Consider the following 66406-nt stretch of genomic DNA (forward strand, 5'->3'; position numbering starts at 1 on the left):
AAGAGGGTCCTGATGTTCTTAGATGGCTCGACAGGCAGTTAATCAGACTGGTAAGGGCTCATAGTCATATTTATTTAACATTACTGTCGGTTTTGTAAAGTATTTTAATCTGTACGTTGTACGTTTTCACCGTAAACAAAGGAAGTTTTCATTTTGCCTTTTCATTTCTGTGTTAGTGTCAGAAGTTTGGACAGTTCCATAAAGAAGACCCCAACTCCTTCAGGCTGTCGGAATCATTTTCACTCTATCCACAGGTACAAACAAGGACAATGTCACACTTGCTACGTTTTTTTATTATTATTTTTTTTAATTTTGAACTTCAGGGCATCTGGATTATCATAGATTCCACGCACAGCAGTGGCAGTCAATATTAATCCAGGTCCTACTACATTCATATCTTCTCCTAGCCATCACATGGCTAAGATGCTGCCGTATCTACTTAAAAAAAAAAAAAAAAATTAAATTACTAAACATTTATAAATTACTGCTTAGTGCCAGGTGCTTCATATACACTTTCTGAGGTTTTATTAAAACCCTAGTTTAAATAAGTAAGATAACTGGAAGTTATGTTAGCTGGAGATGTTGGCTAATATGTTTTTCTCCTCAATTTCTAGTTTATGTTCCACTTGCGGAGGTCACCCTTCCTTCAGGTGTTCAACAACAGCCCTGATGAGTCTTCATATTACCGGCATCACTTTGTGCGACAGGACCTGACGCAGTCACTGATAATGATCCAGCCTATCCTTTACTCCTACTCCTTCTACGGGCCACCTGAGGTGAGTGCAGGATCCATCACTGTTTATCATTTCTTATGAACGTTGCTGCTAGCTCTTCTCTGAAAGATTGAAGCTGTAAACTGTGTTGGTAGGTGACGTATGTCAGAAACCTGTTTGTCCACCTTCTGAGTCTCCCAAGAAATCTTGTATGAGGATTGAAATAGAAAATAAGAAAAAGATACTCTATAATTAGGGCTTCTGATTTTTGGTTTCAACCGATAAAAACAGATAAAAACTTTCCCAGTGCTGCTGGGCAATGTCCCGCCTTCCTGACTTGTATCTATCACTGATTTGTTCTGAATACTTTAAACCCACCCCAACTACTGAGTGGCAGCAAGTTCTACATTTCCATTGGAGACTCCGCTTGCAGGATTTAAACAAGATTACAATTAGGAATGGAGGCTAGTTTGTGGGATTTAAAACTGTATTACAGTTAAGATACAGGGCATTTAAAACAGAATTGCAAGTTGTGGCGAAATGTAAAAAAAAATGCCTACACACAAAAACCCCAGAATAATGTGCCTGTGACCATAAGGATTTTGTTGTGGAAGACAACAAAGGAAAGAAGGTACAACTTAAGAGTGCAAGTATTGTCAAGTTACTATACATATTTTGACAGTAAAAAAAAACTCCCAAGCATTTTGGAAAGTAACTGAAAAGCACAGAAAAACTAAATTAATAAAAACAGAAAAACAGAAGCCCTAGCTATATAATATGAGCAACTTGGAAAATTAAAATGTTCTGATTTGATATCTTTCAGCCTGTGCTCCTCGACAGCAGCAGCATCCTACCAGACAAAATCCTTCTTATGGACACCTTCTTCCAGCTTGTCATCTACCACGGAGAGGTACGGATTCTGTACTCTCTTAGAATCCTTTATATTCGCAAAAACAGGTCCCCACTTAGCAGGAATGTGTGGTTAACAGTTAAAGGAACAGAATTTTAATTAACAAGAAAGTTTGCAATAACATTTTTTAAAAATTTTTTGTATACAGACTATTGCACAGTGGCGTAAAGCAGGCTACCAGGAGATGGCAGAGTATGAAAACTTCAAGCAGCTTCTTCAGGCCCCGTTGGATGACGCTCAGGAAATCCTTCAGACACGCTTCCCCATGCCCCGATACATTGATACGGAACACGGTGGCAGCCAGGTATGCGGAAACTGGATTTTCATCTGTTTAGTTTAGACACACGATCATAAATTCTGAGATAAAACTGTTTGAGAAAAGTCAAGTAACCCAACATTTTAATAACATGTCTTTTGTCTACGTATACTTTGTCAAGTGTGAATATATGCTGGATGATTAGTCGAGGCTTAATCCTTTTCTCGCTGAAGTCCTGTGTAATAGTTGAATACAGTTGTTTGGACTTATTCTGTATTCATGTTTATTTGTCCAATTTCTGGATCTGATACAAAGTCGTTCTACAAAATTCAGTATAGCTCTCATAGGGAGGATAGAATCATGCATTCCTTAATTCACGCATGATTATTTTCTGTCTTCAAACCTGATTTCTTTTGGTTTGTCTTTCACAGGCTCGATTCCTTCTTTCCAAAGTGAACCCGTCACAGACTCATAACAATCTGTACGCATGGGGACAGGTGAGTGATTGCTTTTAAAATGTATTGTATAGGTGCATGCCATGCTAAATTTATAAGCTTCATAATTCCTAGAAACATGGTAGGATATAACAAAGGATAATACAATATGTGTCACTGGAAGATGAAGGAGCAGAAAGGCATTTCAGAGATTACTTTTATTCAGGAACCACGGTACTTGCTTGTGTAGGTTTAGTTGCTGTAGTTGTAGGCTTATTAAATAAAAGCAGGGCTGTCCAATCACGGTCCTGGAGGGCCATTCCATTCCAGGTTTAACAGGTAATATGAGACTGACCTAGTTCAGGGTCTGAATGCAGATTTAATTGGTTCAATCATACAATTTAGAACAGAGCTGGAAGGGCCAAGTTTGGCCACCCCTGGCGTAAGGAAAATAAATAAGAAGGCCCATTGCAGGAAGATATCTGCTAGTACTGTGCCAAATTCGATCTGTAGGTTTGTGAAGTTCTTCATTCTATAAATCAGGTATTTTTATATGACTTTTTTTTCTTTCTTTCTTGCAGGAAACTGGTGCCCCGATCCTAACCGATGATGTCAGCCTGCAAGTGTTCATGGATCATTTGAAGAAACTGGCAGTATCCAGTGCATCATGATTTTCATGAAAAGTATTCAAGAATGTTTTTAAACAATTGTCAACATTTCAAACCCTTAAATACTGAACTGAATTCTTTTAGCCCACATGTACTGTGAAAGTATTTATTGTTCAATGGTAACAGGGAAAACATCATTCCTTTGTGGAGTTGGAAAAGATAATATATATATGTTTTCCCGTTTTGAAACTAGCTTATATAAGAGAATCTGACCACCTTTGTACATTCCTAATGCCTTTTTACATTACTTGTGTGCAGTTACATTACTTGTGTTCAGTTTTGTTTTTCTAAAAAGACTTGATCATAAATGTATTAAGCAGCTGTTCTTGTTCATATTAAATTGATCTCACTTTTTAAACCACCTTCAAGTGTCACAAACAACAGTTTATTAGCATGTGTGCTGAGCTTCAGCACACAGTAACCTTTTTAGTTTTGAGGAAAGAAATTGTACTGTCTAAAGGTCAACTCTAATGTATAATAACTTTAATACAATGATTTATTTCATGTTGTCTTCCAATGCGCTTGCAAAATGTGTTAATTTGCCGTTACCTGAAGGACTTTAGCTGTCCACAATAGCATATGTGCATCTTAAGCGACATAGGAAATCTGGTATGCAATGGTTCAATTTCTCTAATTTATTAGTGTCCGAACACCATTTTATATAGTAAACAATTTCTTGAAGTATTGTTTCATTCTAAATATAATGTTTATGTTTCTCTTGTTTATACTGAAAAGCTCTTTTCTATATTTTAACATGAAACACATTCATGTTTGCTTTACTTTTTAACTGGAAATAAATGATTACATAGCTGCAGTATGTGCTGTATGTGTATTCATTGTGAAGTATTGTTTGAATATGCATTCTGCTTTTATTGTGCCTGGAAAACACAAGCCCAGTTAGTAGAAACAATTGGGACAACCTTTTTTTAATAAATATAATAATTCATTCAGCATAATCCAATTGACATATCCAAATTCAATCATGATTTCATATAATTTTATCAACAGTATACCACAAATACATACAATAGAAACTATCAACATTGAAAATACTTTGACATATCTCACTTAAATCTGAGATTTCATATTAAAGAACACAAATTGACTCCATCATTGAGACCAATTGGTTCTAATGTTTGGAGGGCAAATATGCAGTATGCTTCTCTCTGTAGTAACAAAAATATCAAATTCCCACCTCGAGCTGCTAGTTACTTTCTCCACTCCCACAAATCATAATGAGTGTGGAGATGATCTGTGACCAGCTGTTTTTTTTTTTTTTTTTTTTTTAAGTGGTTGGCTTTTGCATATTCTTGAATTTGGTTCCTAATTGCTGCTTTATGTTCAGAGACCCTTATTTTTAAGGATCTTTTCATTTGACCTGTGTAAACCAGTCCACATGGACAAGTTAACATATAAGTTAACATATAAATTACTCCTGTGGTATTACAGTTAATGAAACATTTAATTTGTATCTTTTTACCTGATCGTGGGTGATTAATAGTTTTAGTATTTACAGTATTGGAGCAGTGGACACAATGGCTACATTTAAAATTACTATCCGGTGGATTAGATAACCATGTAATTGCTTTGTCCACTTTTAGAATAAATGAATGATTTTGATATTTTGCAGACTGTATTATTTCCCTGTCTCTAACAAAAAGAAAAACACAAACAGAACATTTTCCCATTTGGTTCAAATTATGTAAAAGTAATTTGACAATTCAATAGTTCATGAATTTGATGAATTCACTTAGGCCTTGTTGACAGTAAACGTTTATCGCTGGTCACAGACTCTGATTTACCAATGTCTTGTACTGCCTAAGCCAGTTATAAATGTACTATATTTTATATAAGGACCCTTTGCTTTTTTAATGTTTTTATGCTTAATGTAGAGAAATAATAAAGGACCACTGCATACTTGCCCTATACAAAATAGCAAGGCATGTTTAGCACTGTAATTCAATCACAGAGATCAATGTCTCAGTAACAGTCTTTCTGAGGCCCTCTTGAACACAAGCTATGTATCCTGTTTAAATAACTAGCATCGATTGAGGAATGGCTATCATCCCAGGGTGGGGGTTAAGAAAATAAGGTTGGGATCAATGGCAGACATGAAAGTTTGCCAAGATCTCATTTGGTCTTGGCTCCTTTTTCTTCGTGGCAAGATCTAAATTTCACTGGGATTGAAGCAGAAGGCTGTGAATAGACAGGAGTGATTAAATTTCACTGGAATTGAAGCAGAAGGCTGTGAATAGACAGGAGTGATTAAATTTCACTGGGACTGAGCTGGAAGGCTGGGAATAGACAGGAGTGATTAAATTTCACTGGGAATGAGCTGGAAGGCTGGGAATAGACAGGAGTGATTAAATTTCACTGGGAATGAGCTGGAAGGCTGGGAATAGACAGGAGTGATTAAATTTCACTGGGACTGAGCTGGAATGCTGTGAATAGACAGGAGTGATTAAATTTCACTGGGAATGAGCTGGAAGGCTGTGAATAGACAGGAGTGATTAAATTTCACTGGGAATGAGCTGGAAGGCTGGGAATAGACAGGAGTGATTAAATTTCACTGGGACTGAGCTGGAAGGCTGGGAATAGACAGGAGTGATTAAATTTCACTGCGACTGAGCTGGAAGGCTGGGAATAGACAGGAGTGATTAAATTTCACTGGGAATGAGCTGGAAGGCTGGGAATAGACAGGAGTGATTAAGTTTCACTGGGAATGAGCTGGAAGGCTGGGAACAGACAAGAGTGATTAAATTTCACTGGGACTGAGCTGGAAGGCTGTGAATAGACAGGAGTGATTAAATTTCACAGGGATTGAGGCAGAAGGCTGTTATTAAACACAAGTGATTAAATTTCACAGGGATTGAGGCAGAAGGCTGTTATTAAACAGGAGTGAATACATTTCACTGGGATTGAGGCAGAAGGCTATGAATAGACAGGTAAGATAATTTCGGTAACACATCAAGCTAGTTCTAAAAACCTGGACACGTGGATTCCTTCTTCCTACTTTTTTCACAGAACAGGCCACATATGTTTAGTTTAAAAGGTGTACACTATAAATGCTCCAAGTTTCCTTACTTCTCTGTTAGAGATGTGCAACTCAACGTGTACACTAAGATCAAATGATGTGCCTTCTTTTAAAATCCCTGAATTGAGATCTAATATGGCCCAATGTGCCTTTGTATATTAAGCATCTCATCTTTGGAACTCGCTGCTTTCGAACATAAAAACAGCCTCTTCACAATACCTTTTTAAATCACTCATAAATATTTATTTTAAAATCTGACCAGGGTTGCAAATCCAAAGCTTTTATTTGAAAAACATATCTCTTCAGTGGTAAAGACAGGGTTATATAAATGTGATGAAATCAAATATGTTGGAGAGACTGGAACTACTTTATATAAAATAATTCAGAACCACCTTTCATTAATTAGAAATAAAAAAATGAATGAACCAATAGTACAGCACTTCACCAGTCAGGGACATGACATAAATGATGTAAAGTTTGTAGTATTAGAACAGCTCAAATTAGACAATGCGACATATAGAAGAATAAAAGAAAGTAAATGGATAAATAGACTGAACACGATTATGCCAGCGGGACTCAACAGAAAAGAATGAACTAATTAACTTCAATAAATATATAACATTTAAATAAATAAACAAAATTCATTCAAAAGTTGTGCATGCTGATGCGCTGGGGAGGCCAAATCTAGACTGATCCTCAGAGCCAGCATTGCATGATATAATAAAAATATAAGTTTATATAAAGTAGTGTTAATTAGAATTAATACAGATTCAAAGATAGAAGTAAAAATGATGTCACAATATATAGAACACCATTACATCATGTAAGAATAAATCATGAATTTGAATGTAAACAATAACAAGTAGTTGTCATGCCGTCAAAAACCTACAAATACCTCCAATGTTTGGATTCAAACACAGGCTCCCGTGAGAAAGATATGTACAACATATCGAAACGTTGGGCAGCTGGCTCTTTGAGCTAAAATATATATATATATATATATATATATATATATATATATATATATATATATATATATATATATAATGTATTGAGTAAGATTTCTAACAATAGACTATTTTGTTATATAATTTGTCTGTGTTTCGTAATATAAAGGGGCAGGGCTTCTCTACTGTCTACTTCTCTACTGCTTCTCATTAGTCACACCCTAGTACTGGCTTTTGTCAGAAAGGTTGATTGCAAAACTCTTTCTCTAGTGCTTTAACAAAACATTAACTTTCTATGTTGTATAACTGTATGGTGCAAATTAACCCTGGGGGAAACTGAATAAGGTGTGTAACTATACAGCAGTTAGTTACACAGTTAGCGAATGAGCAGGTGACCAGCAAGATCTGGAAACAAAGAAGTTCAACAGTTTATAAGATAAGTGACGGCCAAAAATGTAATATTTACAATAGAAGATGTTTCACCACCATAGGGTATATTTGCCATTTCTTTTATGGAAGCACCATAAACAATATCAACTTGTTTATCACATCTTGTAATACTAAACAACATACTACATTAAAAATGGTAACAAATAAACTTAACATGAGCAAAGATGTTTCTGCAAATATACCCTATGGTAGTTACAGTAAAGGTGAAACAACTTCCATAATAAATAATTCCCTTTTGGCCGTCACTGGTGACAAAATCCCATCTACAGACCCTTATCCATTTTACTGGTTTCCTACTGGACACCCATCAGGTAAATCAAAAGGTCCTCAGTTTAACAGCAATTCATTTAGGACTGTGGACAACAATGGGTTGGCTTCAGTATTTTACAGTATAAAGAAACTTACAGATGTATTCATGTTTTACCTAGCTTTCTTCAACCAGCATGGTTAGCATGTCTTAATACTTAAAGCTTCTCTTGAACCAGCAAACTATCAGCTCTGACCAGGACAGACCTGTGCTGGGCATTACTGGGTTTACCAACAAGTAGGTACCCATTACTTTGAAGAGACAGGGACATAAAAACGTATCATAATAACAATAATAATAATAATAATAATAATAATAATAATAATAATAATAATAATAATAGTAATTACAGTATACTATCAAAATGAATCGAAATAGTGAGGTGGTGAAAATAGAAAAAAGATAAACGTGTAAATTGCAGTGCTGGTCTACATACAACATTTATGAACAACTGTGCAGGTCAGGATTGTTTTTCATGTAATTCAGTCACTTTATATTACTTGCACAGTTAATGTAATAGGTTACAAGTTCATATCTACATTAGTATTGAAAGTGCATAATAATACTTCAAGCTTTTGAGTTACATTATGCATTATGTAGGTAGAGAGTGATACCGTTACATTTCCCAAGGTTATCAATAGTTCATTATTATTATTATTATTATTATTATTATTATTATTATTGTTATTATTATTATTTATTTCTTAACAGACACCCTTATCCAGGACGACTTACAATTGTTCCAAGTTATCACATTATTTTACATACAATTACATTATTTTTTACACATTATTTTTACATACAAGTACCCATTTATACAGTTGGGTTTTTACTGGAGCAATCTAGGTAAAGTACCTTGCTCAAGGGTACAGCAGCAGTGTCCCCCACCTGGGATCGAACCCACGACCCTCCGGTCAAGAGTCCAGAGCCCTAACCACTACTCACAAAGTTCTAGGTTACCTGATCTCTGGAGAGTGTATATATATATTGCTTTCACTCACCTTAAGCTGCTTGTTTTTACTTACTCTCCTGAGCCTTTCTGAAGTCAAAATACAGTTGCGCTGTACTGATGAGCCCCCAAAAGGGCGAAACATGTATTTTGACTTTTAAAACGCTGTGAATGTAGAAGCCGTTAGGCAACTTTCATGTGATTTGATCTACCTACAACCCCTATACATATTAATATATATATATATATATATATATATATATATATATATATATATATATATATATATATATATATATATATTAAACCCTGTGTTTCTAAGCTTACACACTATATCTTTTGAGCTGCCGCATATTATTTGAAATCCCAGAGCCCTGTTCTGCAAGGTTTCTCATAGACAGCCTTGGGTTTTGGACCTCACATTTTTTGTATTGAGCACGTTGTCTTTCTAATGCAAATAATGAAATCTGATAACTAAGAGAACTATTGCCAGAACAATAACACAGGGCAGAACTAGACAGTACACGTGATATGCATTGCATTGAGACTGAAACCATAGCTGCAAGCTTGTGTTTCACATTATCAACTGCTTACCTTAGGGCAGAGATTTCTCCTGCAGCACTCGTACCCACTTTATAATAGTTTACTTGTATATCAAGTAAGAACCCATATGCCTTTTGCAGGCCTTTAACCTAGTCTGTATCCGCTAACATACTGGTCAGTGTTTGCACGTTGATTGACATCTTTCAGATGTTACAGAGGGCGTAGTCATCTTTCCTGACTGGTAATTGTCTTTTGTGTGAAATTCGGGTTTCTTACAATAGTTTTTGATGTCCAAGTTGTAGTTGCTGTCTGGGATACAGACTCTCTGACTTGTCGGGCCCTCGCTATCACACACTGCAGATCAAACAGCCAATGAACTATATAGCTAATTGGGCCATATGTAGTCTTGCCTAGCTAGTTCAGCTTCTTTTTTATAATATTGCCTCATGGTGTGTCTTCTACATAATTTCTCAATAGTTCCTAATAATTTACAATCTTGTCTCTATCAGCACTTGTCTTCAATGGGTTGCCTGGCAAGAAAACAAAAAACAAAACAGGGACCATATTTCAAAAAAAACATTTTATATTGTCTTGAGGGGGAGAGCAGGTAACTATTTATCAATCCATAATGGTGTAAATTCTGATGAATTGAATTATTATAAATAAATTGTATAACACACACATTCACGATTTGTATAACAATAATTGGTATAAAACATAAGCAAGCATGATAATGCAAAACGGTCTCTTTAGAAAGAGTGCACTTCCCGGTAGATACTACAAGGTCTTCTTGGTTATATGACTTTGCTTCATCATGATATGGTTGTAAGGTGAGTGAAGTAACACCCTTTTTATCATTTGTCTGCACTCACTCAAACCAAATATACTCTTCGCCTCTAGCGGTAGCACATTGAAAAGCACGAGTTATAAAACGCAGGCACGTTGGAAAGCATGTGTAGCGCTGCTGCAAGGCGCTGTTTGGCCAGGTGGGGTTAAACACTGTTGTGAAACTCGTGAGAGTATAAAAAGCAGGAGAGTAACTTTGCATCCATATACCGTGACCTTGGTAATCACTGCAACTGCAGACCAAAAGAAGTATGAGAAACTTGTTTATCCTGGTGCTGCTCGCCCCGTTTGGGGGGTTGGCTTCTGAACAAAACGAGTTACAACCAGACGACGAGTCTCCTTGGTTTTGTCATAATCTGGACTGCCCAAAATACAGTTTGGTGAAGAAGTATGAGGTGGGTTATTTTATAAACGTATACATGAATCTCACTGCTGTTATATAAATATCTGCAATTGCCTTTTTGTTTTTATGGTGATTTTCGATAACACCCAAATCGTCTATTGAGCATATTCACACTATTCAAAGGAAGTTAGCTTGCGGTAAAATAATTAGCTTGAATAAATGTTTCTTGAATCAATTTAGGCGACTGTTGAAAAAACTTTGTTTCAAATAAATCTTGAAATGATACATAATTGAGGTTTATGGAAACTGATGCGACGTGTTTAGGGATTGTGTTTTTTGTTTATTTGTATTCATTTTAAATTAGAATATGCCTGGTCGCCAACCAACATTTAATATATATATATATATATATATATATATATATATATATATATATATATATATATATTCCGCACAGTAAGAACGCTTTATTATGTCATTTTTTTACTGTTATTATGGTCGTGTTTTGTTGAGTTGGGGGGGATACGTCTATTATATGATAGAGTGTTTCTGTTTTTATCATGCAAATTAGGGCTTTTCTTTAGGGAACTGCACCACAGTTTTGGTTTCTATGGTGCAATTCCCAAAGTAAGACGTGCTGCAACTTTTAAATCTGCATCCCTGCGGGTGACCATTGTGCGTATATGCAGTAGTACCCATTTCAGACTGTGAGGTATATCTATCTTGGTATGAGCATCCCAAAGAATACGGTTTTTAATATGACTTTTGCTAATGCTTTGACCCTTTTTTGATGTGTGTGAACAGCTAATTTCAGTTTTGTAAAATGTGGCATATATATTTGTAAAGAAATGATTCTGAATGTAATGTACTATTACTGGAGATGTAATGATTGTTTTGAAGTTCTCAGTGATTTCTATTACAGACATTTGAAGTGCGCAGCTACGAGGCCAGCCACTGGATGACCACAGAGGTGGAAGGGAAGTATATGAATGCCGTCTCTAAAGGCTTCATGCGTCTGTTCAGATACATTCAAGGAGACAATGAAGCAGGTAAGAATTACAGAATCAGCTTTCTTAATTACAGTACACCCTTGTTATAATGAACCTGTTGGGGTCCAAGCCTTTTATTTGTTATATCGAGAGGTTCGTTATAGCGAAAGGACAATCAAAATGAACGATAAACTGTTGGAGTAAGTTAATGAGAGGAGATTGTGAATAAAAGTAGAATTACATGTATCTGTTTGTTTCATGTATGCAGTATTCTGCCTTTGCTTGATCCTATTCGTTAAAGAATTAAAACACAGTACAATCCCAAATTGAAGCTGAACATTTATTCAAAGTCAATCTGACATGAATCATTTCAAAGTGCACCAAATCTTAACCCAACATGCAAGAATCCCAAACTGATCTTTTATTCCAAATCAACCTGACAAACAGTTTTTTTTAATAAATGTTGCTTTGCCACATCGTTGCTGAACAAGCCAAAAACAGAGTGTTTTTTGACAACCTATATTCATGACAGAGATATGCCTGTGTTAATACTTTTTTTCAAGCGATCAATATAGTTTCAAGATTTGTTGCAACATAAAATGATTTTTGTTTCGGAGGCAGTTACACAGCGTGCACTTTTTATTAAGACAAAAGAGTTGACCTCACTGCAGAGGTGGCATCCCGTGCGTACAGACCAGGATGTTGACAGTGTGTTTATATTATCTTTTTAATTTTTTTTTGATTTGGGGTCCAGGTGCCAGGTTCGTTATAGCCGAAGGTTCGTTATGAAGGGCGTTATAGCGAGGGTATACGGTATTACATTATTTTGTGGGCAAATTCCTGCCAACTGAACACCATCAAGTTTGGCACATATGCTTTCTTGTCCACTGTTACTTAAGCTGCCTTTTATCTGGGAGATGCAGCTTTTATATAAGGTCTTATTTGGAGATTTCTTTGCATTACAAATAAACTGCTGTACAAAATGATGTGCTACATATCAATGGTATTTCTATATTGAGTCCCCTTTCTCCCCCCCACGCCTTTTTTCTTGCCACACTGAAAAATTTCATGATAACAGATTGCAAAAACTTAAGCTTGGTTGTCATTTGTGTTTTTTGTTTTTTTTGTTTTTTTTTAGGGCAAAAGATTCCTATGACGGCACCTGTTGCTGTTGTTGTATATCCCACTGCCGAAGGCACAGGCATGACAAATAATCACTCGGTCTCCTTCTTCGTACCACCAGCAAGTGACCCGCCTAAACCGAAGGATGCTAGAATTCATACATTAAGTGTCCCAGCAGGCACTCTGTATGTCAGGTGAGTTCACTGAACGCTGTATTGCACTAAAACTGATGTCGTTTCACATCACACACTTCAATTTACATTGGGAAGTCATGCAAGTAACATGTTTATAGTAACAGCATTTTTGGACTTTATTCACAAAATGTGTTGCTATAGTGTTCAGAACAGGGAGCAATAAAACAATGGTAATTGTGGCAGGATAGTGTCAGGAATGAGACTCTGAGACAAGAAAAGCTGCAGTTGAAGTGCTGTTAAGCAGTTTTATTACACAAACAAACAAAACAAATAAACAGGCACAAGGGCCAAAATAAAAGGTTTAAACAAAACAATACCATATACACTGATGTCAGGCTGGGCATTCACCTTCACTGATCAATATAGACCAAATACAACGCACACACATGCACGCGCTCAGCCACATTCTCACATGTATTCTGGCAGGGAGGATTTTAACCCCCTCCCTGCCAACTCTATCTATCTACAGTAACAATATAAAAGTAGCAAGGAACAAGTTGGTTGCAAGAAAGGCATCTCTGCAGCAGCATATTGGATTGATCCCGTGACGCATTAAGAACTGATGAGGTTTTTTGTTTTCCAGGTCTTTTGGGGGGTTTGCCATGGGGACGACCAACGTTGATCAAGCCAAAGCTCTGGCTGATGACTTAAAAGCCGAGGGTTTGTCCTTTGATGAAAAGCGCTTTGTGGCAGCTGGATATGACCCTCCCTTCAGACCCTTCAATCGACACAATGAAGTCTGGTACCATGCAGCCTAAATGAACGCCACCCACCCCTGTGGAGCATGTAGAATGTGACTTCGGAAAACAATGGGTCATCCAGACCTGTTCATAATAAAGAATTTCAAGCTAAATCATTTTTAGTATGTCTGTTTTAAAGCAGTCTTCAACCACTTCTCAAATTCACGCTAACATAAAAGATTCATTTGATCTGTGCTGGGGGAATCGAGCATTCATTTCCTTGAATAGATAACATAAATATTTTATTAAGCAAGTATCTGCCATCCCAGAGTTGCAGTGGTACCCCAAATTGCATCTATTTGCTACAATGGCTGAACAATTGGGCAGGATATTTGATTGTATAACCACTGCACTTGTTAGACAGCTTGCTCAGAAGACTCTTCTATTCTGGGAAACAAGATATTTAATAAGCAATCAGTGTAAGAGGGGAACAAACTCCACCCCCTTCTCCCAGCACAGGTTTTACCTTTTTGATAGTTCAAGGTAGGGCTTTGAAGAACATTGTTCAAGCAAATTAAAGAACTTCTACCTTAGTTGGAAATTCAATGCAAAAACAAGAAATTGTTGTATGTAAGCAGTGAATGACATTTCTGACAAATTACTGTAGTACTTAATCCTGGTAAAGATGCTTGTTCCAGATTCATGCATTGCTTTTTGAGTTTGTTGTAACATAGCTTGCAAAAGATAATCAGTATATATGTCTTCCTATATAAAGCAAATGTGCCGTGTAGTTGTGACAATGAATGCTGAATAAAAAATCTAACAAGAGAACAAATGGTCTAATGAAGGTTGTTATTTTTTATGGTGACTACCTAAAAAAATAAATAAGGATGAACCTGTCTTGTCCATGTTTTTTAAAAGAATATAAAACATAATCTCTCAGAGGTACACATTTCTCTCTCATAGTTTATAAAATGTGTATATACAATTTAGTTCTTATCATTCCTACTGTATGTAAAACACCTAGCTAGCTAATTTGAACATTAACATGAGATTATAATAATAGAAGATCAATCACAGGCACACGCAAAACATCTCCTGCCTGATTGTGTGCTTCCTCTAGTAACATGGTCCACAGAGAGTGGGTGGGAATAGATCATGTTTACTTTGAATTATTGTTAGTGATTTTCTGTTGCCAGCTTTCCAGCAGTTTGCAAAATGAATTGTGAGATGGAGAGAGGTTTCTGTCTGTATAGATAACAAAGCAAATCAGTGCCATGCAATGAAGCACCCATGAACATGCCCCAAACAATGAACACACTATAGATATGACCCGGGCAGACCCCTTGCACCCACAGTTGAATGCAAATAGGGCAGTTTCATGACCCCAGACCTGCACGTGAGCCTGACTCTTTTGTATAATGCTTAAGATGCATGCTTGCTATGTATGGTCACCATTTTGGACTTAGACTCTGACCTGGATGGTGTATATAATTCAAACAGATAAACCACTGCACACATAATCTCCGACTACATTATTGTGTACGCTAAATATTTGCCAAAAAGTGCCTAGTGGGATGAACTGTTAAGATATGATGGTAAAAGTATTTGAATAAAAAAATTGGATTTTATCCAAATTCAGTGTGAAATGTCTTTAGTGTCTAGGAGTATGTGATAAAAGTTTGGAGAAGATTCAAGGCAGTTATTGTGCATTGTGTGACAGACAGACAGACAGAAGATCAGATGCATAAGAGTCCTGAACGGCTAGTGCATGAGAGGCATAGAACATACTGCACTGACTGTCATAAGCTTCACATGAAATCCTTGGAACACATACAGAATAGGATCTTATTGTGTTACAGGAGACCATGCCAAGGCAATCTGCAGAATTTGGAAGTTCTACTGCTGTGCATCTGGCAAAACCTGTACCAAGGTGTGATTCGTGATTCAGACCATGTCTGTTTCCATGCATGAACACCCTCAGACTATCAGATACTTTTCGTCTGGTAAAGCAGCCTTTATAAATAAATGTCTTCAAACTGTGGTGCTCAAGCTACGGTATTTGGCAGGGATGTGTAGAATCAACCTGGTCAAAGTTCTAGTTCTATGTACATATATTCCATTTTATATTCCTACAAATGTTCTTTTTTTGCTTCTTGTCTGACGCTTGAAAGGGGACAGCTGCCGGTAACAGCTCACATCTATGATGACATTTTCATGATGGAGTAACAAGCCATTTTAGGGTCAACTTATATTTGAGGTCATATTTGGACAGGATATTGTAGCGAAATCTTTAACCTCTATAAGAAAGAGCCTTCAGTCGGATTCAGGGCCAAACTCGATATAAAAATTGTTAACTAACAATTAAACAGGTTGCTGTGGGCCACGACCTATGCCACTAAACTAATTAATTTATAAAGGGATTCTCAGGGTTGAATTGCTCTGTCTCTATCTGTTCGCCTCTGTCTGCTTCTCTCTAGGGATGGAGTCGATCCCAGAAGACTCGATTCCTGATTCCGTTTTCGTCAAGTTTCGGAATCAAATCTATTTTTGGTACGAAATGGAGTCGACTCCAAATCTTGGAATCGAAATTAAACAATTGGTTTTTATTCATTTTAAAATTACTCATTTATTTAATTCACAGTCATTATAAGTTTCCCTTGTTGTTGTTAGTTAGCATCTGAGGTATGAAATGGTTCTTGTTACGGAATGTTGAGAATCTACTGTGCACTCGATCACTGTCGCCATCAAGTCTCTCACGTCAATCATGTGATTCGGGGGACGGTGCAATTCGACGACAACAGCAGCAGCAGTAATTTAAAAAATGTTAGCTGTGTCAGCCGTATGATGTTACTTTCCGTTTGTTGATGAAACGCATAAGAAGGTAAATGTGGCATTTGCAGAATAAAACTTGCATACAACAAAACAACATCGCCGATGTGGAAACACCTTGGAATTTTCCATCCAACAGAAAAATCAGCATGTTTAAAATCAAATCCGCAGGTACGGCTCTCTCCGAGTGGTCAAAATAAAATTAAAATATGTAATTCACCAAATATCTAATAAGTAATAACACTGTAACAATGTAATTATAATTTTTAACAGCAAACATAAATGTTTTTTTATGAACAAAGCGGAGACCATGCACAGACAGAAATGTGATGTGACACTGTTTTCCAAGGCTACTATGTAGCAGTGGCCTGTCGGCAGACAAACAGGGTATGCAGAGAACTTGTCTTTAGCGAAAAATAAGTTAATCAGATTTTGCTGAGGTATTTCGCACCAGTATTAGCTAGGATTTAATGATTTAATTAATTAATAAAGTAGTTATTTTTGTGTGAATTGTGATTATTTATTGGTTATTATTGGCTTTTATTGCTATGTTTTCAATATATTTATATGTAGGTATCCTAAAGTATTTGATTAACATTCAGGTATCAAAAAATCTTACTTGTTTGGTTGTTAGTAGCTTATTGATCCCAGAATCTCATCAAACAGCTTCTTGAAGGATCCCAGGGTGTCCGCTTCAACAACATTACAGTGGAGTTGGTTCCAGACCCTCACAATTCTCTGTGTAAAAAAGTGCCTCTTATTTTCTGTTCTGAATGCCCCTTTATCTAATCTCCATTTGTGACTCCTGGTCCTTGTTTCTTTTTTCAGGTTGACTCCTTGGGTCGACATTGTCAATACCTTTTAGAATTTCGAATGCTTGAATCAGATCACCGCGTAGTCTTCTTTGTTCAAGACTGAATAGAATCAATTCTTTAATCCTGTCTGCATATGACATGCCTTTTAAACCTGGAATAATTCTGATCGCTCTTCTTTGCACTCTTTCTAAGCAGCAATATCCTTTTTGTAGCGAGATGACCAGAACTGAACACAATATTCTAGATGAGGTCTTACTAATGCATTGTAAAGTTTTAACATTACTTCCCTTGATTTAAATTCAACACTTTTCACAATGTATCCGAGCATCTTGTGGGCCATTTTTATAGCTTCCCCACATTGTCTAGATGAAGACATTTCTGAGTCAACATAAACTCCTAGGTCTTTTTCATAGTTCCCTTCTTCAATTTCAGTATCTCCCATATGATATTTATAATGCACATTTTTATTGCCTGCGTGCAGTACCTTACACTTTTCTCTATGAAATGTCATTTGCCATGTGTCTGCCCAGTTCTGAATGATGTCTAGATCATTTTAGATGACCTTTGCTGCTGCAACAGTGTTTGCCACTCCTCCTATTTTTGTGTCGTCTGCAAATTTAACAAGTTTGCTTACGATACCAGAATCTAAGTCATTAATGTAGATTAGGAATAGCAGAGGACCTAATACTGATCCCTGTGGTACTCCACTGGTTACCTCGCTCCATTTTGAGGTTTCTCCTCTAATCAGAACGTGCTGTCTTCTACATGTTAACCACTCCCTAATCCATGTGTATGCATTGCCTTGAATCCCTACTGCGTTCAGTTTGAGAATTAATCTTTTATGCAGGACTTTGTCAAAAGCTTTCTGGAAATCTAAATAAACCATGTCATATGCTTTGCAGTTATCCATTCTCGATGTTGCATCCTCAAAAAAGTCAAGCAGGTTAGTTAAACACGATCTCCCTTTCCTAAAACCATGCTGACTGTCTCCCAGGATACTGTTACCATATAGGTAATTTTCCATTTTGGATCTTATTATAGTTTCCATAAGTTTACATATAATAGAAGTCAGGCTTATTGGTCTGTAGTTACCTGGTTCGGTTTTGTGGATCGGTATTACGCTTGTAATTCTCCAGTCTGTTGGTACAACCCCTGTGTCAAGAGACTGTTGCATGATCTTGGTTAGCGGTTTGTAAATAACTTCTTTCATTTCTTTGAGTACTATTGGGAGGATCTCATCCGGCCCAGGGGATTTGTTTATTTTAAGAACTCCTAGTCCCTTTAACACTTCTGCCTCTGTTATGCTAAAGTTATTTAAAATTGGATAGGAACAGGTCGACATGTGGGGCATGTTGCCCGTATCCTCCTTTGTAAAAACTTGTGTTTACTGTTCTAAGAACTTTTTCTGTGTACTTTATTCTTGGTCCCTTTTAAACGCTCTGTAAAGCGCCTTTTTTCTGTGAATATATATTTTTAATTGATCTATTAAACCATTTGGCAATTTTGTTTTAGATTTAGATTTGTCTGCTTTTGGGATGTAATTGTTTTGTGCCTCTAGTACTGCATTTTTAAAAAAAAACAGCCATCCTTTTTCCATGGATGTTTTCTCTATTTTACTCCAATCTACTTCTGTTAGTCTCTGTTTCATACCTTCGTAGTTTGCCTTCCTAAAATTGTAAACCTTAGCTTTAGTCATTACGTTTAGGGTTTTAAAAAGCACTTCAAATGAGACCATGTTGTGGTCTGAGTTTGCCAATGGTTCTGACCTCTGTTTTAGTTATTTGAAAAGACTAAATCAAGACATGCCTCCCCTCTAGTCAGTGCCATACCTAAATACCTAAAATATCTCTCACTGTCACATACCTGCATCTCTGTTTGAAATTCTCCCTTTCAGTTCTCTGTTGGTTGAGGGGACGAATGTATCAATGACATCTACTTAAATGTATATGTATCCAATTTCGCGAATATAGACTTTATTTACAGTATTGTAGCGTTCTCGTTTAACACTGGCAGGCGCATAATACAGGGCGAGGCAATCCACACACAGGCAGAGGGCGGGCGCAAATCCGGGACTTCTCGCACTAAGCATAGCACCGATACCGCTGTGCAAAAGAGCCGGCTCCGTTGCAATGTCTTTGTGTGTGATTACATCACCTACCAGCTGCCTTTCCCCGTGTACCCTACAGTATGAACAACAGCTGCGTCCTGTACAGCAAAATGTATCGCATTCATCTGCAGTAGACGTGCTATCTGAACCAGGCTTTAATAGGGTTTTCCACGATTCTGAAACAAACAGCATGTTGTAAAGAAAGCCTTTGTAAGTTGGTAAATTTCTGTTCCCCGATTAATTGTTCTTCTCTCTTAACAGAAAACAGCTCACTCACATTTTTTTTTTATTTTAGCTGTCCCCCATTTACATGCTTGCTCGCTCAGTTATTTCATTCGCTGACCTACATAGCTACACGCAAATGCTGCGTGCATACACAACCAAACAATTTACAGATACTCGCAGATTTGTATTTTCAGTGCGACACATACTGCATATTTTCAATTTCCAAGATTTAACAGACTTTTTTTCAAATTCACGATTTCCGTGACTTCCGTGACAAAATCGGAACCTTATAAGTAACCAATGCTTAAAAACATTCCCTTACCTCTCAATAGCCTAACAAGTAGACAAGTCCATAATTATTTTTTCCATACTAACAGTAGGTAGTTTCATTTTCCATATGGAGAAGCACAGTTAGTCAGCCACCACACTGGAAATTCGATCCCTGTGCAATTAAACTCCCTTTAATGCACACAGGACTTTGGTGGTGTCAGGTGGGATCCTACTATCTGTTACACAGGGAGTGAATTGACAGCGTTGTGTCCTTTTGAGAAGTAAAAACATACTTTTTTATTTTATAATGACTCTTTAATATTTACAATCAGTAATATTTGGAAAGTGAAATGCAAGGAGATACAAACTATGATGCCCGACTTGTCGAGAAATACAACAATTGTATAATCATATGGACCAAGCGTTATCAACTTCAAAAATTCGATGTACAGTATAGTTAAATATGTGTAGGTTCTGCAGGTGCTGAGAAAATGGGGTATAGCTGCGGACTGCAGGCTCATCTAGCGTACCTCATCAAGGGTACCTGGCTCACGCATCATACACCAGCGTGCGCAGCTTCTAATTAGGTCATCCTTCTGTCGGTACAGCTCGATCACATGATGAGGGGAATCTCTTGGTAAGTAGTTTAGAGTTGTGATTGATACCTTACAGTTTACAAAACAAAACAAAACAAAAAACTGTGTTCACATAAAATGCATGTTTGTGGGAGATTGACAGCATGGAATTTTGAGGGGCTGTTATGCTGAAGTGCAACACCCTGGATTCTGTGTGGAAATATTTGTGGTCTTTTTTCCCCAATATGTATATACAGTGTGTTCAATAAAGTTTTCCACTTTTAATTAAATCATACCTGTCAAGTAAAGCTTGTGGGGAGCCCGTGGTCTGGTGCATTGATATAAGAACGGATCCTATTCTTCAGAGGATCATTGGAAGATAAATATAGTGTATACAATTTTATGAGTATTTTCTGCACTGATTTATACCTGGGGTTTACTATTTCAATCCTCATTGGCCAGGTGGTCGTTCTTTTTTATTACATTTTTGCTCTTAATGATTTAATTGAATACATTTCTTTACAGAACTAATTTAACCTTTTTCTCAGGAGTTGAAAATATAAAGATATCTGTTCCTGGTCCTTGGAGATCAGTGTTGTGCATGTATCCATCCATCTCTGTGTGTACACCACCTGCATAAAAATGCTTATTGTCTATATGTGTGTTTATATACAATATTCACTGAAATTATCCCTACAATTATTTGTCCCTTTTCTTGATGCGTGACTTCTTTGTGTATGAAATTGTTATGTGATCGTGGTGCTAGATGAGCTACCCTCGAGCTCGGCTTCATTATGACGTAATTAGAAGCTGCGCACGCAGGGGTATGTTTGAGGTGCCCTCGGTGAGGTACGCTGGAAGAGCCTGCAGTCCGCAGCTATACCATGTTGGGTGCTGACTGTAAAGCTACAGTACCTGCAGCTTGCTGCTAGGGGGCGCTCAACACACTGCTTTAGCTTGATTCTGCGTGTGCCTGGCTGTGGAGGTGGAGACTGCATTTGAGCAACTCTATTCAGAAACAAAACCAAAACAAACACATACACAGAAAAAAACAAAACAAAACATGAAAGTAATTATTCAGAGGGTTGCCAAAGCCAGCGTGACAGGTTAGTGCAAATCATTTTAATGTATCTAGAGGTTTTTAAAAAATTACCTTCCTGAATTATTTGTGTGAGAGAGAACGGAAGGCCATGCATGGATTTTATTATGCAATGTGGATTTGCACAGACCACAGTAGAACATGCTTCTAGCTTTTATATTGATAATTGATCGAAATACACTTTAGTCGTTTAGCGAATTCTTATCCTAATTTTTGACAATTTAGCAACTCGTGGAAGAGTTCAGCTAAATATGGTAACAAATAAAACAACAGGGAGAATTTTCAGTCACGCAATACTAGCGGTGTAGCTGCAGTAGTGTCTAGAGAGCTGTCAGACAAGCCGGGTGCTTCATTTCAGTCTTCCTGAGGGTGGGTAAATTGACGCTACTTGTTGGATACAAATTGAACTCCACATACGTCAATTCATCATTTGAAGTGGTATGCCAATATAAATCGCAAAAGATTCCCCTGAAAATAATTTTACAGTGTGGTGCTTTGTTAACGTCTTGTGGCTTTTTAATTTAAGTACATTAACATCAGATGAGCAGGTATAGGTGTCTCCCTAGAGTTTTAACGATGTAAAGCTACCAATATATACTGTAAATAAATCTGCAATATTTGTGAAAATGTGTGTAACTGTTCCATCCTGTAATGTAGAAATCAGTTTTACATGTCTATAAAAAATGCATTACATTGCATTATGATTATTAAAAACGTAATAACCCATTCATTTTAATATATTTTTAAAAAAAACAACAACATGTAAGTGAATTATTACACGAACATATTAAGCACAATGCTTAATAAAGACAAATAATCTGTCATTGGAATGATTTTCTTTTAATTGAGGAGGCTGTGTGGTCCAGTGGTTAAAGAAAAGGGCTTGTAACCAGGAGGTCCCCGGTTCAAATCCCACCTCAGCCACTGACTCATTGTGTGACCCTGAGCAAGTCACTTAACCTCCTAGTGCTCCGTCTTTCGGGTGAGACGTAATTGTAAGTGACTCTGCAGCTGATGCATAGTTCACATACCCTAGTCTCTGTAAGTTGCCTTGGATAAAGGTGTCTGCTAAATAAACAAATAATAATTTATGTTATTTTACGTCACTACTGCACTCACCCAAATACATATTCACAGGGACAGAGCACCGACTAAAGTGATCTTGCTAAATATTAAATAAAGTCAATGGAGGCGATGAGATTATAGTACAATATAGTGACACCTAAAAAGGTTGCACAGTTTTAATTATGCACATTTCCAGCACTTGGCTAAGTAGAAATGTATAACTGGGTTGTTGATGATGACCAAAGGTGAACCCAGCAGGAGAAAGACAGTGACAGAATTTAATAAATTGGCACCGGTCGATTGACCAAATGGTCTGTTGTGTTGCATGTTGTATGTTGTCTAATGTGTGTTATTTTTTTTTAATGTTTAATAGTGGGAGAGGAACAGATAAGTTCAATTGGAAAAGGGATTTGTGTGTTATTAGGGATTTCTGTGGAGGACACCCAAAAGGATATTGAATACTTGTAAGTATACATATTCGTTTGCATTCATCGTTCTTGCTATTCTGCAGCAGTAGTACGCCATTATTTTACTGTGTTCACCTGATTCTTCTTTTTTTTTCCTCTGTTAGAGTTCGAAAGATTTTGAACCTGCGTTTGTTTGACGATGAGAATGGAAAGCACTGGTGTAAAAGTGTGATGGATAAACAGTACGAAGTGCTTTGTGTGAGCCAGTTCACCCTGCAGTGCATCCTGAAGGGAAACAAACCTGACTATCATGCCGCCATGCCAACAGAACAGTCCGAGCCATTCTACAACGACTTCCTTGAGCACATGAGGAAGACTTACAAGCCAGAAGTGATTAAAGGTAAGGAAGTATATTTTCACTTTCTTAAAAAAAAAACAGGGAGGAAGCTGGGGGGTGACCCGGCAACCCCACGCACCACAAGCGAGCGTCTTAACCACAATGCAAAATGTATTTGCTTACGATTGTAAGTCGCCCTGGATAAGGGCGTCTGCTAAGAAATAAATAATAATAATAATAATAAAATAGCCGGGCTCATCTGCATTCGTGGTCTTTGAGCTTTTACCCCATCTCACCTCACTGACGGGAAAAGGACAGAACCCATGATGGCAGTGTATCGCACAACACTGGCTGTTACTCATATTAGGCAATAGCTAATTTTGGTGTTCTAGCTTGCTAGTAATTTCAGCTGTAATCACCTACAAAACCTGAATCTAGCTCAGGGGTGGGCAATTCCGGTCCTGGAGGGCCGGTGTCCCTCATGGCTTTTGTGCTCTAAATGACTTAATTAGTCCAATAATTGGTAATAATTGGTCCAATTAAGTAATTTAGGGCAAAGTTGGAACAAAAGCCAGGAGGGACACCGGCCCTCCAAGACCGGAATTGCCCACTCCTGATCCAGCTCATGAGTAATGAATTAAACATTATGCATTCGTGACAGTGGGATTAAAGGGCACGGTGTGAGGTATCAACTTGCACTACATCGATTCCTGATTTAATGGGGACAACCTGCAAATAGGATGAAACTGCATTTTGGGGTACAGAACATGCTAAAATGTTCTGTACCAGCAGTGTGGAGTAGTGGTTAGGGCTCTGGACTCTTGACCGGAGGCTCTGGGTTCAATCCCAGGAGGGGGGACACTGCTGCTGTACCCTTGAGCAAGGTACTTTACCTAGATTGCTCCAGTATGTAAAAATAATGTGATCTCTTGTAACAATTGTAAGTCGCCCTGGATAAGGGCGTCTGCTAATAAATAAATAAATAATAATAATAATAATAATAATAATAATAATAATAATAATAATAATAATAATAATAAAACAGCAAACCTGAATCTCTGATAATCAGGGAGATATGAAGAGGCTAATGGGCACTGAATCTCTGATAATCAGGACGATATGAAGAAGCAAATGGGCACTATCGCCTTTCTTGCATTAACATGTGTTTGAAACAGTAGCACACAAAGAGGTGAAAGTGGTAATTCCTGTTTACAAAATCCTTAGCCCAACATGGCAGCCTCTATCAGGAGCATTCTGTTACTTGCTTTACACACTTTGCAACAAAGGATTGCTTAGTTGTATTGTCATGTTGTCAAAAAGATGTTGTGCAACTGCAGTACATTTTTTTTACTTTAAATAATAACATTACAAAGATATCATAAGCAGAGGAATGCTGCAGCAAGGGTGATTTCAGTTGCATAGAAACGATCCTTTACAGATCAGAAAACTCCATTGTGATCTGCGGTCCAGAGAAGCTGCGTACCTGATGTTTTTCCGCATTAAAAAATCTGAAATCTGTACAAATACACATAGCAATTTTGGAAACTGTACACAAGAAAAATCAACCCAACAAACATTATCCAATCTCTGGCTAGCCCTGTTGTCTTTGCAGCCAATCACAGTAAGAATATGAAAAAATCGAAGCTACACAGGTTGAAGCGTAAACACCCCAGTCCAGCTACAAATCCAACTGGAACCATCGTCGGAAGCTACCGCTAAAAAAAGATACTAAACAAACTTTTATAACGTATTAATGCATTTCCTTGTTGTATTTATCTGTATGGCTTTATATTGAAGTGTTTTTTTTTTAATTTAGTCATTGCCAATTATTTATTATTTTCTCCCCAATTTGGAAATGGCCAATTATTTTTAGGCTCAGCTCACCGCTACCACCCCTGCGCTGACTCGGGAGGGCGAAGACGAGCACACGCTGTCCTCCGAAGCGTGTGTCGTCAGCCGACTGCTTTTTTTCACACTGCGGACTCACCATGTAGCCACCCAAGAGCTACAGCGTCGGAGGACAACGCAGCTCTCAGGCAGCTTACAGGGAAGCCTGCAGGATGCAGGGGTCGCTGGTGTGTGGTGAGCCGAGGACACCCTGGCCAACCTAACCCTCCCTCCCCCCGGGCGGCGCTCGGCCAATTGTGCGCCACCCCCTGGAAGCTCCCGTCCACGGTCGGCTGTGGAATAGCCTGGACTCGAACCGGCGACGTCCAGGCTATAGAGCGCATCCTGCACTCCACATGGAGCGCCTTTACTGGATGCGCCACTTGGGAGCCCCCTATATTGAAGTTTTAACATGTTCACTGACTTTAAGAATTTAATGTTAAAATGTAAGTAACATAATTAATTTGCAGAGTCAGTGTGATAGCTCGAAAGAAATTCGCTAAAGCCGATAAAGAATATTATAGAACACATATGTGGTTGTACAGTAGTTCAAAGTAACACTGCAGTTAAAATCTTTTTTAATGCCTACCATTAAAGATTGTACAGTATTTATTGAGATTACTCATGACTTCAAGATAATGTTATTTTAATTCCTTGTGCATACATTTTACTCACTGTGTTAAAATTAGAGGGTAAGTTACTCCCAGACCCAAAACCTTATCTGTAGCGCAGAAGGTGATCATTAACCGCAAACAAAACTCTTTTTTTTTTTAGTCTTCCTTGCATTGCACCAAAATACCCAGCAAAATGTGTAAAAATTCAATTACCAGTGATTTAAAAAAAAAAAATTGTATTTTTTTTTCAGTTTTCAAAAAGTAGTAGCAGGTAAGGGATGCATTTAGGAGTAACTTGCACAATGTTAATCATATTTTAAAGCACTATTGGCTATTGAGCACTCACAGCTGACCTCTTCTGAGAAACCAGGATTTTAGAATTTGCAATTAAAAACCAAACAAAAACAGCACTCTAAATTGATTCAGTTCATATACAACACCAAGATAACACTTTGCTGCACCAAGGTCATCAAAAAAGCGCTTAATTTCAAGCTGATAATCATTGGTGTCTTCACAGGAGCTCTTTGTCAATGAAGTATGTGCTCTCATGAAAATAGGTTACATCACAAGGGAAAACGTACCAAATGCATATGCTGGACTGACTGATAGGGTGGTTCATTAATTAGTCTCTTTAGTGAGCTCTGAAAACTGATGAGGCTGCATTCCACTTTACGTTACAATTTTTTTTTTTTTTTGCCCGACTTGTGAAACATCCAGCAAAAAAGTTTAATCACTGGAGAGCTGGGCTTCATCTCCTGCGTTATAGTAAAAATTGACAAGCCGTGCATACATTTGAGTGTTAGAACATGTTTGGGGTCTTTCACTGGCTGGTTTCACATCTCATGGTGAAGCTCGAAGAGGCATCAAACCGACCGGTTTCATTTACTGAAGCTCATGTTGGAATATGCCAGTTCCCTCCTGTGTCAGTGGATCTGTGCTGTACAGATTTTGAAGTATTGTCAATAATGCTATATTAATCTTTATTACGTTTTTATTATGTTCCTCAGATGGGAAGTTTGGCGCCTATATGCAAGTACATATTCAGAACGATGGACCTGTTACTATAGAGTTAGAATCGCCAACTGGACCCGCTGATCTAAAGCAGGTATTTATGGGATGGGGTGGGAGTCAGTACAAACCTCTGATTTAAATACAGATGTAACTATATATATATATATATATATATAATATATATAATGATACTGATACCAGTTTACATCATTTTTGACACACAGGTTAAAAAGTGAAAACCGTGCCGTGTTTATTCTTAGTTTGCTCATGCATTAAAAACATTAAAAACAGTACTGAAGTATAAATACTGTTCTTTTGACTAACTGCAGTCTTCCTGTGTTTTGAATGAGGAAGATAGGGAGCCAAGCAACATTCCCTTTTGTATTGAAAATTATTCAGTACAATTAATTATAATGTTAACGGTTTAAAAACAAAACGAGCATGCAAGCATGCACACATACAGTCCTTTGTACACACATGTACATTGATGCACTTAATTACAACAGAACACTAAGGACTGTATTAAAATGAGCAGCTTACAGAGGTCCATACGGTAGGGTTGCCTGAGTAGTACTGAAGTAGAGCTGTCTGCACTGAAGTAAGTGTCAAAGTAGAGTAGCTCACTAGGTGGCAGTAGCGCAACACTTGAAAGAGCACTAAAGCCAAAGTTATTGCAGCAGAATGGACAGCATTTACTATGGCTACAAATCTTATGTAATGAAATTACTTGTTTTAGGAAATATTAGCTTGAGTAAAAAACAAGACAGGAGGCTGTCAATAAATTAGTCTTATATTTTTACCTTTATATTTTTTATTGTTATTTCACAATTTTCTGTATTAATTTTTCATACAAATGATAAAATGATCAGTTAACAAGTAAAAGTAACCAAAATATATAAAAATATTCAATTGAATGAAACAATCAGCTGCCCCAACATGCTACCAGGTTTGAGTCCCACTTTTAACAATTAGCCAAATTGCTGTTCTGAATAGAACTGTTCTGAATAGTCTGTGACCCCCCAGATCAGAGATCTGACACTTTTGTGTATCATTATATTTCTCCTAACATCAAAGATTTTACAAAGATAATACCCTTTCTTTCTCTTTGTTTGACAAGGTTATGTAAATCAAAAACACTGAGCACAGGTATTTAGGAGTGCTGTGGTTTAGATCAGTTAAGTAGACCTTGCTGTGTACAGTAATGTGTGATTTCAAATCAGTCATTCTTCTTCAGAGTTGAAAGGCTTGAACTTAGAGGTGTGTTTACTTTGTTTAAGTCTGAACTGCACACTGTGCCAGTGTACATTATGAAGGGATCTCTATCTGCTTTCACTGTAATACATTTAAAAGGCTGATAGGTGCAACTGTTATTATTTCCTAATGTAACATAAGTGAGTATGCTTTATGTCCTTGGAGGCAGGCATACTATATCATCAACTGCAATATTTAAGGTCAAAGTCTGTAAAAAAAAAAAAAAAAAAAAGTCTGCTCTTTAAACATGATCCATACATACACCTAGATACCAAACATTATCGTCCAATTTCACGGCCCCTGATCAGCACTAATTTTGGACTACCTTGCCTGAAATCACATTAGGTGAGCTATTCACCTCTACATTTCTGTGAGCATTTTTTAAAATCTGATATTTAACTTACTGTACCTTACAAATTTTCTTTATCACCCACTTTGTGTACCCACTGTTACTGTTTCCATCTTTAGGGTTGTGTTTGAATCTGGTTTAGTGGAATGAGGTAAAAATACGTGTGGTGGTGAGTCAGGTTAGGATTGAGGTGAACTGGCAGAGATTTGCAGGGAAGCTCACATCTAGTGCCTATCTAAACAGCATTGTCCAGAATCGCCACCTGGGACTAAGCATTCACTCAATGGATCAATCAATGGATAGAGCCGACAGAGCCAACTATGCCTTTTACACTTCACACCACGCATAGCAGTTCATAACCTTTACTGAGCTTCTCCAGATGTATGTGCAACACGACCATCACTTTAAATAACCTGAAATGGGTTCATCAGACCATTCTTTATTTTGCCAGTAACCCATGATCCATGGTCTACGTCTATTTGCTTAACTAGATATGGAACCTCCCTGTTGGCACCTGAAATAAGTTTTTCAAACTGTACAATTCTTATAGACGGGAGGTTAGCTCTCTGCATGCTGTTTTGAATATTGGCACTGGGGTGTAAAGTGAAGCCTCCTCACAAAATGTTGCAGTCTGGCAGGATGCTCCTCGACAGGAGTTTGAAGTTCTAGACATTTTTCCAGAAACAGCAGCAGAGGCTTCAGCTGGCCAGGCTGGTTTCTTATGTATGTCTCAAAGTAACCCTTGTACTCAATTACCACCTCACCCAGGCTTTAAAAACCCTTAGTTACCTGTCATTAGGGTCATCGCTTTCCCTCTTGTCCCGTGTGCTGTTTGACAGAAGATGACCATTTATCCTACCGTAACACTGATTGTACTCATCATTTTTTAATTGAGTGTTTTTGAAGTTCTGGATGGTTATATACATGTAACAGGACCCCCCTGTTAACGAGGCCTTGGTCTCAGTGGGTAAATCTCCTGGGTAAATAAACCAAAACAATTAAAAAATAAAAGTTCTTAAAATTGGTCTATTCAGTTGATCTGAACAGTTTACTATTATAACAAGCGTAATTTTAGAAAACTGTGCCTTTTGAGTTTCTTTTGTGTATTTACAGTATCTAATGCCCTTAAAGGCTGGTAAAATACCTTTTTAAATTGATAATTTAGATCAATTTAATTGAGTCCTTTGCGTTTTACCCGCAGTAGCATAACACCTGACCCCAAGCATCATAACGCTTAACACAGGAAGCAAAACAAGACAATGAAACAATAGAACATATCCGGTTTGGTTTATTCATTTGCTTTAAGTAATATTTTAAATGCAAAAAATAAAAAATAAATAAAAAATAGAAAATATGTGGTGCATGCTCATATTAATTAAACCTGTATGGATTATACAGTATAATAATTAGTGTATTTATAGAGATTTCATATCACAGTTTTTGCCATAGGTTCTGATCACATTACAAGGATCAGTTGATTGTGTGTTTTCACAATAGCTGCCAGTGCCATCTTTACCTTAATTTTAGCTTTCCTGAGCGCAACCCCAGGTACTAAGATATGCCATATTCCATGTAAATGAATGTTTCCTTCATTAACAAAATGTAGACTGGCATTTGTTATATTAACAATTGCATTCAGTTTGAGACACTTTCTAAATGGCCTAATTGTACCTATTGTGTTGAATAGATGCTTTAACATCTTAACCCAGGTTGGTATGGAAACAGTGTTGGTGTGGGTGGCTTGACATTTATGACAAACAGCTACACCTCTCTTATTAATGTATTTTCTTGAATCAAAGGTCCCTACCTTTTAATCAGGCGGTCATTCAGTGATACATTGCAGTCAAGTTTGCTAAAGCTTAAAAAAAGCGTCATGGGTGCCTTTTTAAAATCTTGTACATTTGAATTGAGTGATAAGGCATTGTAGTGACACTGGAAGAATGTCAGTGTCATTGATGGCCTGGGCAATCTGTTCGAGACACAGAATGCCTTCTTTGTTGCATAGTGGACACCTAGCATTGTAAAACTGAAATAAGATGATTGGATAATACAGTAAGTAGATTACTAACAATGGGCCGGCAGATCATAGATATCCTCTTAGTACTTTAGCTATGCTGCAGAAAACCTTTTGAACGATGGCTCCAGAACTTTAGAAAGAGTTTAGTGATTGTAGGTCTATTTACTCCAGCTTGTGGCTTGGTATTTCTTGCAGTGAGGACAATTAAAATGATGGGGCCATTGTTTGAATGGGATGGACTTGGCACAGTAGTATTTTGAAGTAAGGAGTAAAATCACATTTAAAATGTGTGTAAATGGCCAGCTGTATTCTGTATACTGTTGTTAATTAATCTAATAGCAGTCTAGAAACGTGTCATGAATATCAAACATTTGGTATCACTTTAGATAACAGGACTTAATTAGCCATTTAATTGTATATTAATAACTATGTAATAACATGTTCTTGCTCTTATACCCCTTTCACACAGACGAGTTATGACGGCTCAGAACCAGCACTGATGCGCCATTTTGGTCTGTGAAAATTACCTGTACTGTCACAGAGCCGTCATATTTTATGCCATCACTGATCCATCTCGCGAGCACTGAACCGTCTTAACTCCTGTGTGAAAGGCTACGCCGGCACTGAAGCGCTATAGTGGGCATGGATTGAAAGTCAAGGTTGTCATGGTATTGTACCAACAAAGATTGCACTGTTTCGTGCTATGTGAACGGGTATTTTAAATAATTTTTTTAAACGTCTCTGAGACGGCTCAGTAGCGGCATTTGTGTGTGAAAGTGGCTTTACTGATACATGCTAACTACTGTATAATTACACGGAAACCTTTTGAGCTGCTAGGGCTCTTCCTATGTAATTCCATACTTATTTGACCAGTAGTTACCATGTAAAAGCAAACGCCATATGGAATTACCGTGTTATTATCATGTTACTACAGTGTCACAGTTTTAAAGTGCTACCAAACATCTTTAAGTAACCGAGTTAAAACTCTGTGAAACGGGCCCTTTATGGATTTCCATATTTCTTGCCAGTGTTACAAGGGTTTTGGATTGAAGTGCAGAGTATGCAGGATTTTAAACGGGATAAACAAAGTAGTGCAGTAAGAGCACCAGTCTCCTTTTTCTTAGTTATGGAATAGATTTGGCTGCATTTTTCTGATTCTGATTCCAGTCACATATGCAAGTCACTTAACCTCCTTGTGCTCCATCCTTGAGATGAAACATAAAACTGAGGTTCTATTGTAAGTGACTCTGCAGCAGTTGGTGATGCATAGTTCACTCCCTAGTCTCTGTAAGTTGCTTTGGATAAAGGCATCTGATAAATTACTAATTAATAATAATAATAATAATAATAATAATAATAATAATCTATGCAGTAGTGAAAAATATCTCAGATGATCTATGCACCTAAAAGCTATTAAAGCTTTAGAGGGGGAACTTTCTGACATAATGACATGAGTGCAAAGGGTTGAAAACAGCAAGGGGTTGAAAACAGGGTTGAGGCCCTGGAGGAGTCTCAGGAAGAAATGAAGGTTGATCCCCCTGCCTCCCAGTCTGAATTGGAGACCCTTAGCAGTAAGCTGGACGACACTGAAAACAGAAATTGCCGCAATAATCTCCTGAGGGGATCGAGGCTGGGGACAGGATTCATTTCTTAAGAAAAACTCTGGGTTTGGAGGAGGAAGCTAGAAATGGACAGAGCTCACCGGTCCATGTGGGGGCACGGTTTGAGTGATGGATCCCACTAGGAGAATCATGGATCTTAAAGTTTTATTTTTTAGTTATTTTCCGATCTTTTTTTGTGCCAGTTGTCGTTAGTATATTGCATGTAGACAGTTTCCAGATGTCTGCTTACGTTTTCTCTCTGATAAAATAGGCAAGCCTCTAACGGATTAGGTATTGCCTCATGGAATGTTAAAGGCTTAAACCACCCTATTAAGACAAATGTGGTGTTATCCAGTCTTAACCCTTTAAGGACCGGGATTGTGTTAACACGATCATACTGAAATGAGCTTCTAGGACCACAATTGTTTAAACATGATAAAACGGGAGCTCCCAAGGGGCGGCGCACAATTGGCCGAGTGTCGCCCGGGGGGAGGGAGGGTTAGGTCGGTCAGGGTGTCCTCGGCTCACCGCGCACCAGCGACCCCTGTAATCTGGCCGGGCGCCTGCGGGCTTGCCTGTAGCTGCCCGAGAGCTGCGTTGTCCTCCGACGCTGTAGCTCTTGGGTGGCTGCATGGTGAGTCTGCAGTGTGAAAAAAAAGCGGTCGGCTTGACGGCACACGCTTCGGAGGACAACGTGTGTTCGTCTTCGCCCTCCCGAGTCAGCGCAGGGGTGGTAGCGGTGAGCCGACTGTAATAAATAATTGGCCATTCCAAATTGGGAGAAAATAATAAAAATAATTGGCAACGACTAAATTTTAATTAAAAAAAAAAACACGATAAAAAAAGCACTTTGTTTTGATGACTTGCAGGGCCACACATACCATTGCATACAGGAGGGACTGGCGTTCAATTCGTGATAGTTTTTTTGTTTGTGTGTGTATGACTCCACTGAGAGGGGCATTCAGTGTCTAAAGGGGCAGAGACAGACAGTTTTTGTGGGTACCAGCAAGAGCAGGGGGGTTGCCATTTTAGTCAACAAAAAAGTACAATTCAAGCTTGTTAAAGAAACAAGGGATCAAATGGGTAGATTTGTAATAATACTGGCTGAGATACAGGGCCAGGTGGTTATCCTAGCTAATGTCAATGCTCCAAATGGTGACGAACCAGACTTTTTTAAGGATGTGGAAAATAAACTAAATGAAATGGGTCAGTATCCATTGGTAGCAGAGGGAGATTTGAATCAGATAATGGATCCAGTTTTAGACCGCAGTTCTCCTTTCACAGGCCGTGCACCTGTCAGTGAGAGTTTGAAGGGCGTGTGTGATGGTCTGGGCTTAGTAGATATTTGGCACCTGCAAAATCCCAAGGAAAGACACTACACATTCTTCTCTTCTCCTCATAATGCATCCTCTAAAATGCATTTTTAATTCCACTGTATCTTGCGCAATTGGCAATATTGCTATGTCAGACCACGCATGTATATCCCTCCAACTGCTTGTATTTAATAAAAATGAACAAATCCCCAAGATGGAGGTTTAACTCTAGTCTTTTATAAGAGGAAGAATTCAAAGATGACTTTAGAGCCCAAATTGCTCTCTATATAGATACTAGTTGTGTCTTCTTCCTCTTCTGTGAAGGTAATTTGGGAAGCCATGAATGCTTTTCTGAGGGTGTGATTGGGTAGCGTCGGCAATGAGACTCAGAGACCTGAATGCTGCAGTTCACATGCTCACCTGCATTTATTTACATATCACGACAACTCAAAAACAACAAAGCACACCGCACAGCACCTTCACCATCACTATTCTAAACTAACACCTGTGATCACCCTGTTTATATACCTAATTAATCATTTGTTACATTTTCAGCTCCAGCCACATTCCCACATGTTTTTGCAGGGAGGAATTTAACCCCCTTCCTGCCACCCCATTCCACACTCCCGTTTCACACTGCCACACTGCTTTATTATTCAGTACTCTTCACAAAAGAAAAAAGCTGCTGCAGCTAAACAATTGACAGTCAAAAAGGAACTTCAAACTACAGAAAAGGCCTTCAAACAGAGTATGTCTGCAGCCAATTTAAGAGAATTGATAAAGATCAAATATGAATATAATTGTCTCCTTACAAAAAAAAAAGCAAAATTTGCCTTATTTAAGGTTAAACAAAAGTATTCTGAAGAGGGACATAAGGCAGGGCGATTATTAGCTCACTATTTAAAACAACGAGAGGCAGCAACAATCATACCAGCGGTGAGGGCTTGAGAGGGAAATTTTGTGAGTCATGCAAAATAAACCAACTTTTAGGGTATTTTGTACTTTCATATATTGTATTTCTCTGAGGCATCAGCAAAGAAATGTAAGATTCTATCTTTGACAAGTTGGGCCTGTCTGGACTAGATGACCAAGACAGAGACTCCTTGGATGCCCCAATAACATTGGAGGAGGTAATGGAGGCAATAAAGGGTTTACCCTCGAACACGGCCCCAGGTCTAGATGGCTTCACAGGGGAATTCTATAAAAGTTACGTCACTGAATTGGCTCCCCTGCTATTAAACATGTTCACAGAATCACTTGCAAACAACTCCTTACCAACCACCCTGTCTCGAGGGCTTATTTCACTTATACTTAAAAAAGGCAAGGAGCTGTGTTAGTGCTCAAGCTACAGACCCATCAGTCTGATTAATAATGATGGGAAAATGTTATCAAAATTCTCTCTTGCTGTCTGGACAAAATCATGACAAAACTGATTCACCCTGACCAAGTGGGGTTTATTAGAGGCCGATACTCATCTGCCAATATTAGGAGTCTGATTTGTTATTATGTGGGCTGCACAAAAAGCTGACTCTCCGATGGCTACTATCTCATTATGCAGAGAAGGCCTTTGACAGGGTGGATTGGGAGTATTTATTCTTTACATTGCAATTATTTTGTATTGGTCATAATTTTATTCGCTAGGTGCAATTGATATATCAACACGCAACAGCAGCAGTTTTAATGGCTTAATGTCCCAGCAGTTTAACCTGAGAAGGGGCATCAGACAGGGATGCCCTGTTTTACCCTTACTATTTGCTCTAGCATTGGAACCACTTGCTGCTGCTTTTCGCATTGACCCCTCTTTCCCAGGGCTTCAGGTGGGAGTTTCAACACATTAGCTTCTGCTCTATGCCAACGATATCCTGTTGTTTGTGTCCGACCCTGAGAACTCTATTCCAACCCTAAGTGGTGAATGCATTCTCCAAATTCTCAGGATACAAAATCAATTGGGCAAAGTTCATGCTACTCCCCCTAACATCCTTCTGTCCCAAATCTCTGGGCATGCTCATTTCAGTGGCCAAAGATAGTTATATATTACCTGGGCCTTACAATTCCACCCGAATTAGATAAATTAGTTTTATGCAATATTGATTTTACTAGATGGTCTTCTTTGTTTTTGTCTCTCTGGGGAAAAATGAATATGAACAGTTTACTCAAATTAAACTCTTTATTGCACATTCTCCCTATTAAGATCCCAAACAAAAACTTTATCAATTTAATTGATCGACTGTGTAACCAGTTTCTATGGAATGGGAGAAAATTGAGAAAATTACAAAGGCCTGTGGATGGAGGAGGGTTGGGAATTCCTAAATTAATATTATATCACTATGTATTTGTCTTAAGACATATAGCACAGTGGACCACTCCCCCTCCTTTGCTCTGTTACCAGTAAATTATCTCCATTGGGCCAAAACCCATCCAATCTTATCATACTCTCAACAGCCTTACAACCCTTATTTAATTGATTCAGCAGGGATCTGAATAAATCCTAAATTGTGTATTAGTAATTCCCCCTTTTTATGGAACGACTGGTATCGCAAGGACATTCATATTTTAAGGGATATATATATATATATATATATATATATATATATATATATATATATATATATATATATATATATATATATATATATATTATTATTATTATTATTATTATTATTTATTTCTTAGCAGACGCCCTTATCCAGGGCGACTTACAATTGTTACAAGATAGCACATTATACATTATATCACATTATACAGATATCACATTATTTTACATACAATTCCCCATTTATACAGTTGGGCTTTTACTGGAGCAATCTAGGTAAAGTCCCTTGCTCAAGGGTACAACAGCAGTGTCCCCCACTGGGGATTGAACCCACAACCCTCCGGTCAAGAGTCCAGAGCCCTAACCACTACTCCACACTGCTGCCTATAATAATAATAATAATAATAATAATAATAATAATAATAATAAACTATATTTTGTATAGCGCCCTTAAAAGCAATCATCTCAGAGCGCTTCACAATTAATAGTACAACAATAAATAAAAAGATTATACATAAAAAGCACAAGGAAATAAAACAATCATAAAAATCATAAAAACGCCTTTCTAAAAAAGTAAGTCTTTAAATTAGCTTTAAAAACACTCAAAGAAGCTGAGTCCCTGATCTCTAGTGGAATTGAGTTCCATAATTTGGGGGCATAGCAACAGAAGGCCCTGTCGCCCATAGAGCGCAGGCGAACAGGCGGGACACACAGCAGTCTGAGATCAGCAGAGCGGAGGTTGCGAGCAGGAGTGTAAAAAGATAAAAGATCTGACAGATAAGTCGGAGCTAGCCCATGAAGAGCCTTATATGTCAGCATTAAAATTTTAAAATCAATTCTGAACCTGATAGGCAGCCAGTGCAAGGCCTCCAAGACAGGAGTAATGTGATCTCTTGAGCGGGACCGAGACAAAATTCTGGCTGCAGAGTTTTGGACAAATTGAATTTTAGTGAGGATGCTATTAGACACCCCAACAAGCAGGGCATTACAGTAATCGATCCTGGAGAAAACAAAGGCATGAAACATAGATTTGAGTGTCGTCTGCGTAAAAATGATAGCGTATGCCATAAGGCCTTAAAATGTGGCAGAGAGGAAACATATAAATACTAAATAACAGGGGGCCGAGGATAGAGCCTTGCGGGATGCCAGAAGTTACTGGCCCAACCTCAGAACTAAACCCACCCAGGGAGATAAATTGTTGACGTCCTGTTAGATATGATCTAAACCAGTTGAGGGCAGTGCTAGAGATGCCAAATAAACACTCTACTCTATCAAGTAGGATCTCGTGATTTACAGTGTCAAATGCCGCACTAAGATCCAAGAGGATTAAAATTGATAATGCACCTGAGTCAGCAGCCATTAACAGATCATTAGTGACTTTGACCAAGGCAGTCTCAGTGCTATGAAGATGCCGAAAGCCAGATTGAAAGGGTTCAAAAAGATTGTTAGCAGTGAGATGCCAGTTTAATTGCCTAGTGACAGCTTGTTCTAGTAGTTTGGCTAGAAAGGGCAAATTTGAAATGGGGTGAAAATTATTAAGATTATCCAAGACCATATAAGGTTTTTTAGGCACAGGAGTGACTGCAGCAGTTTTAAAAGCAACCGGGACCACACCAGAACTCAGGGACTCATTTATAATAATTAACACCAAGGGACAGAGCAGCTCAAAACAGGACTGAAAAAGAACAGAGGGGTAGGATCCAACAGACAACAGGTGGCTTTCATACGAAGGGCCAGATCTGTACGATAATTAAGAGTGAGAGGTGTAAAACAGGATAGAGAGGACCCCACAAAACCAGACAGACTGAGAGACTGTGTAAGAGGAGTCTGAGAAGAAATACTAATATGTAGATGAATATTGTCAATCTTAGACTTAAAAAACTCTAACTATTGCATAGCTGATGTGAAGCCGGTAATGTGGAGGGGCAGTTAGGCTTTAACAATCTATCAATAGTAGAGAACAAGTGTCTATATGAAAATAATATAATAAAATCATTACAAAAAAAAATTAAAACAACAATTTGATTTGCCACAGTTCCAACTCAGACACATGCTGTGTAAAGTCTTTGGTTCAAGTACTAACCCACCACAGAGATTTTTGGCAAGGGACATGAAGTTTCTGCTTACTATGCTCTGCTCCTGAATAAATAAAGAACAAAATCACTCTCAATCAGTCATATCTCATTTACTTGTTTCCCAATAATCCAACACTGCATCATTTAGAAGAAAACAACAGGTTTCTTCAAAACTTTGTTACCATAAATAGCCACACAGAAGATAATAATAATAATAATAATAATAATAATAATAATAATAATAATAATAATAATAATAATAATAATTACTTACATTTATATAGCGCTTTTCATCCTGAAGGATCTCAAAGCGCTTTACATAAAGGAAGGGGCTCACTTCATCCACAGTTGGGTGATGTGTGGCAGCCATTTTAACGCCAGCAGCTCACTGCACAGCAGGTACGTTGGAGAAGTGAGGAATACTTAGCCTGTTAAACTTACAGGGGGAAATTTAGGAAAGCCAGATTGAGAAGGCCTGAATTGGATTTTCTTGCAAATTCGCATACTCATTTTGGACAAGTCTATATCATATCAAACTATTAAATTAACGCTCAACAACAAAAATTACACCATAACTATGGCTTTTAAAACAGCTACAGGACGAATACATCACTTTTCAGTGTGCTGCTGCACAGATGAATTTCCCTTCTTTTTGCTGTCATATTTCAGTAATATTTTGCAAGATTTGTATTGTCGTATAACAATGTCATAATTTTTCCAAACAGTGGAAAGCCATACCTTTTCCAGCAATGGAATCTTTCACTGCTACACATTCTCCTGTTTTTTACTCCATCAGCTTATTTTATACAGATGAATTATCATCATGATATAAAGTGGGTCATGATATAAACCGAGTTTCATGTTTGCCTATGACAGCATGTTACGAGTGCGAGAAAAAAAGAAAGAAGACTAATGGTGAATTGGCGTGGAGTGTTTTAATACTGTTAATGCATATAGTTTACTAGTACAGGACAAATACGTTTTGTGTCATTAACTGGTACAAAACAGTTGGTCTCATTATCTAAGAAAGGCACGAATTGTCGACTGATGAGAGCTATCAATTAGGCGCTGCACTTGGTGTTTTTTTTGTGCATTTGTATGAGACTGTTAAAATTTGGTGACATTGGTGTTTTGCAACTGAACTGTATCCCGTTAAGACTGCCCACGCAGCATTTGACAGGCTGCACAAAATGTCAGTTTATCAGCTGAGATGATTATTGGTTGTTAGTTGCGTTGGAAATTAATTATATCCTATGGTTACTTAGTAAAGCCTGACGACGCAGCATTGGACAGGCTGCACAAAACGAATAAGCGGGTTTGTGAGATGATATTAGAGAGGTAATTTCTCAAAGAAACTATGGTGCATGTTTTTCAAAAATTGTGAAGTAGGAAGTGAGTTTTAAGAAGCACTTGCACACAGAGGAAAAAAAATTAGTCACTTAAAATTAAAAACGCCATAATCCACTCACTGATAACACACTGACCCGACCCGACCCAAGCCAGAACTATAATATATAAACTACACCCGACCCGAACCCGACACTTATTGTCGGGTCCCATCGGGCTCAGGTCGGGTAGCAAGGCTCTACATCTGGGTAGTATTGCAGCCCATGAGCGACTCTCGTAAAGGCTGGTTAACAAAATAGATTTTTTTTTTTTTATCATAAAGATATTAAGACATATGGAACCACAGAGAGACAGGGTTATGACACTGGCACTTTCATTTATTTATTTATTTAAATGTTATTATAATAATGGTGTTTATTTGTTTACTTATTATATTTAGTTTATGTGCTTATCTGTTTGTTTTATTTCTTTAATTGTCTGTGACAGGATGGTGAACACAACAGCGTCTGCTCCAGAGTTCAGTTTATCCAACAATGTGGAAGATTTATTTATTTACAGACTCGACAATAGAGACAGCAATTGCAGCAGTTAGTAACCTCACGTAGTGTGTAGTACACAGTTCAAAACAAAAATAATACAGAAACAGAAAATAAACAAACACCAACGTCCTGCTCTGTAAGCCTTCTCCTTCGGGTTGGTCTTACCCAGGCAGTCCTTTTAGTCCTTGGTGTTGTTAAAAGTCCACGAATATAAAAGCAGTTAATCCTCTGCTGGAACAAAAGCAAACTGTGAATATCCAAATAAACACTACTGTTGCTGCTGCCGTCTCTCTCTCTCAGTCCCCACACACTAACCTCAAGCTCTCTGGTTGGTTCCCCTTTTATGTGCCCAGCCCCACCCTCTGATTACACCGTGTAACATTTTTTTTTTTTTTTTTTGGTTCCTGGGTAGTAAGTGTTATTTCCTAATTGCTTATGCCTCAAAAGTATAGAAAATGGCTATTATTCCCCACAAACTTTGCTTTTGTGACCAGGACAGTGATATTTTGAAATTTACCTATTTCCAATGAGAAAACTGGCGAATTTGTGTCTTTTCGTTCACATAAAGTCAGAAAAAAACAACATATGAATCCAAATTAACATGTATTTATACTAAAGTAATACAAAAATGACTACAAAAGATTTAGAAGTGAGTATTTTTTCGAGATTTACGATTATACTGTAAATCACTTTCACGAATCAGCCCCCAAATGTAGTCTCCCATCATGTTCTCGTTATACTGTCCTTCACTGACAGCTCATCCAGGAGCCTCAAAGCCGTGCTGCTCCATAATGGTAACAAGTACCCGTCTCTTCCCCTGGCTCACTCGGTGCACCTCAAAGAGGATTACAACAGCATCAAGACCTTGCTGGACGCCTTGAAGTATGATGAGTACGGCTGGGACCCCCGGAAGGTGCTGATGCCACCACTGCACATCAAGTTGGGCCTTATGAAACAATTTGTCAGAGCTCTAGATAAGGAGTCGGCAGCCTTCAAGTACCTTCAAGACTTCTTCCCTAAGCTGTCTGAGGCAAAGGTCAAAGCAGGTGTCTTCGTCGGACCACAGATAAAGAAGATCCTGGCGTGCAATGAATTCCCCAAGAAGCTCACTAGTAAGGAGAAAGCGGCTTGGAACAGCTTTGTCGCAGTGGTTCGGGGCTTCCTGTGCAATCACAAGGCCAAAAACTATGTGGAGCTGGTTGAGACTCTGGTGATGGGAGACTACATTTGGAGGCTGATTTGTGAAAGTGATTTACAGTATAATCGTAAATCTTGAAAAACTACTCACTTCTAAATCTTTTGTAGTCGTTTTTGTATTACTTTAGTACAAATACATGTTAATTTGGATTCATATGTTGTTTTTTTCTGACTTTATGTGAACAAAAAGACACAAATTCGCCCGTTTTCTCATTGGAAATAGGTAAATTTCAAAATATCACTGTCCTGGTCACAAAAGCAAAGTTTGTGGGGAATAATAGTCATTTTCTATACTTTTGAGGCATAAGCAATTAGGAAATAACACTTACTACCCAGGAACAAAAATTGTGTTACATAGTGTTAACGGCACACCAATCCTAGTGATTGTGTTTCAACTCGCCTGTCAGTCACAGGTGAAGCTGTGCACATACCAACCACTGCCCCACACAAAGATGGCGTCCGTTCAAAACAGAGCTTCCGCCCTCGTCACGTCATGTTTGTGTGAGGCACCCAGGATTAGGCCACAGCCCTCTAGCGTCTGGGAGGGCGAATTACAGGACGGGATCACTTTACTCTGTTACATTGTCATTTTCTGTTTTTCTTTAAAACTGGTTATGTATACATATAGTTCAGTATATTGCAATGTGCTCTGTTTATAATTTGTTATTTTGTTAATCAATAAAACAATTTAATCTAAATATATATATTTAAATTAAGACTTCATGGTGGTAACCTCCCTAGAAGAAGAGCAACCATGAGCTGTGCTGCAGTTTTTAAATACTGGCAGTACAAACAATGTTTGTGACTTGTTATTAACAAAAAATCCATCCACTTTCCAAATGTAATGATTTTTAAATGCCACTGCCTAATAGTGACACGCTTGCTGAGAGGTGAAGGACAAATAGCGGCAGCTGGATCTATTGTCTATGTGATGCTAAATGTGGAGTAAAGATCTGTGTGCTTACGTAAGTAGAACATAATGGCCATACTGTAGTTCAAAGGCAAAGCTTAACATTTCTTTAATGCTTTGTTTTGCACTGTATGTATTACAATGGAGACCCACTAGTGTACAGTCACCGAGGGTTATGTGCCTAGAATTAATATTTAGAATGGGTTTCTTTTTGAATGTCAAAGCATAATGAGAAACTCAGTAAGCTGTTTCAACTCAGAAAATGAAGGCCTGCTTTTCCCTGTCCAGCAAGCTCATTGTCCTCTCTCTGTTGCACGGTCCTTTGGTTTTGTAAGCTGTTCAAATTTGGTGGAAGTAGGTACTATTTTTTTCTTTCAAAAATATTTATGTAGGGCAGTGGTTTTAAACTTTTTTTTAACACTGTACCCCTTCTGTCTGTAGGCTTCGGCTCAAGTACCCCTTTACAATTTCTGTCTACTGAGTGGTACTGCAGTTGCAATAAACACATCTGATTTCACTTTTACTTCTTTATTTTAATATATAATTCATGTCCCAACAGTTTGGGACTGACAAACTTCTGGTTTAGGACAGAATAGCAAATACTAATTCTTAAAACTTTTAATTTCAAGTCTTTGGATGTACAGATTCAAAAAACAGTATTTAAAAATATCTTCGGAAATGCATGTATTCGCTTTTTTTATTCGGCAAAATAATTATAAATAATCTAAAATCTGCACTGAAAATGTTTTTCGTTACCATTTACTTCCCACCTCAGCATAATTGTGTGCCATTTAAGATGTTTACAACATCAAAAACATTAACCTCAAGATAAAACTGTAATAATTAAAAATGATTAACTTTTTATTAAAGCCAACATTAAAATGATCTTCGGTATAACTTTGCCATTTTGCACTTCCTGTAGACTCTTCCTTAGTTTTTATTTTGCAAGTAAGAAATGTATGCACTTTTCACTTGAAACCTACCACGACTAGGCTTAAAATGGTCACTTCTAAGGATAGTATATTAAATAGAATTTAGTTCATTCTGTAATTAAAGCCATGCAGATTGGATATAATTATATCAGCCAGGTGATTTTGTGCAGTATTTAATCATAGCAAGGTATCCATTGGGATTAAGTAGAAACTTGAATACAAGAAGACTCTGCATCATCTTGACATAGCTGCTGAGGGGGCAAAACTGAACAGATCATCTCCTGGCTAATAATTAGGCTAATTATAGTCGTGCTTTTGGGGAGAGGCAGTTCTTTTGGACTGCAGAATGCCATGTCTTGTACCATTTGCATGCATAATATTATCCTTTTTATAATACTAAGTACAGTGTGTGCCACCAGTAATGCAGTCAGGGAATCAACAAAGTTGTATTTTATCGTCCAGAAAGAAAACTTTAACAAAGCACTGGAAAACAAATTCATTTTGTAATGCAATTCAAAACAAAGGGCTCATTAAGTAAAAACTGTAAATAGGGTTCATAGTTTTTTTTCATGTTTTTTTTTCATGTTGTTCATTTCATGTTGTTCATCTCCATAGCATCATACACTGACTGGCTTAAAAAAAAAAATAATAATAATAATAATTTATTGGTCCACAATAGGTAGCTCCAGTTGAAGGTTTCTGTGACTTGACCCACTTTAGGACGTCTGTTATTTCTCACAGTATGTAGCATACATCTGTAGATCTGTCAAGACATGCCTGTGACTGGAGTTGTGCTTCTGCAGTGTTGTCATTTCAGGAACACCTGGGATATTGTCTAGATAGATGTGTTGGTCAAAACAGCCACTGTGTTGAGGGATGAGCCAGTTGTATGGGCACCCACCACCATGCCCCTTGTAAAGTCACTCAGGTCCGTACTTTCCCGGGATTGTTGCTGAACAGTTGCACACAACTCTCACACAGCTTGAATTGGTATAGGGAACCACATACATTTGCATACAGTGCAGACTAGGGTTCTTTCTGACTTTTCCTAGATTGTCTAATTTTTTGGGCTAGTTGTTTTACATTATAAACTACCCCAGTTGGCAGTGTGTGTGTGTGTGTGTGTGTCCTAAATATAACGTATAAACATGTCCCAGAAAGGCTGAGATAATATTCATAACTGTCATTAAAGCAGCCAGAAACATCCAAGAACAATGTATTTTATTCCAAAAGATTCTTTAAACAATGTATACATGAAAACTGTGTGACTAGGACCCAGTGTAATACAAAACATTCCATTAGTTTGGACGTGACTGTGGTAGTCTTAAGCTAAATTTATCAAGGAATTATTATACAGTAAGTTTTTTCATAGCAAAATCCTCCCAAACTAGTAGAAGTTTAGTACCAGTTCAAGCATTCCAAATTGCAATCATCATGTTTTCCCAAAGCTGCATTTTAAATGAGAATGGTAAAATGGGCTAAAGAAAAGTAGGACGTTCTTGTCCAGGTCTATGCGTTCCTGCACAGTATATATCTATAACTGTTTTAGAGCCCCCACTGAATACCTATCCTGTTTATTGTTGATGAAGTGCATTTATTTATTGCACGTGTACAGGGCCACAGAGCTGAAAGTATTACACAAAAACACATTGCTGTAGAAGAGATGCTGAGACTGCAGAAAAATTGGTTCAGGCTAATAATACATGCTTTCCAAGTTCTGTGCATTATTGTGTTTCATGCTTTTAAAATTGAACTTTTTTTCAGGTGTTGATATCGATCCCAGGGGATTGATTTTTACATAAATACAAAGGAAAAGGAAATTCAGTACCGGTGCCTAATTACTCTGAATTGTAAGAGTAGATTAAATGAACACCAACCTAATATGAATCTGTTTAATGTTTGGCTCCATAAACTCCGGTTTGATCTGCTTTCAGCAAATGTAACAAAGATAAGTAAAAATAGAAGAGATCTAAATACGCTCAAGTGATCATTTCTGTGTTTTCTTAACATTTCTCTTCAAAGAAACGCAAGACATTCATCATTCGGGTCAATATTAGTAAATACAAACACAGTTGTTGAGAAGTTATGGGTAGATGTAAATACGAAAAAACTAAATTCTGAAAAATTGGTTAGGACCCTACATCCCTGGAGTGGTTAAGGTATGTGCATGTGTCTGTGCATCACTTTCAATAAATCAATACATTTCATAACATTAAGCAAGGTTGCAGTGTTTTAGGCATGTACTGTATAGCTTTTAAACACAGTTTTAGTTGGGTATTAATTCATGATAAAGCTTTTTTTTACATGCACTATTGATAGGCATCTATTCTGATTCTTATTTTGATGTTGGTTATTGGATGAAATAGTGTGAAATATTTAAAATTACATTAAAATTGACTTGCGTGTCAGCATTCATAGGTAGACCTTTTAATGATGAATATGCATTGCCCATGTGGTTGCAACATTGTCGCATGTTCTGGTAGCCTGTTACTATCTTACTCAACACAACTACTTTCTTTAATTTTTACACTTTGCATCAGACAGGGTATTCGTGGTAACTCGTTATCTTCACTCTATAACGTTTTGTACCTTTGATTAGACTGGGTGTCAACATACACTGGTTGAGCTTTTAAAAAAATTTTTTTTTTAAAAAACTACAAAATAATTGGTCAAAAATTATGTTCATGGTTGGGCTATTTCTGTCCTCTTAGCTACGCTCATAAGTAGATTCAGTAAAAAAATATGACTTGCATTATATCCTTGTTTTCTGTAACTCCTTCATGAATCAGGCATTCCAAACGCACACACATATGTAGAACCTTGCTGTATTTCGAGGGGGGGGGGGGCGGCGGAGCCGGGACTCCTCCCTTGTGTCATCCCGCTAAAATATCTGTCAGTCAACCTTCAATTACCTGTCAATAACCCTATTTAAACATGTGGCCAGCTTCCTAATTCTTGTCTTGCATTTCAGTTGGTGGTTACCACGCAGATGTGCAATCTTAAAACAAACCTTTTGTTTTCAATCAGTTTAAAATTGAGGGGCTGTGTGGTCCAGTGGTTAAAGGAAAGGGCTTGTAACCAGGAGGTGACTCTGCAGCTGATGCATAGTTCACACACCCTAGTCTCTGTAAGTCGCCTTGGATAAAGGCGTCTGCTAAAAATAAACAAAATAAATAAAATGACTACTCACCTGAGGCAGCTTTCGTTTTCATCCAACGCAGATGAAGAATTTTTCTCTCCTTCTGGCTGTCTTTTTTCAACAAATAATCCACGGAAATAATTTTCAAACAAATCCGCCTGTCCTGCTTCTCCATCTGACAATGCTGCTGCTTCAACCTCTGCTTATCCAGCTGTGCCCGCTGCCATTCCTCATGACTGCTCTAAACGCATCAAACCTGAGGATGATTCTCCAGCGCATTTTTTTTTACAAGGATTGGCCCCTCAACAAACTCCTGAAAGCTCTGTTCAAAAAAGGATTGCCCATTGAAGCAGGGAGCGATTGGGCTGCTTTATTTGTTTCATACTGCAATTTCATATTGGCCGAGCCTGTCTTTTCCCCTCAAAAGTCACAACAGAAATCCAAATTTGTCAGTTCACTCTCTGCCCCTGCAGTGCAAGCTTCACTTGCTCATGAGCAAGCTAATACAACTGCTCAGTTTTCAATTTCATCTGATCCTTCCTCCGATTTGCATGATCATATTTTCAACTATATCAAGCAACTCATTCATCCTCTTTCCATAACCATTTCTACAGTATCTGATCGCCTGGATGCGCTAGATAGCAGGATCACTCGCTTGGAACCGGCATCCATTACATCCTCATCAGTAGCTCCAGCCATGCCCACACCTGCTCCCGTGCTGCCAGTCTTCACTCAAGCGACCGCGTCTAGTTCAGGATCCTCTTCTGCTTCAGTAGTTCATCGCCACTCTCTCTCTCCTCAACTGAGATGCAATATTATTGAAGGTAAATATATTAATTTGGTCTCAATACTTATTGCAACCTCGGAATTTCTGGATCACAGGGTAGATGACTGGAGATCTGTCTGTTACTTTCAAATTTTGGGATCCTCGGCTGTGTAAAAATCTTACTCCTGCTTTCTCTGTTGTGATGTCCTTTGTGAAGTATATGCTCACTGACGACAGGAACTGGACTCATATTTATTTAACATCGTTGCTCTCTTGGTCAGATATGGCGGTACCATTTCTAATGAGTATCATAAAGCTTTTTCAGCCAAAGCAGCTTCTCGATTAGCATTGGACAATACACTGATTGACTGGTCTGTACCCGATCCTGATCTCTTTAATAGATTCTTGCAGAGTTTGTGCTTCTACCTCCCATTCTACCTCTCTGTGTCCAAACGCAGCCTCCTCTTCAGTCTCCTCATGAGCCTCAACTTATTCTTCCCCTGCTCTTGACAATGCTCCCTTTTTTAGGAATTATGCATCAGCAATTCCTCCTATCCATTCTTAAGCTCCGTCTGCTTTTTCAACAACCAATGGAAGACCCAGCCAATATTCTGGTGGCAGACGACTATACAATTATCTCAATTCCTCATTCTGCATTTCCAAAGAATGCAGTTTTTTTTACATATGTGCAGTTTCTGTGGTAAATGACATTTATCATTACTAATTGCCTCTACCCCCATCAACATCCCGGCTCTATCAAATGCTCTTCAAAATCACCCTGATTTGTTTTTTGTTTATTATCTAATTTCTGGCCTTACTAATGTTTTTTCTACTGGTTTAAAATCCATTCCTTCTTCCTCTGTTACTTGTAAAAAACCTCCAATCTGCTATAAAAAAACCAGAAGTTGTTGATTCTCACATCAGTTCTAAGATCTCAAAAGGATTCATGGAGGGCCCATTTTCAGGCCCTCCCTTCCCTCAATTCCGCATCAGTCCTATTGGAGTAGCTACAAGAAAAATGTCCTCTCATTGACCTCTCTGCCCCTCGCGGCTCTTCTATACAGTAATCCGTTGCGTATCCGCCCATCACATATCCGACCTAACTGGTTATCATCCTCTTCAGCAATGTTAGTTTGTTATTGAACAGAGAAGATTAGATTAAATAAATCCTGTTTGCCTGCGGAGCATATCAACTTTAATCTCCGTCTCGATCTCCTGCCTGTCACTCAGCAGCGAATGTACGCACCCACACGGCAGACAGCTACCCTATCACAAGCATTAATATCCTGTATCTTTCTAAACATGGGATTTAGGGGAGCTCCCTAATAAAAGCTGAATCTCAAAACAATAATTGTGTGAATATAGTAATTATTACAGCTGTGTATAATGGTATTTAAAACAAGATTCATTCATCTGCCTTTTTACATATGTGCCCTTACTCTGGTCCCACTGCAATCGGATATGCAACGGATTACTGTATTAGTAGATTCAAAGCTGTGTTTTCATTAAAAAAAGTTAGCATGTGTATTCACAATGTGCAACTTTTCTTTTTTGCAATTTAGCATATTTCTATTCTGCAGCTGCCATTGATTCTTGAAAAGATTAAAAAAGATAGTCTATTGCTTAAGTCAACAAAATAAACAGGGTTATGATTTAATAGTGATGAAGATGATTCAACACAGGGACAATATGTGGAACCGCTTGGGATTAGAAAATAATTTGTGTAAGCCTTTGACCTTCCCTTTATAACTAAAAATAATGCATGTACAATAAAACATAAAACTCAATAAATTGTATAGATGGCCAGTGGTAATATGGCCATCTATACAATAATATTATTTTAGTTGTTTTTCTGAAGCTAGTAGATTGTGGCACATGTGCTGTGGCACAGTCATCACCTGTAGAACCAGATCTTGGCCTAAACAGCAAATGATATTCTTAGAAATAGTGCTTTTAAATCATTTCACCACTCTATCGGACCCTTCAGCACAGACGCTTTCTAGAGGCCAATGTTTTATAAATTATACTAAGAAAGACTTGTTTCTGAAAATGCATGGAACAAAATTAGGTATGTGGTATTGTAGCCATATACGTGGACTGTCTGAAAGTGTGAATTACAGGACTGTTTTTTTGCAATATACATGTGGGGCATTTAAATTTTCCTTAGTTTTATTTGCAAATCATTAGGTAATTTTATAGAATATTGACATGACAACAAAAATGGTGATTTGTAGTGGTACTCATTGAATTAAACATCCCATAAGGTTGTTTTAGTACTGTTAGATTGGTCACAGGTTCAGCAACTCATATTAGAAAGCATTTGAGATGCAGACTTCATATTTGCCAAGTTGCATGAACTCGTAAGATAAAATTGGTAGGTGACCTTTAACATGACACCAAACCTAATATGGCGATCTGTGGCACTGTCTGCTGAGTTTAATTAAACTGCTATTTTTGTGAGATGTTTCTCACAATAAGTTAATAGACCATTATGCATTCAACTCTAAATCAGCTTTGTAGCAAAAAATAAAAAATAAGTACATTTTTAAAAAAAGCTAAGCGACGCAATGAGTTATTGAACTATGCTTTCCCCAAAAGCACACAATTGACTTCAGCAAATGTCATGGGCTAGTTTGTCTAGTTTACAATCCCAGGTTGATTTGTAGGGTTTTGAAAGCAAAAAATGTTCACCTTTTTAATAAGGGTTGAAGGAGTTAATAGAGGCGGGTGAGGGTTTTCCATCTATTTTTAGAGCGGGACCCAATGTGCTTATATGTCCACAAGGAAGGGATGATTTAGCAGAAACAGAGCGGATAGCTATATTGTGCCATAATGCCTGAAGAAGTTAGATAACACGCTGTAATAAACAGCAGTGAAATAACTCTTCCTGGACTGTTTAAAGGGGTTTGTAGGACCTCTTGGCAGCAGCTCTTTACATGATTGTTCTATTAATTTATTTGTCCTGCATAAATTACTTTTTTTTTTTTCCTGTGGGAAGTACATATAGGACTCTTTGGGTATTAAGTAATGGACGAGCCAAAAATAATGAATTGTGTTTCTGTTCCCTTTACGAGACTAATTGTCCTTTCATTTCATCTGGATGAGATATTCTATAATGATAATTAACTCTTTAAATTGGTTTTATTCAAGTGGTGCAGGGAAGCATGGGATTCAGCAGGGGATAATAGAGCTTGCCTTAATCTCTGGCTGCACCGCTGTGATGGGTTAACTCATAGTCATACAGTGCTGGGATCTAATATGGTGGAATCAATTTCAAATCCCGTCTGTAGTCCTGTGTTAGTCTCCACTTGCTGGCTTCTACTATTGTTTAACTGTTTTTCCTGCATTGCTTTGGCTCTATTGCAAGTAATGCATTGATTTCATTAAAAAATGAAGTGCCTGCGATTGTGTTTAGAAATGTGGCCTTCATAGCATAGAGCGCAGATGCTGGAAAAAATAACTAAATAACATAACAATCCTCATGACACAGTAACAACAATGATGCCCAGATTTGTATTAGAAAGAAGAGTTTTTTCAATCAGAAATGTACCTTTTCTGGGTTCTCCTAAGGCAATTATCCCAGAATAAGCAGATTTTAAATAAATCACCATCAGGAAAAGCTACTTTATTATTTGTTTATTGCCATTTTTAATCATATGCTAACTCCTACATCACATCCCTTGTAAAATGCTGTTCAACAAATATTTTCTGAGCGAAAAACTAAATTGTGTATGCCTTGCCAACACCAGTGCAAAACAGATGAAATCATATAAACACATGAGCATTGGAGAGTTTTTTTGGAAGTACGTTACTCTTTGAAATGGCGTTAATGGTGCTGCCTTTCATCAGCCCATTGTAATATAGTTAGTCTATGTATAAAAATGCAAAACCTTTTTTTCGTTCTTTTTTGTAATACAAAAGCCTTCAGGGGTAACACACAGGCTAGTCTACTGTTTGCCGATCCCTAGTCTTCATGTAAGACGCGGTTATTCTATCTTACTATTATTTATGTTAATCTCAATGCGGATCAAAACAATTCTGATGATCCTCATGTGAGAACTGTCCAGTTATAATTTTTTTGAACCCCTGACGATATTGGCTGAATATTTGTTACAACATTGAGCCTGTGAAATCTCAGGCTTGAGTCTTTGGGAGTCTGACCAGCAGTGGTTGCAAGGAGCAGATGAGGCAAACTTGGCACTTACAATTTTCCATCCTAATTCTGTGGGAGGGCAAAGAAAATGCAGCGCTCCCTGCTGTACCCCAGCCAAGATCGGCAACTTGGAGAGAATGTGATTTGAACCACGCTTGGAGAGAATGTGATTTGAACAATACTTGGAGAGAATGTGATTTGAACCACGCTTGGAGAGAATGTGATTTGAACCACGCTTGGAGAGAATGTGATTTGAACCATGCTTGGAGAGAATGTGATTTGAACCACGCTTGGAGAGAATGTGATTTGAACCATGCTTGGAGAGAATGTGATTTGAACCATGCTTGGAGAGAATGTGATTTGAACCATGCTTGGAGAGAATGTGATTTGAACCATGCTTGCTTGACTAGAACGACAGTGCTTTTACTACTGTACAGCTATGGCCAAAAGTTTTGCATCACCTAGAATTTTAGGATTGAGACATATAATTTAGATATTTTTATTTAACATTATGTAATCAAAGAAACTACAAAATGATATTGCAAAAGTCTACAGGAAGCCATAATAGTAGTACAGTATTTCATGTTTGATTTTGAAATGTCACATTTACATTTTTTTTGTCAGTTAAGTATATGGAAAACTACAAAGCAGTGTGTAATTCAATATGTTATAATAGCATTATTCAGCAGGTTTCATTCGACTTTATGAAGCAAAATTAGTTAATTCTATAGGGTGATGAAAAACGTTTGGCCATAGCTGTAGGTGAGCCAATATCAGTTCAAACCAACGCACTTTTATGCACTTTGACTTTCCTTTGTTCCTTCCAGCAGGCAAAGCTGGAAAAGCAGCAGCAGCGGAAAGAAAAGACCAGAAACAAGGGACCCTCTGAGTCAGGCAAGGAGAAAGCCGCTGCACGTGCGAAAGTTGACCCCAGCGCCAGCAGCGGAGCCGAGGGGGATGTGTCATCTGAAAGAGAGCCTTAAATTGGAGCGCGGTATGCTTTTTGAAACAGATGAGATTACCATTAGTCGTGTTTCCCCTGATAGACACACTTGTACAAATATCAGTGACATGCGGTGTTGAGGTTTGGGAGCTGAAGCTAGAGCTCCTAAAAGCTCTTACTTCAGGAAATGTTTCCCAAATTAGCACAGATGCAGAGAAAGAAGACTGTCCTTACTAGAGTGCAGAGTTGCCAGACTTGGGCTCAGCATTTTATTTAAAAATCGCTACTTACATTTTCTTTTGTTTTTTAAGTTTTGCACAATTTTTGTGGTTGATTTTGTATATTAATAAGATGTCTACTTATTACTTGTTAGAAAGCAAAGTATCCCATTAAAAGCAATATAGGGTGTGATATAGAAATGTAAAAAGTTTAGACTGAAACACTAATTAAAGTACATGTGTACAGTATTTAAATAAAGCACGTTTGTTTAATTTAAACATGAAGAACTTTCTAACAGATTGAGAATATTGTTGAAGTTCGGAGGACCAGGATTTTGACTTGAAAGTGCTGGGCACGAGTGCATCTCTCGACTTGAGCAGTTAAACAACATGATAGAGATATTAAACAGAAAAGAATTAAAAAGATCCAAGCAGCCCTTTCACCTGTTGTGGGCTAAGGCATATTCCTTTGGGAAAGGCTTCAGATAATTCTCGAAACACAGCACATCTTTAGTTTTTCACTCTTGGAACCAACTTCAAAAATCCTTTCTTAAGAAAAAATCTAAATGATCTAAGGTCTTGGTCAAGGTTGAAAATGCAGTTCAGGCTTCATTATTTAGGAGGCACTTGTGCCAGGGAGAAGCAAAATTTAATTTGTCAGATGAGGTGTTTGCTTAGTTTCAGTGTAAATAGTGTCCATTGTAGCCTCATTAACATAGACGCCTGTTTCTGTTGTCTCTGGGATGTGGGGATATAGTCCTGTCAAGAGTTGGTCTGACATTTTTGTTGGGCTTCGAAACATCAAAATGGCAATTGCCAACAAAAAAAAAAAAGGTAAATTCTAGAAGTGTGTCAACTGGACAAATCATCAAAATGAAGCAATTCAACCAACAATACTCATCCCAGCAGGATATTGATTGTTGTGGTGATGTTTTTTTAAAAAAATAGCTTTTTACTAAATCATAAGGTTTCAGGAGAGTTTATTCAGGTCGGTAAGTATTAAATCCGACAGGTTTTTACATTCCCATAATATTTAGATGGAATATAGTATCTAATTTGAGTTCAGTGACGTATAACAACAATGCGCTTTAAGTCTTTTGAACAACAAAAGAATCAAGGCATAGATAAAAGTAACGTATGTCAGCTTCAGAAAATGCAAATCCAGAAAATGTTTATTTCTCATTCATCATAAAGGTGTTCTTACCAAGGTTTAATCACCCATTGGTAACACTTTAAATGAAATGTCTAACTGCATAGTATTTACAATGTTGTAACCCATTAATTACATACATCCTTCTGTAGTTACAATGCAACAACACACTTAATGTTGCCAGTTGCTAGCTAGCTTTTGTAATTATACTGTATATACACATGCTATTACAGTGTAATTACAATGTAGTTAGAGACACTTAATATAAACTTACCATCACTACTGTTTGAACTGTTCTCCCCTCTCATGTGTTGTTAAGCTAACTTTGAGGATACACTAGTTTAGTCAGGAAAAACTGCCAACAGGTGCTATCTATTAGGTCATTTTCCCACTGATTGTACTCTATCATCAGATACATTCTGATGAATATTTTAAAAAGCTAATGTTCCAGAGGGTTAGATAACAAATGTGTCATGTCCTCATCATATTAACTGTATGTTCTTTTGTGTCCAGCACACTACACTTTTAATTGCAGTAGGTAATCCAGATAGCATATTTGTGATTATAAGTAAAAAATAAAATTGTATCATTGGGCCAGTTGTGTTTTTTTTCACGTGAAATGGCCATGCGCGTGCATGTTGCTCATTCAAGTCCTTTCCTAAAGCCGCTATAAAAGTCACATGGGAATACGGAAGTTACCATGGTCCAAAGATGACAGCAGGGAAGTTCATTTTTTGTTTGCAGTATTTTCCTTGTCTGATTGATGTTTGCAGATAACCCCACTTTTTTCTCTGTATTCCCTAAAAGGTTGCATAATGCTAATCATGCATGAATCTAAATGTGTTTGTAAAGTATCATACAGATTGTATTTACCAAGTTTCTGTTTAAAACTATTACTAAAAATATTTGATAAACTACATCGTGGGCTTGTGAATTCAGGTGGTTACAGCTACTGTACAGTACTTCAGAATACACGTGTAAATAGCTTTCCAAACAACTGTCAAAACAACTTTATTGTAAAGTATTACTAAGTACTATGTTTAAATGTGTATAACTATACTCCCATGCAATTTCTCCTAGTTATGTCTGAGCAAAACCTGTGTCCATCCTCCACTTACGTCTGTTGGAGCGATGAAGAGGCTCGGGTGTTAATATCCATAAGGGAAGAGGATATGATGAGGCAGCTTGATACAATGCACAACACAAAAATTGTTTAACCCACTCTCAAAATAAAATGTGTGGAATTTTTGTGACTTATTTCTTGGGAATCAACAATACTACTCAATATTTCAATTCTTTATTTAGCATACACAGTCATACAAGTACAGCACAAACAAGGATGCTATATTTTGTATAAGAGATGCAAAATAAGCTAACAAAACAAAAATGTGATACAAAATAAAAGTACACCGTCAGGTTACAAAAATAAAGATAGCCGTGCATCTCTAATAGCAGGACCCTCTTCATATCGCTGCTGTGCAATTCTTGCTGGTGGCTGAGGTAGCTGTTCCTCCGCTTCGCTCACCGTCAGCAGCCACTGATGCCTGAACACCTCCTTCCGGTCCTGGCACACATTGTGCAGGATATAGCAGACAGTAATAATTTGGGGAGGAAACTCGTGGTTCACTTCAGAACGCTTCAGTAGTACTCGCCATCTCCCTTTCAATAGCCCAAATGCCTGTTCAATCACCACTTGGATTTGGCCCAGTTTATTATTAATAAAGATATAACCCCTCTTCAGATTATGTGTGAAAAGCAGTGTGGGCGACAACACTAAAACAAAGTATTAAAAAAGCAGGCACGATCCATCAGCAAATCAGAGCTTCATTAACCATTTACATCAAACAGGATGTCACGTGGATTTCCTCTGGAGTCTCTCGTGTAAACTTCTCTACACATGGAAACAATATTTTTGCGAGTTTCCTGCTAAACTGCACTTGAATTGAACTGGGCCTGACGCATGGCTAATTTAAATATCACCCCCCTCCCCCTTCCCCATTAATTGCATAACGGGGAAAGTGGACGTTTCCAGGAAAATGAAAGGCATCACATGGAAACTCAAAAAGGTTATTGATTTCACGAGACAGAAATGTCTCGAGTAAGAGTAAACACACATGTAAACTAAGACATTGAATGTTTCATTAATTTATGCTTATGTCATTGTGGCAAAGTGGTTTGCAGTGCTCCGGTGTACAGGTGATTCAAGGTGCTCCAGACAAAGGACAAACACAAAGTTCACAGGTCAGGTTCTTTATTATCCATGACGAGGTTTTAAATAATAAAGCTGGCTCTACCCAGCAATGGGTATTGCCAGCGCCAAAAACAAAGGGTTGCAGTCCCGAAATAATAATTCAAACACAAAACACGTAACACAGTCACAAACAACACGTCTCCAAACTGTGTGCTCTGGTGCAGGTGTGGTGCTCTGAGTGCTGGTGCTTTTGTGCGTTCAGGTCCGGGCTGGCTTCTCGTTGCAGCTCCCGGCTTCGTATCAGCCGTCTGGCAAAGACAAACACAAGCGTTTTTATGAATGGAAACACACTTCATTCAAGGTTCCCGGCCTTGTTTCTCCCATTAACCACAACAAAGGAACCGATTACGGCGTCACGTCCCCCTAAAGTACCCTAAGCCCCGCCCCCTCTGATAGCTAGTTCAATCTCGTCTCCTCCAATTCATGACTGAAACTTTGCTCACCGTACTAGGGCGATGACTCCAGGTACCGTAACGCCGCCCTCTTCCTGAATGGCCAGCTTCCGACTGCCCCTGGAATGAACTGCCCAACCATTCAGTACGAAGCCCGCAGTTCCTGTTGTACAGTGCCCTCACTGGTCGAGAGGGAGATTGTTGATTCGGATTCATTCGTTCTTTGTCACAGTCATATATTTGTACAGTAGTTATTTAGTGGTTTCTTGCATTTTAATGACATGAACTCTGCAACAGTATACGTAAGCTTCAGTTGGATTTCTGTTTCAGACTTGCATAATGCAACTTTAGGGTAGTAACGTCCCAAATTATAATATTTTGAAATAGTTTTTAGTTCAACAGTACACCCAATAATGTATGCATCGATTACCAATTCAACCCTTTGCTGCCCAGTTATCAGTATATTTGACATTGATATACTACAGTTGAAGTATCAGGGTAACTGGACAGAATACTTAAAACTAAACTTTAAAGGTTTTTTTTTCTTCTGCAGGTTTTGCAGCACTGTATTTTTTAATGTTACCAACCCTGCAGTTAAGCCTATATTTTTTTTGTGTGTGTGTATAGGTAGCTGTTAAAATAAATCACATTTCTGTTTAATTCATATCCTGGTATATTTTTAATTAACATTGCCTGTGACATACAGTACTGCAAGATCAACCCTAAATCACGCCTAATACTGCTTTTTTTTTTTTTCTTTTAGGTGTTCTCTTAGCGCATGGTGAACTCTTTCCATAAGACTTAAACTTCATTGGCTTGGGCACCTTTTACTGAAACGAGGACTCTAGGGGGAAATAACTTTTATATTTATTTTGATGTTAAACCAAAGTAAACCAAAACCTTGATTTAAATTATGACAGAAATGTAAAGGAGTATGACTAAATGTAAAAACAACACTTTTGAAACAAGAATTTTCTGTCATGGATAAGGGGCCAAGCATGACTTCACGCTGAAAATAAGTAATTGTGTTGTAGAACATGTGTTATATTATTTGTAGCAGCAGCTTCTATTTTCTGGCGTAAACCAGGTAATCAAAGATAACTTTTTCAACAGCCATCCAGTTCAGTGTGGTCTGCATGCCCAAGAAAAACAGTTCAATATATCAAATAGCAGCGAGTACGTGAGCTTTGTTTTATGGTGTTTGTACATCTGTATACCTGACCATTCTGAAAAAATGTAGCAAAGTTACCAGGGCAGATGTGAAGACATAATATATGTGACATCATAAGAAGCTGATACTGTAAAAAAGGGACAAACATTTAGCATAATCAAAACATACCTGAAAGTTACATGGGCAATGGCTGTGTGTACATGCTAGTAAAATACAATGTCTGTGCTTCTTGCTTTTAAAAACTACTCTTAAGTGGCAAATGTGCTGCATGGAAAGGGTGGCTTAACAAAATATATTGTACTTAGGGAAACAGCAAATGTACCCTTACATTGGATATGTCTTATAAAAAGGATTTTGTCTTTAAACTGTTCTTGTGGGCCACTCTTTGGATTACATTGTGTTCTTTATATTTATCAACAGGAAGGCATAAAAAACAATTTGAAAATGAGTTGGAGATTTCCTTTAAACTGTTTTGTCAATACAAGGGCATTGATCTGTGGTAAAATGTTACCTTTCAAATTATGTTTAATCACTGTTCCAAATAAATCCGCCAGTAAAATCCGCCAATATAGTACAGTATTTATGTATTGCATCACACTCAACCATCGTTGTCTCTCCTCTTGTCCCGCACCATAGCCAGTGTTGCCAGATTTGGTAGCCAGTTTATAGCCCAATCACAGCTAAAATCCCGCCCAAGACTCACAAAAGTAGCCCAATCACCAAGTAGTAGAATGACAGGAGGGGACATACAACCCCGTACACACCCAAATACATTTGTATTATAACAGCAATACTCTATAGCAATTAACAAAGAAAGATAAATAAAATGTTTACACTTACCAACTGCACTGGTCTTGTACCTCTGCATACTCAGAATTTCAGAAACAGAAACATGAACTATATACAGTCTGCTTTGTTGCCAAGAATCACACCAGCAATACTGCACTGGTCTTGTAGCACTGCATAATCAGCATTAAAAAACACAAAAAAGTCAACTATATACATTTCACTTTGTCTCTGATTTTCCAGCAGTATCAGCTAGTTGCTGTACATGCTGGAATCAAAGTTGACCAGCAGTTCCCAGGGGGGCTGTGTTCCCTCTTTCATTTAGTTGGCCACTGTGGCTAAAGTAACTTTTTTAACCACACTGGAAAAACTTAAGCCACTAAACAATACTGTATACAAGTTAAACATACTGTTTCACAAGGCAAAAAGACGTGTATTTTATTTGAAAACATGTAAATATTTAAATGCCAGACCCTACCCTTTACAATACACATAAACCGTATATGTCAAGTGCACTAACTCTTGATTCCCATTTAATAAATGCCAAACTTGGTTCCACATGAAAAAATGTCAGTACATATTTCCTAAATTCTGAATAGGTTTGCAGAGATATTTATGTACTGCATAATCCTTTACATTATTTTGACTGTGACGCGGTATTCTTTCCACTGCAGGACAGTGCTATTAGTGTATGTTAATATTAATGCCTACCTGACCAACCGCAGCTCTAGTTACACAAGCTTGTACTAATGTGATTAATAATATTAGTAGGACTGTACAGCCACTACTGTGTTAAAAAAAAAAAAAAAAAATGTACACTGTGTTCTTTCACCTGGGACTACTGACAGTAATATTGCACCGATTCTGACATTAAAACTCAATCATAGTGAGACGAATCCTTCATTTTAAAAATAATAAATGTGTTTATTTTATTAAATTGTTCCTCTTTCGAATCCACTCTGTTACTATTTCCAAAATATATTTCAACACATTTTAAAGCGATAGCAAAAAAAAACAAAAAAAACTTATCTGTGATTTTTTGAAGCTGCGTGTTTCTGGCTTGCCGTCTGAAAATGTTCTTTTGGGACGGTGGTATGTTTGAAACCAGATCTGCTTCATCTCCCAGTGACTATCACGGCCATATTTTAGTTTATTTAGTGTTCCTTGGGCTACATCTTTCGAAACATTATTCTAATAATTTGGCTACAATTTTTTTTTTTTTAACATGTCAAGAATTTTTCCGTTTGGATGCCATGTTTAAATTTTTTTTACAAGCAGCGCCGAACCTCTGTCCTCCCGCCAAATACAACGTTTGTGGCATACATTTTACATGAACAAGCTAAAGGGCTTTCATTGGGCAAAATGAAATCAAACTAAACGGTCTGTATTGATCATCTACCAGCACATGTTGAAAGTAGTGGCAGTCTTAAACAAGTACATTTTTCAAAGCCTTTGCCACCATGGCGAACCTGGTGAACAATAGTTGAGCCACAAGGGAAAACGCTTCGCTTGTGGCGACGTGATGGTCTCTGCTACTGTCAATCATTAGTCCATGCTTGTGTTAAGGTGGGTTAAAGTGGTTATGAAAAGTGTTGACATTTTACCTTCAGCTCATTGAATCTTACTTTATGTTAGTTGTACTTATAATTATTATTATTTTTTTTAACTTTATGGACAGAAAATACAAATTACCCGCCCAAAGACCTAAAACTAGCCCAACATATCATCACCCGCACAATGCAATTTATACCTGCTCAAATAATAAAAAAAAACAGCCCAATCTGGCAACACTGCCCATAGCAACCAATACACATTCCTGATTCGCTGGTACAGTACTCTCCTGACCTCCCAACTCCAACCTAATAGGCTCTCGTTAACTGTCAGTAAATGTACTGTATTCAAGCCCCCAAAACACACAAGAGTATAGTGCTGCAGATCAGAGCCTCTCATGGCGCTGTTTCTAAAATGCCTTAAATCATTTAATAAAATATTGCAGCGTTTGTAAAGCATAGTATTATTAATAAAGGCCATCCTCGTATAATCGTCGCCCTCATTTAAGGGCCACAGTCATTCTGATCAATTTAAAATAAATGCTGCGGCGCCAAATTGAAGTAATACGGTGTGTGTGTGTATATATATATATATATATTGGTTTTTGTTTTAGTTTTTTTTTGTTTTAGTGTTGTGGTATTCAATTTAGGCTAATGGGAATACCTAAAATAAACATATGAAATGTATAACTTGCGTCCAGATTAGCGCCTCTGTACTGTATTTTAGTGATGTTTGGGGACTACAGATCCTATGATGCATTTCGAGTTGCCATAGTGCTCATGCAAAACCGGGCACTATCCTTGCAGACAGAATTGGAGAGGTTTTGAAAGCAGTGGATAATTCACCACTATAGAAGAAAAAGAAAGATGTTGCTGCAGATTTCAGAACATTCCCATGGACACTGTCAGCCATTCTGAAAAACCATTATACAATAATACAGGCCTTGCTTTTGTGGTTTAAAAACGCCCCTGGTCAGAATGGGTCATGCAGATTTCAAGTGCAGTTCATTTGCAATGTCTACTTTTTAAAAGTTCGCTTGCAGCTGTATTTTCAGTAAAATGCACAATACTTTTAAATTGATAATAGTTTTCATTGTTCTGTAATTGAAATTGTATTTCAGTGTTACTGTAACTTCAATAAAAACTGTCTTTAGACTCCTGATAATAAGAATTACTGATCAGATTAATTTTTGTGCTGGTCCCTTGAAATTTGTATTAAAGAGAATTGACTGCATTTGAAAATATGTTATTATACCTTTTGCATGACCCTTTTGTAGCATGTATGGATTTTATTTTTAATAATTTATAAAGACACTGACACTGGTCTGAATTAATAAAGGAAATGCATTTACATTGCCTACTTTAAAATGATGTAGTCCCTGTGTAATATAAAGCCCAACTGAGTTAATGTGACTTTGGCTGCCGTCAAATAATATTCTGTTCATCACAATCCATTTTCCCCCACACATAATACATCCTCCCTGTTTCTTTGCAAGCTTTTTTTAAAATATAAATGTAGTTTTATAACGTTGAAAGAGGGTCATTGTTAAAACATTAAACCTCTTACTCACTTAAATATATTTTCTTGTAATTTTATGATCAATCTATTTCATGAATATTCCTGGGAATCATCACCACGATGTTCAAGGAGCTGACAGCTAACCTTGGTTAGGTAGATGTGAAATATTGCTGTGAAATAATGAGATCCATAGGCAGAGCGATGCTGTGGAATTATGCCTATTGGAAGCATAACAAAATGTCCCAGAGTTCCATGTCATGGCAGTGTTATTTGGTTGCATGGTTCATTAAAATTCCAGTTTGTTACAAGGAAAACTAAATTCTTATCTAGCTCAAAGGATGAAAATAAACATGAAACATGAAATCCCTTGACAGGCAACTTAATTGGAAATCTTTGCAAAACTGTTGTGACCCTTGATGTTTACAACATAAAAGAGATTGGACTCTATAATAGTAAGGTTATTATTCCTAATAAAACATCAACTTGACCCTGACCTTTTTTTAAGTTGACATGGGTTTACAACAAACAACAACAACAACAACAAAGTGCTGCGCCAGTGGGTGTCATTTGGTAATGGTAACTAAGGAGGGGCTATGCTGATTTTTCAGATGTCACAAATCATAAAAACCACACCATTAAATAAACGTGCATTCATTAAGAAGTGGTGTTTGTAAGAATTATATTACAGAAATGTTCCAATTGTACTTACCTGGAGTGTTCTACTTGTCATATCTGCTTTTTTCTTTCTTTTTTTATGTCTCTAGACTTTTATTTGTTATTATTTGTTGATGTAATTATTTGTCAACCGTTTCCATTAAGGTTCCCTCATAGCACAAACATTTGTTAATGTGATGTGCTAAAGGTGTGCCAATAGGTTACCGCTATTACTAATTCAATTGAAGTTTATTTTTTTAAACTATGTACTGTTAATATGTGCTTTGGTTTATGTTTATTCATCGTTACTCAGCAAAGGGACCATCAGAACAGGTAAAACAAGATGTATCTGATAAAAGATGTACGATTCTTAACTCCAAATCAATTCATTTTCAAAGGAAGGCTATAACTACTTGTGGCAGTCTGGCTCGCAGTGGTGAGGGTGATGACGTCACGGACCAGGAAGTAACTGAATCACAAACAGTGGATGGGCGGGTGAAGCTGAGTGCAGTAGCACTCAGCGTATTTATTAACAAACAAAATATTAAACAAACCAACAAAACACAAAACAAAAGGGCACGAGGGCCAAACGAATGAACAAACAAACAAGTAAGTGACGTGCTGGGTAATCCAGCACGTTTTAGCAATTGTTTTCCAAATGTGGCTTTCTCTCCTCTCTCCGCTCTCCCGTACTCTCCTCTACACTCTCAACCCCAAATGCAGAGAGCTGCAGGTTTATATACTCTGGCCGAGGGATTTAACTAGTTGGTAATTATCTTATTATCCCCCGGCCAGAGTCTGCACGCGTTTGGTAAGGATGCATGACTGTCAGCTATTTAAGTAATCAGTAGCTGATCAGCCATGCATCCTCACGGGGTTTTTAAATAATAATAAAAGACGCGGCGCTTTTACCCGCGCCGCAAACAAAAATACAAATAATAATAAATAGGGGCGGGACACTCCGCCACACATGCCCCCCCTTGTGCGCAGCACACATGGCCCCAACGGCCACCTCCCCCCTCAGTCTTAAAGTCCCGGAAGAGGGGGAAGCAAGTTACTTCTGGGGGGTGGCCATGGTGGAATCTCTGGCACCCCCCCATTCTTCGTGGCCGGCAGCTCCCTCTTCCGGGGCTCCCGCCACACTCTATCCTGCCGCGAAAGTGCGGCTGGGGGAGCTGGTCTCCTGACCTCTCCCCCCTTCCTCATGGCCGGCAGTTCCCCTCCGTGGGGCTCCGACCACATGATCTCCAGCCGCGAAAGTGCGGCTGGGGGAGCTGGTCTCCTGACCTCCCCCCCTTTCTTCATTTCTGGCAGCTCCCTTTCATGGAGCTCCGGCCATCGTGTAGCGACCCCAGGCGAAGCAGGATCCCTGGCGACCCCAGGTGAAGCCGGACCCTCGACGACCCCAGGCGAAGCAGGATCCCTGGCGACCCCAGGCAAAGCCGGACCCTCGACGACCCCAGGCGAAGCAGGATCCCCGGTGACCCTAGGCGAAGCCGGACCCTCGACGACCCCAGGCGAAGCAGGATCCCTGGCGACCCCAGGCGACGGCAGCAGCAGCGGACCCTCGGAAGGCGACGGCAGCAGCAGCGGACCCTCGGAAGGCGACGGCAGCAGCAGCGGACCCTCGGAAGGCGACGGCAGCAGCAGCGGACCCTCGGAAGGCGACGGCAGCAGCAGCGGACCCTCGGAAGGCGACGGCAGCAGCAGCGGACCCCCGGAAGGCGAACTCGGGAGGGGAGCCCCTGGCCATGGAGGCGGCAGCGGGAGCTCCACTTCTCCCTCGTACCCTGTGTCCTGTGGAGAACAAAAGGCAGCCCCAGGCGATGCAGAACAGCCATCCCCAGGCAATGGCGATGGTGGGAGGGGAAAGCAGTCCTCCCACAGCGGCTGAGACGGAACCAGCAGGTATTTACCCTCTGCTGGTGGAGCTGGGAGTGGCAAGCAGTCCTCCCACGGCGGCTGAGGCGGAACCAGCAGGTATTCACCCTCTGCTGGTGGAGGTGGGAGGGGCAAGCAGTCCTCCCACGACGGTTGAGGCAGAACCAGCAGGCATTCACCCTCTGCTGGTGGAGGTGGGAGGGGCAAGCAGTCCTCCCACGACGGTGGAGGCGGAACCAGCAGGCATTCACCCTCTGCTGGTGGAGGTGGGAGGGGCAAGCAGTCCTCCCACGACGGTGGATGTGGAACCAGCAGGCATTCACCCTCTGCTGGTGGAGGTGGCGGAGGCAGAGGCAGCTCTTGCTGCTCTGCTCCTGGTGATGGTGGAGACAGAAGCAGCTCCTGCTGCTCTGCTCCTGGTGGTGGTGGAGACAGAGGCAGCTCCTGCTGTTCTGCTCCTGGTGGTGGTGGAGGCAGAGGCGATGGGGCGGATGCTGGCCACTCAGAGGGAGGCTGTGGCGGTGCTGGCTCCCTCTGCTGTGGCGGCTGGGCTGGTGTGTGCCGTGCTCCCTTCAGCAGCATAAATAGAGGCTGTTGGGGAACACCAGCATCCTGCCCTTCTCCCCCCCAGAAAAATTCAGGGGGTTGAGCCTGTAACTCCTCCCCTTTATTATTATTATTATTATTATTATTTATTTCTTAGCAGACGCCCTTATCCAGGGCGACTTACAATCGCAAGCAAATACAAATACATTCAAGTGTTACAATATAAGTCATACAATAAGAACAAGAAATACAATAATTCTCAAGTGTGACAAACCACAATTCAATAATACAGCAGATAATAGTGAAAGTTATGATTAAGGATATGATTAAGTAGTGATAGTTACATCAGGATATGATTAAGTACAAAATACTACAGATTAAACACTTGGGAGATTACAATATTCTGAGGTACAGGATTAAATGCAGTAAAATAGGGGGCAGATAAGAGCAAAATAAAGCATATTTAAATGAAGGGTGATAGTGTCCCAGGATACAACAGAGGAGTTCTACAGGTGCTGTTTGAAGAGGTGAGTCTTAAGGAGGCGCCGGAATGTGGTCAGGGACTGGGCAGTCCTGACATCTGTAGGAAGGTCGTTCCACCACTGCGGAGCAAGGGTGGAGAAGGAGCGGGCTCGGGAGGCAGGGGAGCGTAGCGGAGGTAGAGCCAGTCTTCTAGTGCAGGCGGAGCGGAGAGGTCGAGTGGGGGTGTAGGGAGAGATGAGGGTCTGGAGGTAGCTGGGTGCAGTCTGATCAAGGCATCTGTAGGCTAGTACAAGAGTCTTGAACTGGATGCGAGCGGTGATCGGGAGCCAGTGGAGCGAGCGGAGTAGTGGAGTAGCGTGGGCGAAGCGAGGTAGAGAGAACACCAGGCGAGCAGCAGAGTTCTGGATGAGCTGGAGCGGACGGGTGGCGGACGCAGGGAGGCCAGCCAGGAGGGAGTTGCAGTAGTCTAGGCGGGAGAGTACCAGGGCCTGGACCAGGAGCTGGGTAGCATAGTTGGTGAGGAAGGGTCGGATTCTTCGGATGTTGCTCAGGAAGAATCTGCAAGTGCGTGCCAGAGTGGAGATGTGCTGGGAATAAGAGAGGCAGGGGTCCAGGGTGACTCCAAGGTTTTTAGCTGAGGAAGAGGGAGAGAGTGTGGTAGATTCCAGAGGAACAGAGATAGAGAGATCAGAGGAGGGGGAGGAGGAGGGAAAGAAAAGGAGGTCAGATTTAGAGAGGTTGAGTTTGAGGTGATGCGAGTGCATCCAGGAGGAAATAGCAGACAGACAGGTAGAGATACGGGAGGAGATGGTGGAGTCAGAGGTGGGGAAGGAGAGGAAAATCTGAGCATCATCAGCATAGAAATGGTATGAGAAACCATAGGATGCGATGAGGGGGCCCAGGGAGCGGGTGTAGAGAGAGAACAGGAGAGGACCCAAGACTGACCCTTGGGGGACTCCAGTCAAGAGAGGGTGAGGTGTGGAGGTTGCTCCACGCCAGGTTACCTGGTAAGTGCAGTTGGAGAGGTAGGAGGAGAACCAGGCCAGAGCAGTGCCAGAGATCCCCAGGTCAGCAAGAGATGATAGTAGAATAGAGTGATCAACAGTGTCTGGCTCTTGGGACTGCAGCTTGGGTCCTAAGGCTGTGGAAGCGCAGACTTCCACCTCTTGGGCTATGGACGCACCGACTCCCCCCTCTTTGGGCTGTGGACGCGCCGACTCCTCCCTCTTGGGCTGTGGACGCACCGACTCCTCCCTCTTGGGCTGTGGACGCACCGACTCCCCCCTCTTGGGCGTAGGACGTTCGGGCTCCTCCCACTCGGGCGTAGGACGTTCGGGCTCCTCCCACTCGGGCGTAGGACGTTCGGGCTCCTCCCACTCGGGCGTAGGACGTTCGGGCTCCTCCCACTCGGGCGTAGGACGTTCGGGCTCCTCCCACTCGGGCGTAGGACGTTCGGGCTCCTCCCACTCGGGCGTAGGACGTTCGGGCTCCTCCCCAGGCTGTGGAGGCGAAACCAGCAGGCATTCTCCCTCTGCTGGTGGAGACGGTAGCGATGGCTCCTCTCCCTCTGATGCTGGAGACGGTAGCGATGGCTCCTCTCCCTCTGATGCTGGAGATGGCAGCGATGGCTCCTCTCCCTCTGATGCTGGAGACGGCAGCGATGGCTCCTCTCCCTCTGAAGCTGGAGACGGCAGCGATGGCTCCTCTCCCTCTGATGCTGGAGACGGCAGCGATGGCTCCTCTCCCTCTGGCGCTGGAGACGGCAGCGATGGCTCCTCTCCCTCTGGCGCTGGAGACGGCAGCGATGGCTCCTCTCCCTCTGGCGCTGGAGACGGCAGCGATGGCTCCTCTCCCTCTGGCGCTGGAGACGGCAGCGATGGCTCCTCTCCCTCTGGCGCTGGAGACGGCAGCGATGGCTCCTCTCCCTCTGGCGCTGGAGACGGCAGCGATGGCTCCTCTCCCTCTGGCGCTGGAGACGGCAGCGATGGCTCCTCTCCCTCTGGCGCTGGAGACGGCAGCGATGGCTCCTCTCCCTCTGGCGCTGGAGACGGCAGCGATGGCTCCTCTCCCTCTGGCGCTGGAGACGGCAGCGATGGCTCCTCTCCCTCTGG

At 39.1% G+C, this 66406-nt stretch overlaps 3 protein-coding genes across 4 annotated transcripts in view; all 3 read left to right on the forward strand.

Annotated features, from left to right (window-relative positions):
• The window catches only part of LOC117402506 (protein transport protein Sec23B-like), a 10989-nt gene extending 7194 nt beyond the window's left edge, over positions 1-3795 (forward strand). Inside the window, exons 14-20 of the mRNA XM_034003724.3 lie at positions 1-50; positions 177-254; positions 615-776; positions 1537-1623; positions 1772-1927; positions 2311-2376; positions 2895-3795. The exon at positions 1-50 is cut by the window's left edge and continues 104 nt beyond it. Coding sequence (XP_033859615.1) covers positions 1-50; positions 177-254; positions 615-776; positions 1537-1623; positions 1772-1927; positions 2311-2376; positions 2895-2984 — 689 coding nt within the window. The 3' untranslated portion in view covers positions 2985-3795. The remainder of the gene's footprint in view (positions 51-176; positions 255-614; positions 777-1536; positions 1624-1771; positions 1928-2310; positions 2377-2894) is intronic.
• Positions 3796-10188: 6393 nt separating this feature from the next.
• On the forward strand, positions 10189-14220 carry LOC117402622 (heme-binding protein 2-like). The gene is made up of 4 exons (XM_034003956.3): positions 10189-10452; positions 11323-11449; positions 12528-12705; positions 13289-14220. The coding sequence occupies exons 1-4, from the start codon at positions 10309-10311 to the stop codon at positions 13461-13463; spliced, it is 624 nt and encodes a 207-aa protein (XP_033859847.2). The 5' UTR covers positions 10189-10308; the 3' UTR covers positions 13464-14220.
• Positions 14221-21088: 6868 nt separating this feature from the next.
• Positions 21089-60580, forward strand: LOC117402177 (D-aminoacyl-tRNA deacylase 1-like). Of its 2 annotated transcripts, none has more exons than XM_034003075.3 (6): positions 21089-21315; positions 22747-22837; positions 22945-23180; positions 26626-26723; positions 51582-51745; positions 56469-60580. In XM_034003075.3, exons 1-5 carry the CDS (start codon positions 21273-21275, stop codon positions 51732-51734), a joined length of 621 nt encoding a protein of 206 aa, XP_033858966.1. In that variant the 5' UTR covers positions 21089-21272; the 3' UTR covers positions 51735-51745; positions 56469-60580. The 2 variants fall into 2 exon arrangements, with proteins under 2 accessions (XP_033858966.1, XP_033858965.1); XM_034003074.3 differs by having other exon boundaries at positions 21093-21315; positions 51579-51745.
• The last annotated feature ends 5826 nt before the right edge of the window (positions 60581-66406 follow it).

The sequence above is a fragment of the Acipenser ruthenus genome, chromosome 5 (assembly GCF_902713425.1).
Source record: "Acipenser ruthenus chromosome 5, fAciRut3.2 maternal haplotype, whole genome shotgun sequence".
Taxonomy (NCBI): Eukaryota; Metazoa; Chordata; class Actinopteri; order Acipenseriformes; family Acipenseridae; genus Acipenser; species Acipenser ruthenus.

Excerpts from the sequence above, each read along its gene's own strand:
- LOC117402622 (XM_034003956.3), top strand. The coding sequence starts at position 10,309 with ATGAGAAACTTGTTTATCCTGGTGCTGCTCGCCCCGTTTGGGGGGTTG. Across the intron at positions 11,450-12,527 it reads TCAAGGAGACAATGAAGCAG|GGCAAAAGATTCCTATGACG; the intron begins GTAAGAATTACA and ends GTTTTTTTTTAG. Across the intron at positions 12,706-13,288 it reads GCAGGCACTCTGTATGTCAG|GTCTTTTGGGGGGTTTGCCA; the intron begins GTGAGTTCACTG and ends TTTGTTTTCCAG.
- LOC117402177 (XM_034003074.3), top strand. The coding sequence starts at position 21,273 with ATGAAAGTAATTATTCAGAGGGTTGCCAAAGCCAGCGTGACAG. Across the intron at positions 21,316-22,746 it reads TGCCAAAGCCAGCGTGACAG|TGGGAGAGGAACAGATAAGT; the intron begins GTTAGTGCAAAT and ends AATGTTTAATAG. Across the intron at positions 26,724-51,578 it reads GACCCGCTGATCTAAAGCAG|CAGGCAAAGCTGGAAAAGCA; the intron begins GTATTTATGGGA and ends TGTTCCTTCCAG.